The 72,089-nt window shown below is 39.2% G+C and overlaps 1 protein-coding gene across 1 annotated transcript; it reads right to left on the bottom strand.

Moving 5' to 3' along the window:
• Window positions 1–37,768: 37,768 nt before the first annotated feature.
• LOC126170061 (3-hydroxyacyl-CoA dehydrogenase type-2-like) lies at window positions 37,769–38,799 on the bottom strand. Its single transcript, XM_049920694.1, has one exon. It carries the CDS (start codon window positions 38,667–38,669, stop codon window positions 37,902–37,904), a length of 768 nt encoding a protein of 255 aa, XP_049776651.1. The 5' UTR covers window positions 38,670–38,799; the 3' UTR covers window positions 37,769–37,901.
• Window positions 38,800–72,089: the final 33,290 nt, after the last annotated feature.

The following is a 72,089-nucleotide window of genomic DNA, read 5'->3' as shown; positions in this document are numbered from 1 at the left end:
AAATGATGCACATTCACACTTTTTGATAACCACTTTGCTAATAGTGGTAACTGCATGTAAGTGGCACAATAAGGTGTCCAATGGGTCCATCTTTCAGTTTTGTCACATATCAGATTTGTCCAGAACACTTCATGTTGACTTCCCCTCTTTTCATTTTTGCCACCTCCAGTGACCTAATGTCGAAATAGCATTTTGAAGCTAGACATTCAGTTTTATCAATACCACTGAGTTTCCTCTCACACATCTCTGCCCACCACAAAGACCGGTCTTGTCATTCAGATTTTTGTTCATTATTTTCAGCAACTGTTTTTGAAGAATGCCAGTGTGAAGAAATAGCACACTAGTTGCATTAAAAATTGTTTTTTAACTCAACAGGTGTGCTATTTCTTCACATTGGAAATCTTGTTATTCCATTCGCACTGTCACCCCCTGTTACAATCTGACTTCTTCTTTTGTGCCACCTATGCTTGCTTCACACATTCAAAGAGGAAGATTCGATGTGATGAAAGCTCAAGAAGTAGTAAGACTCCTTCACACAGTTAAAGTAAAATTATGTTCTACTATTGTTTCAAAAGAACAGCTTCAGATGTTTACCGAAAGTTGTGAAAAAATATAATATAAAATAAAAAAATTGTGAAAAGCCTGCAGAAAAATTTGAGTTCCATCGTACACAACGAAACCCAGACTCAAAGCCACCAAGTTTACAAGAGATTAAAGAGATAATTCAGTCACTGAAAAATAACAAAGCATCAGGAGAAGACCAAATCATCGCAGAACTATGGAAAAATGCAGGAGAAAATCTTATTGCAAAACTCAAAGAAATTATACATGAAATCTGGAAAACTGAAAAAAATCCCCACAGATTGGAAGACTGCAATCATACATCCTCTGTACAAAAAAGGAAGTAAAACAGACCCCAACAACTATCGCGGAATCTCTTTATTGTCAATAACATACAAAATTCTGTCTAAAGCCCTACTAAACCGCGCAGAACCTCAGCTGGATTCAAAACTAGGCGAATACCAAGGTGGGTTCAGAAAAGGTCGATCTTGCGTAGAACAAATCCTTAACTTGAAAAACTCAATGAAATATTTTCATAGTACTTTAAACAAAAGTTATGTCATCACGTTTGTTGACTTTAAAAAAGCATATGACAGTATAGACCGAGAATCCCTTTTTGAAGTATTAGCAGAATTTGGACTAGATCAAAAGACAACAAACATCATAAAAGAAACACTCACAGAGACCAAATCCAAAGTAAAATTTATGGGAGAATTGAGCACAGAATTTGAAATAGACACAGGAGTACGACAAGGGGATGTACTGTCCCCAGTGCTCTTCAATTGTGCTCTTGAAAAAGTTGTTAGAGAATGGAAAAAAGCAGGTGCACCAGCACACAGACTGGGACCAAGACATAAGGGCATAGAATTACACTCTTTAGCATTTGCTGATGACATGGCACTGATCGCACAAGACATTACCGATGCACAGAAACAGCTAGAATTATTACAAGAACAGGCAGCTAAAATAGGATTACAAATTTCATTTGAAAAAACAAAATTTATGACTGACGTCAAAGATGCACCTTCTGATATCAAAATTGGTAATAACTCCATCTCTCGAGTAAAAGAATTTAAATATTTAGGTGAATGGATTGCAGAAAATTGTAATGAAAAGAAATCTGTCAGATCAAGAGTCCAGAAAATGGAGATGGCGTTTCAGTTAACAAAAAACATTTACAACAAAAAGAGTCTCTCGTGGAAATGAAAACCCAATGCAGAAATATAAAAAAATATCTCCAAAATAACAGACACAATGCGCATGAGAAGAATCCAATTCATGGGGCACTTAGAAAGAATGGACTCAAAAAGGTTAACGCACAAAATCCATACGTTTTTAAAGAACAAAACTACAAGACCGAACTGGTACAAACAGACGGAAAAAGACCTGAGAGAATTAGGGTCTCCAAATCTACATGATAGAAACGAAATCAGAAAAATCACAAACACACAGGGTTTTGAGGAAGAAGAGAGAAAAGCTAACCGACATACATGGTCTACGCAACGAAAGCTAGCCCATTCGTTGTTTATGAAGGAATACTGGACGAAAAGGAAGGCCAACAAATGTTGATTACGCGTGGTCCTAAGTGATCCATCCGCGAAGAAGAAGAAGAAGAAGAAGAAGAAAAAATAAAAATATCAGCACACAGTGTTGCCATTTTGATGTTGGTATACCAGGAGTAAAGAATATCGATATATTGATATTTTATGAACAGCCCTACAGGGGACCATTCAGAGTGCACGACATACCACATCTGAAACCAGTATATTTGGTAGACGCTGACACAGGACAAAATAAAGGATTGTACCATATAGATATGCTTAAAAGAGTCAAGGCCCCAAGAGAGTTCATGCGTGTTGTGAATTGCTGGATTGATAACCATTGGTTGCCCCAGTTAAATTGTTTTGTATTTCTCCTTTTAGTTTTCCCTGAGAGTTTCTTTCTTCTTCAACTATGCTGTTATCTTTTCATAAAGTAATACCCTCTACTATCATTTCCTCTGTAAAAATACCTGTACGAAAACAAAAGGAGACTGGGCTTGAAATGAAAATTGTCATGTAGACCCCTACATCTACAATAGCCAGATGCATAGTGCCTAGTGCTTGTTTTGTGATTATAGAACCACAATGTTAAGATAACAGGAAATCAATTAGTCCATAAATTTAACTTTACTATTAACTAAATTTATCATGAATATATGACAGTTAAAATTTCCACATCATTTATTTAATTGCATGTTACCACATACATGTAGCACACGAGAAACTAAGAATAAGAACGAATTTAGTTAGTTCTATTCTCTTGTGACAGTATTAGGAGTTGGAAGAATATATAGCACTATAAAACGTATAGAAAACTGAAATAGCAATGACAATGTTTTCAATAAACTTTGAATGTCTCGAATGACTATTTCAGAACTATGAGGAAAATGTAATCAGTTTTATACGTTTTTTAAAGCTGAATAAAGAATATAGTAGTATGGTTGGGTTTATATGTATGAGGTATCACATTGTTAAAGTATTGACAGACAGACAGATAGACCAACTTTAACAATTATAGTGTCAGTTTGACGACTTATGTGAAAATACTTCCCTTTCTCTTGCATTTCCTAGGGGTTCATTAGGTTAAATTTTAGGGTTTCTAGGCTGGGGAAACTGTGACAAAGCCATTCTCTAGGAAATGCTGAACACCTTCCTCCTCCAGCACCTCAGTGAAGTACCTTAGCAGGTAGGGTACTTGGGGGTGAGGGGTGGTAAAGGAACTATCTATGAGGTACTGCTTCCTTTTCTTCTTCGATCCTAACATGCCTGTATCCTTTCCTTGTCTGTTTCCTTTTATTCCTTTTCCCTCAGGAGTACGATAACCATCCATATGCAAAGTTCCTACTGCACGGTCTCTTCTCTTTACAGTCCACATAATTGAAGTTACAATCCAGAACAGTAGGATTTGAACTGGAGAGTATTTCACATATGGCGATGACAACAGTGGAATATTGATTAGATGACACATATTAGTCCAGGGTTGCCACAAGCTCTGGAAATCAGTGAATTTAAAATACACTCCTGGATATTGAAATAAGAACACTGTGAATTCATTGTCCCAGGAAGGGGAAACTTTATTGACACATTCCTGGGGTCAGATACATCACATGAACACACTGACAGAACCACAGGCACATAGACACAGGCAACAGAGCATGCACAATGTCGGCACTAGTACAGTGTATATCCACCTTTCGCAGCAATGCAGGCCGCTATTCTTCCATGGAGACGATCGTAGAGATGCTGGATGTAGTCCTGTGGAACGGCTTGCCATGCCATTTCCACCTGGCGCCTCAGTTGGACCAGCATTCGTGGTGGACGTGCAGACCGCGTGAGACGATGCTTCAGCCAGTCCCAAACATGCTCAATGGGGGACAGATCCGGAGATCTTGCTGGCCAGGGTAGTTGACTTACACCTTCCAGAGCACGTTGGGTGGCACGGGATACATGCGGACGTGCATTGTCCTGTTGGAACAGCAAGTTCCCTTGCCGGTCTAGGAATGGTAGAACGATGGGTTCGATGACGGTTTGGATGTACCGTGCACTATTCAGTGTCCCCTCGACGATCACCAGTGGTGTACGGCCAGTGTAGGAGATCGCTCCCCACACCATGATGCCGGGTGTTGGCCCTGTGTGCCTCGGTCGTATGCAGTCCTGATTGTGGCGCTCACCTGCACGGCGCCAAACACGCATACGACCATCATTGGCACCAAGGCAGAAGCGACTCTCATCGCTGAAGACGACACGTCTCCATTCGTCCCTCCATTCACGCCTGTCGCGACACCACTGGAGGCGGACTGCACGATGTTGAGGCGTGAGCGGAAGACGGCCTAACGGTGTGCGGGACCGTAGCCCAGCTTCATAGAGATGGTTGCGAATGGTCCTCGCCGATACCCCAGGAGCAACAGTGTCCCTAATTTGCTGGGAAGTGGCGGTGCGGTCCCCTACGGTCTTGGCGTGCATCCGTGCGTCGCTGCGGTCCGGTCCCAGGTCGATGGGCACGTGCACCTTCCGCCGACCACTGGCGACAACATCGATGTACTGTGGAGACCTCATGCCCCATGTGTTGAGCAATTCGGCGGTACGTCCACCCGGCCTCCCGCATGCCCACTATACGCCCTCGCTCAAAGTCCGTCAACTGCACATACGGTTCACGTGCACGCTGTCGCGGCATGCTACCAGTGTTAAAGACTGCGATGGAGCTCCGTATGCCATGGCAAACTGGCTGACACTGACGGCGGCGGTGCACAAATGCTGCGCAGCTAGCGCCATTCGACGGCCAACACCGCGGTTCCTGGTGTGTCCACTGTGCCGTGCGTGTGATCATTGCTTGTACAGCCCTCTCGCAGTGTCCGGAGCAAGTATGGTGGGTCTGACACACCGGTGTCAATGTGTTCTATTTTCCATTTCCAGGAGTGTATGTCGGGGAAATTTGAAAAAAGCACTGGAAAAATCTTTCTGTTGTCTCAGTAGATGCAACGGTTTGCTTACTGAGAAGTCGTGAATCGTCGCTGGCTAGGTGCAGCTGAGTACTACTCCCTCATTCTTACTGCTTCTCTCCTTCATACGACTCCCCTCAGCTTGCTGTCAGTGCTGCCACCTCTTCTTGCTGTTAGCCTGGCAGTTGCTGACGCGAAGCAGGGAGCATGAGGGGTGGTTTGTCTGTATCTGATTCTCAGTGATATTGATGCACGGCCAGACATGGCAGTCATGTGTGCATGAGATGTGTCTGAGTGATTGTGCGAATGTGTGTGTGTTCTCGTTTTCTGACAAAGGCTATGGCAGAAAATTTAGTTGTGAGAGTGTGGTTGTCTTTTCTGTGTGTCTGTCTGTGGCTCAGCAATCACCTTTACAGTGATTTGTTACCTATTCGCATTAGTATTGACCGTCCGCGGCTCGTGGTCTTGCAGTAGCGTTCTCGCTTCCCGCGCACGGGGCCCCGGGTTCGATTCGCGGCAGGGTCAGGGATTTTCTCTGCCTCGAGATGACTGGGTATTGTGTGTCTTTCATCCTCATTCACTCGCAAGTCACCGTAGTGGCGTTAAAGAACTTGTGAAGTGGCGGCCGAACTGCCCCGCGAGGGGTCTCCCGGCCACCAATGCCATACGCTCATTATTATTAGTATTGACCCTTTGAATATTTGTGCAAGCTATCTGTTGCATGGATTGATTACCATGGTCTCGTTTCATCAATATGGTGTCTGCGGCATGTGAATAGCTAGCCACACATGTGGATTTCCGCAACGGGCCAAAACCGCCGGCCATTTCTACGGGTATCTCTAATGTATCAGGCCTGCCGATATGAAGCCCATCGTTTCCCACTAATGTGCAGGCCCTGCCCATCAGATCTAGCCTCACCAATCTGCCTGCAGGCCAGGCCCCTTTGTGTGTGGTACAATGTGATGGATTTTCATGGTTTGTCCTTGGACTGAGGACGGAGGTGCTCCTCGGCAAGCCAGAGGCCACGGGCGATGGATTCCAGGAATTGTGACTGTCTAACCGCAAGTATATTGTACAGTGTGTCATTTTATAGACATTTTATTTATTGTAGTACATTTTGGCACTTTGAAAGTAGTTTATACCGGGTGATCAAAAACTCAGTATAAATTTGAAAACTGAATAAATCACGGAATAATGTAGATAGAGAGGTACAAATTGACACACATGCTTGGAATGACATGGGGTTTTATTAGAACCAAAAAAATACAAAAGTTCACAAAATGTCCGACAGATGGTGCTTCATCTGATCAGAATAACAATAATTAGCATAACAAAGTAAGACAAAGCAAAGATGATGTTCTTTACAGAAATGCTCAATATGTCCACCATCATTCCTCAACAATAGCTGTAGTCGAGGAAAAATGTTGTGAAGCACTGTGAAGCATGTCTGGAGGTATGGTGAGGCATTGGCGTTGGATGTTGTCTTTCGGCATCCCTAGAGATGTCGGTCGATCACGATACACTTGCGACTTTAGGTAATCCCAAAGCCAATAATCACACGGACTGAGGTCTGGGGACCTGGGAGGCCAAGCATGACGAAATTGGCGGCTGAGCACACGATCATCACCAAACGACGTGCGCAAGAGATCTTTCTTGCGTCTAGCATTTTTTTTTTTTTTTTTTTTTTAAATAAAACCCCATGTCATTCCAAGCATGTGTGTCAAATTTTTACCTCTCTATCTACATTATTCCATGGTTTATTAAGTTTTCACATTTATACTGACTTTTTGATCCCGTGGTATATTAGAAAGTATGGATGATAAGAAGAAGAAAATTGTGACAGTCACTGGCAGTTTGTACGCTATGTACTTATATATTTCTCGAAAGAAAAATCACACAGTATCTGTAAAATAATCGACGTAACACAGTGGGTAATAACTGACAACGATGAACATAGCAGAACCAACATTTTATTGGCCGTCACCTATAGTTTCAGTTTACACAACTCTTCCCTGCCTTATACACTTCTTTCAAGAGGCCTACTTTTTTCTGAGGTATTTCTGAAATCAGTGAAGGTATTTTAAATCTCTTACAACTCCAAGGAAATGCGTATTTTTGTCATCAAATGTGTTTCATTTAATTGAAATTAAACAACAGTGGTCTTAATGAAACACACACACCATTTGGCTTGCTTTCTCCATCTAAAAACAGTTCATTACAAAAGATGTTTATAATAGTACTTAAGATTTTTGCTCACAAGTGGGAGAAATAAAGAAGTCCTTACTTTTTTTGTCAGCTAATGTCCTTACATACACTTTAGATCTCAGTATTTGTCAGGGAAAAATGCTAAACCTTGACTGGAAATTAGGGAAATATTAGGGAATTTCACTTGGGGAAACTCGTGGCAACCCTGTAGTCACACCACGTGTTGCAATGGAGGAGAGTCCATGGAGGAAGTAGAAGGCTAGGAAAAATTGATGGTGTGCTAACATACGTAACAGAACAAGAGATAGCATGAAGAGTTAATAAGCTAAGGAGATTGTATGCTAACTTACCTTCAACAAGAAGTATGTTATGCAGGGTAGGAGTTAGAAGGTTAATGTATGTTCACGATGAAGCATTTCATAGAACAGAAGATGAGGTGCTAATGTTCTCCTAGTATACTGAAAATAAGTAAATTGAAAATACTCAAATAGTCAAGTGTTATTTAAATCTAGTAGCTATAAGAGAGCCAAAGATGGAAATTGCAAAATAGGTGTAGGAGAGGAAAAGGATAGATGGATCCGTAGGAGGAATAGCCTATGCCTTGGTCAGGTGAATCCACGAGAGGAATGATCTGTACTAATTCATATATGTAGCAGAGATGTGAGGATAGGCAAGCCCATGAAATGGATGGTCTATACCTGGGTCAGATGAATCCATTGGGGGAATGACTTGTACCATATTTTTTTGTGTGTGAAGGGAAAAAAAAGAGGGCATCCAAATCTACAATTGCATAGAGGTTTGACACAGTGTCTGCTCTTAGAATGAGTGTAAGTACAGTTAATACAGAAGTACGAAGCTGCATATTGACTGAAGGTCACGATACAGAAGTTTCCTTCAAATTAGTTATAAAATTGAATAGACTTATGTGATAGCTGAGATGATGGATGGTTAAGATTATAATTTTAAATAATATTCTGTTTATACTGGTTGCTGGTGAGGAGGAAAGTTAGTTATTAGTATTTTATTAATGATCTCATTCATAAGCAGCCATATCACCGTCATCACAGTCGCTCAAGAAAGTTATAATTAAGCTTTACTTGTTTAATCAGAATCGGACGATGACTCTCCTTGTCCGCAGTCTCGATGATTCGAAGCGATCTGCAATCCTGTGTAAATAAAATGTCTTGGTTTTCTTGCGTTGCGTAGTCAGTCGGGAAACCTCAGATCAAGCGGAAAGTTTGCTTTGATAGAGTTTAATTATCTGATCAAATAATGGAGCTCTTGGATCTAATAATTGCAGGTTCATTTCCAATTCATCGGAAGTTCCCTTCTGATTACCAACGAAACGACACCTCTGTGCAAATTTCCAAGTAGAGAGTACATATATAATGAAATTCCTTACACACCTTTGATGTAAACGCTCGAAGCAACCGTTTGTTGTGAAAGCTTGAATTTTGTGTGTATGTTTGTGTTTGTTTGTGTGTCTATTGACCTGCCAGCGCTTTTGTTTGGTAAGTCTCATCAACTTTGTTTTTAGATATACAATATATTTTCAATCTCTTTCTTCCAGTAATCTTGATAGCAAAATTACAATTATTCAATGCAGCTATTCGGCACGGAGAAGATCCTAGAAGTCACCTCAACACACCAGAGAGAATATTACAAAGAGTAATTATGCGCTCATGGAATAGTAATAGTACTGTACTACTTTGCGCATCGATTCTGCAAATATATAGATGATCAAGTAGGAAACGTAACTCACTCATAGAATTGTGCAGGGATAATTAGTAGAATATAAAGAGATATTACAAGAGCATAGGTGTTCCATACAAGTTGACAAGAGCATGTACTGAGATTTTCCTCTAGAGATTGTATAGTAGACGTATACCTGACAGATAACTCCTCAGGTAACAACAATGTAAGAAAGTGTTGGAAAATTGGTTCAAACTCACGTATGCATATATGTATAAATACTTGTTTCAAATAAAATAAGGATGTAATTCTCAAATAATAGATAAATGAAAAGAAATCTAAATGGTGTACTTGTACAAGATTAAAGATAATGAAGTAGCTAATAGCATAAAGAAAAAGTTTTAACAATTTTTTAAATTTAAATCTTGTCAAGAAGATCAATATACATATTAAAATAATATATCTTTCTTAGCAGAAAGACTGGTCATTACATAACAGTTTACTGCATAGCAGAATCTGTCTGAGACTAAATAAAAGACTTACCAATGTCTAAAGATTAAAAATAAAAACAGTGTTGAGAACTGGAAACAGATGGGACTATATAAGACTTTTGCCTTGTTGTTGAAGATGAAAGCTGGAGTATTTTCTCGTTAACAAAAGGTAAATTAGCATTAAGTAATGACATGTTTTATAGCTTTATGTTATCAGAATTCATTTGTAACCAGCAGAATAAAGAGTTATCCTGACATCTTTACTTTAAGTGGGGGAATCTGTAGTGTTATATGCTGTTTAGACAAATGATATTTCCCACTCCCTATTTATGAGAAGAAAAGATGTTCGTCACAAAATGGGAAAGTATTATTAGGTAGAGAATAAGTAGCGAAACACATATTGTGTATGTAGTCAATTTGTTTCATATTTGTGGAGAGTTGAACAAAGAGGTGTGCAGTTCGAGTAATTGGCAAGGCGCGATGGTGATTAAACGTCTTCACCTACTGTGGGTGGGCCTTGATGTCACAGCTTGGTGGTGCCTTGACTGTCAAGAGACAGACATCCCCTCTAAGAATGTAAACAGCAATGAAAAATGGAAATTCTAAAATGAAATATGAATTACATACAAACTACTTCTTGTCAATCCTCCAAGGTAGATCTTAAGTTTGAATTAAATTGTGTCTTTTCCAAGATAAGAAGTAATTGTTATCTGTACTCTCACTGAAACAAATATAAGACAATTAATTATGACAATGGAAAATCCAAGATGGACTGTAACAATATTATGAGAAGGAAAGTTGCTTCTCACCATATAGTGGAGATGCTGAGTCACAGATAGGCACGAAAAGACTCTCACAATTAATGGTTTCGGCCATTGGCCTTCGTCAACAACACACATACGTGTGTGTGTGTGTGTGTGTGTGTGTGTGTGTGTGTGTGTGTGTGTGTGTGTGTGTGTGTGTGTGCGCGCGTGTGTGGCATGATTCCATTGAGACACTGCTTTGCTTCTTTCAGCTTCCCTACTACAACAGTCCCTGTCCTGTTGGAAAGGAAAAATGGATTCATAGTTGTTTAAGAATAATTTTAGAGAAGAACTCAAATTCTCCTTACTGTGTGCCAGTGTTAAGACTTTTCCTATTATTTTTCCAGTAAATTACCTCTGAATGATGTGAATAAGTCAACATGTATGATTCTAAGATACTGTACTTTTTCCCTTCTTAATTAAACCTGATTGACAAGGGTTATTTATAACTACCATTTTTTCAACATGTCCAGATAAATCATTTATTGTGGAACACACACATGGTTCATGCTAGGTTTAGAAATAAATTATTGGTTGCCCTTGCACAATGTCTTCCTCTTCTTCCTAAGGATATTGCTGTAGGGAACAAATCTTGGCTGGACATTAGTAACTCTATGTACCTTTGTTCTGTAGCTGACATTAAATAAACATAGATATCATCATGTATAATGGCTTCCCACTCATTTTTAATAAGTCTTAATTGTACTCACTCTAATTACCTGATGGATATTAAATATGTCCAGGGTGTTTCACAGTTTCTATTACAGGCTTCTAGGTATTGTCCAGCAGATAAAGTTGTGACAAGGAACCCATGTACAGATATGAACCATTTGGATGTAAAATAAGTTTGAAGACTTGAATCACTTTCAGATCCCTCACTGAGAACAGACTGCCATCATCATTCCCCTGACATAATGTGCTCTTTGTTTACAATCACTGCTGCAGCAGATACACCTTGTGCAATGAATACAGCTTGTGCAACGAAGAGCAGGGTTACCACATGGAGCATTTGTAGATCACATAGAGTGAAAGATTCGAAAGTGATCTAATCTTCAAACTTATTTTACATCCAAATGGTACATTTCTGGACATGGGCTCCTCATCAAAAATTTATCTACTAACTCTCCTCTACAATCCCTAAAGCCTGTATTAGGAATTGTGAAACACCCTGTTTATGACTTTTGTCCTTATAATACAGGGTGATTCAAAAAGAATACCACAATTTTAGGAATTTAAAACTCTGCAACGACAAAAGGCAGAGCTAAGCACTATCTGTCGGCGAATTAAGGGAGCTATAAAGTTTCATTTAGTTGTACATTTGTTCGCTTGAGGCACTGTTGACTAGGCGTCAGCGTCAGCTGATGCTAAGATGGCGACCGCTCAACAGAAAGCTTTTTGTGTTATTGAGTACGGCAGAAGTGAATCGACGACAGTTGTTCAGCGTGCATTTCAAATGAAGTATGGTGTTAAACCTCCTCATAGGTGGTGTATTAAACGTTGGTATAAACAGTTTACAGAGAATGGGTGTTTGTGCAAAGGGAAAAGTTCTGGACGGCCGAGAACGAGTGATGAAAATGTAGCACGCATCCAGCAAGCATTTGTTCGCAGCCCAGGAAAATCGACTCGCAGAGCTAGCAGAGAGCTGCAAATTCCACAATCAACTGTATGGAGAGTCCTACGAAAAAGGTTAGTTATGAAACCTGAACGTCAACTACCCGAGGCGATGGATCGGCCGCCAGGCAGCCCGTGACAGAGCACTTCATCACTGGCCTCCAAGAAGCCCTGATCTTACCCCCTGCGATTTTTTCTTATGGGGGTATGTTAAGGATATGGTGTTTCGGCCACCTCTCCCAGCCACCATTGATGATTTGAAACGAGAAATAACAGCAGCTATCCAAACTGTTGCGCCTGATATGCTACAGAGTGTGTGGAACGAGTTGGAGTATCGGGTTGATATTGCTCGAGTGTCTGGAGGGGGCCATATTGAACATCTCTGAACTTGTTTTTGAGTGAAAAAAAAACCTGTTTAAATACTCTTTGTAATGTTGTATAACAGAAGGTTATTATGTTTCTTTCATTAAATACACATTTTTAAAGTTGTGGTATTCTTTTTGAATCACCCTGTATATGGACTGAAGCTGGTACAGTGCTAATGATCTACTCTTTCTTGACATTTTCCTTGATCATTGTCTACCCTCGTCCACACTAAAAGTGGATCTCTCTCATCCTGGTGTCTGACTTGTCCTTCCTTTTAACCTTCCACAACCTACCTCTCTCTCCTCCCCAAGGAAGGGACTATTTGTTCTGAAGAGTAGAAAGTGACAGTTGTATCTGCACTACTATGCATTTCATTTCCTGAAGACTGATCAGCAGTTTTCTTGACTGAAGATTCCTCTGATACAATTAATACCCATGTATTTGCAGGAAGTGATTTAGGGAAGTGACAGAGAGCCTTAGCTAAAAGAGCCTAATGGAGATTTGAACTCCATTCCTCTCAAACGGGAGTCCAATATTACAATCTCGGTGGCATATCACACTACATTATTTCTACAAATAAATTATGTTGACCTTCGTAACTGATATACTGGATGACTTCCAGACTGTACTAGTGTGTTTGCTTTCAGTGTGATTAGCATGAAACCAGCCTATTTTGTCCTCCGCCAGTCTGTCCATAGAAATCTCCAAACCTCCACATTCTGTCTGTCAGCCTCACTCTGTCATGCAGCTTAATGTAAATGATAGTTGACAAGAAACAATAGTCTGACTACAAGTTTGCATAAACAAAAATGAAATAACATTAGTTACATATTAGAGGTGCAACTGGAAGCAAATTACTAAGGCAGTATGATTAAAGAGCTGTATAAAAGTGACCAAATACGTTTCTTACAGAGTCATACTTTTTCAAAACATGGGAGAAAGTTAGGACAATGTCATTGTGAAAAAAATTATTTTTTTGCAAGGATCATCATGATAACTGGAGGCAATTTTAACAGCATTTGCAGTTGTTTTGGACAACAAGACATTCTTTTGTTGACTGGAATATCTGTAGACAGCTCTGTTGGCCTTGTATGCACTTCACTTTCATCTCAAGATTGAAATCATATCCAGAATTTTCCTTCTTCTCTGTAGTTTGGTTAGGCAGCCACTCCATTGACTGCAGTCTTAGAGGTGACATTTGCTTCACACACTTCAGGTCCAAAGTAATTGAAAAAGATGGATCACCAGTTTGTCTGTGGCCATGCCTTTTGAGTATTTTCTGTACAATGGCACTATTGCCACCACATTCAGCTCCATTTCTGAGTGTTACAGCTTTACGTTTGTTCTTAGTTTGATTAGCACCTTTATCAAGACAATCAAGAAGATTATTCCAGCGCACAGTATTCCGAAGGTACCTGTAGAATGAAAATTTTGTGTGAGCAATGGTTTCATATTATAAATGTCAGTTATCAAAATGTCCGTATGTTGGTCTCTGCAAACTACTCTTTTTTATATTTTCTAACTTACGAGAAAAGGCTATAATACAATCAAAATTACATTTGTTGTGTTACATGTAGAAAAATTAGTTAGTTTTAATTTAGAAGCAGACATTCAGATTTAATTCTTTTCTCTATTAGCAACAGATGATACCACTTTTATTAATTGTAAGTATGCAGCAACTGTATCTCTCTCTGAAACTTCCTGGCAGATTAAAACTGTGTGCCGGACCGAGACTCGAACTCGGGACATTTGCCTTTATCTCTCTCTACCTATTCCCGACACTATATTTTTCCTTTTGTCTCATCATTGTGTGTTCACAGATGACAAATGACATTATGTCTTGCTCAGAGTAATTTAGGGGAGAGCAATGATTCAGAATCAGAATTTTATTGTCTTATTGCATACAAGTTTAAATCATCGGTCTAACGTATCAGACTCACCAAGTAATAAAAATTTCTGCAACCCGGAGGTTGGTTTGAATGCTACCATATATTGGTAGCCAAGCTCCTAAGGAAGGTGATATGCCCTCACATTCTTCCAAACAATGCTTCTTCCATGACAATTATCAGCATTGTTCACAGATCCAGTTATGCATGCATTCATGCACACACTTTGTTCCATAAACACCATCATGCTTGACAGCCTTCCCTACTATGAATTTAATCTCATTCCTGTTACACCATATGCTAATATGAACCTCTATTTTCTGTTATTAAGATAAGGGTACATCCATGCAATAGGAATGCCTTTAATGCCACCTTGATTTGGCAATATTGCAGGAAACATTAACAGGATAATTCTTCTTGTTTAGTTCTCTCAGAACAAGTTCATGAATTTAAATATTGGTTTCTCCACATAGAATCAGTGAATGAATTAATTAATAAGTCATTCATTAATCATTTTCCATAGCTCCCATCAAGAAAAAGAACCTACAGCGATGCTGAATGAGTCAAGGTATACATTCACAAAAGACATGGAAATGATAGAAACTTCATCTTTAAATTGCATTAAGAATAAATTATCATTACAATGCTTAATGTTATTCATGATTAACCAATCTAAATTTAACACGTTGAGTAAGTTGTTCAGAAACCTGCAGCACTAAAAAATGTTGCTTCCTCCTTAGTTTTATTATGAAGTTCTGTTAATCTGCTATTAGTAGCTTCATGTTTACTTGATTACAAAGGTATTTTTCAAAGTCCTATTAACGGCATATAATTACTTTTCATGTAGCTGTGCAACAAACACTGCCACTTCCCTTGTAATTAACAGAACTTTTCAATCTCTTAATCTAGATATGAAGATAATATGTAGAAAGAGTGGCTAAAGAGGCAAAGTTTTTAATTTTCCTTTGAATTGATACAGATTTCCAATTACTTTCTTTATAATAAGCAGGAGCTTCTTGAACATCTCCCCACCAGTGCACATAACTCCATTTTGAACCCTAGAAAAGGAGAAATGCTTACTTGAAAATTATTTGTACATCTTGCATTATGGCTGTGTAAATCACAGTTCAATCGAAACTAATTTTTATCATCAGCAACATAAATCATTAAGGAGTAAATGTATTGGGAAGTCAGTGTAAGACTTCAAAAGCTATACAGTTACCTACTTTACAAAATAGTCTTACAACCCACTTCTGCTGAAAAAAAAGACTTTATTTACTTTAGGGGATAGTTCCATCAGACAACAGAGGATGAAAATATGTACACCAACACACTTGTCTTTAGGTCAACACAGTTAAGAGATGCTTTTAAGGGCATAACACACTGAATGCATCTTCTTGATTATCTATGTCTCCATTTTGTATTTGCATCTCAAGGAATTTTACATAGTTTATTTATTTATTTATTTATTCAGCCATTTGATGCATTTAAATTGATACAGATCATATTGTTACAGATAGGCCTTGACATTTTGATTATAGAATGAAAGAATTGAAAATCCAGGATGGAATGTAACACACAGTGTATTCTATAATTTAGTGTATGAACAGAACAATTACAGAAAAGTAAACAGATGATGTTATAGATTTACAGTTTAGGATAAATTGTTTTATATTTAAATTTGCGTAGGTATAGTTTATCAAAATTGAATGACAGTTACTTCTGTTTTCCCATAGTTCATGGTTCGTTATAATAAACACGCCTTCTCAGAAATTTCTTCTTCAAATTAAGGCTGATGTTTGATATCAGTAGGCTCTAGTTTTGGCCAGGAATGCCTTCTTTGGCTGTGTTTGTCTACTCCTCCTTGCTTTGTTGTCATATGCTATTTTGCTTCCAAGGTATGAGGAGTCCTTCCCTTCCCCTATTTCATGGACATCAGTTTTGATGTTTAGTTTATCGCTAATCTCATTTCTGCTGCTTCTCATTGCTTTCATTTTTCTTTGGTTTACTCTCACACAATATTCTGTACTCATGACATTCTTCATAGCATTCAAAAAAAGTCATGTAATTTTGTTTCACTTCCAGTGCAGGTAACAATGTCATCAATGAATCTTATTATTGATATCCAATCACCTTGAATTTTAATCTCTTGTGAAACTTCCTTTTATTTATGTCATTGCTTCTTCAGTTTATTGACTGAACAGTAGGGGCAATAGACAGCATCGCTTTCTTACACCCAGTTATTCGGATAACCTTGTTCTTGGTGTTCTAATCCTATTTTTCCTTCTTGGTTCTTTAACATATTATATGCTTCCCAGGCGTGGCTCATAGTTTCCCTATGCATGATGGCTGCAACATTTATGGTGCCAGGGCTCTCTAAAATGTTTATAGATTGTATTTCCTTTCCTTTCCATAATTAACTACTTAATAATGCCAAAAGCGAACTCCAAAACAAAATCTATAGGTAACATATTAAGCAGCCAACGCCATGTTTTGTAACACACTATGACAACAAACAATACTAAAAATGATGAGTTTTGGGAAGATCTTTAATGCAATGTACACTCATGTTCAGAAAAAAACAGAACATCTTGAACAACTAGACATGACATGTACATGTACATTAGTATGTTCTGTAGAAATGACTAGCATTTGAACCGTGTCGGTCTGAAGGTTCAAGGTCAATATCGATATCACTGCGCAACATCACCTACAAGTAAAATGTGCCTGTGGCTCTTGTTGTTGCTATAAATTGAATGTAATGGATCAGTGTGACTTGAGTAGATATGCAAAATGCTTTGCAGACATATGGCGAACTGTTACGTCAACTTAGTGAGTTTGAAAGAGGGCACATTATTGGCATGAGAGAATACAATATATTCCTCCAGGAAATTGCTGCTTTTGTGGGACAGTGTTTTGACAGCGCAGCAGGTGTGAGCAGAATTGTTCACAGAAAGCTGTAGAGCATGATGAGATGGGTCAGGTTGCACCTCCCAGACCACCTCCTGAGAAAATCGAGACCTCATTCGAATGACACTGCAGGACAGATCTGTGACGTCCTTGACACTAGTACAACAGCAGAACAGTGCACGGCCACATGTTGCTGCATGAACACTTGCTCTCTTGGTGTCACAGGATGTCAGCCTTTTGCCCTGGCCCACTAGATTACCAGAACAGTCACCAATCAAAAACGTGTGGGATATGGTGAAATGACGGGTGCACTGCTGTGACCCAGTGCCAACCATACAGATGAATTTCGGAACCACTTGAATGCAGCATGGATGGCTATAAACAGGATGCCATTCACACCTTACACGTGTCAGTGCCATCATGCATGGAACAAGTTATCAGGACACATGATGAACACTTTGCCTACTAGGCAACAGGACACATGCTGAATCAAGGTGACTGAAATGTTAATCATTTCTGCAGTACATAGTAATGTAGATGTCCTGTGAATATGAAAATGTCCTACCCATAGTCATTCGAGGTGTTCCGTTTTTTCTGAACATGAGTGCAGTTTAGCTTTACTGCATGCTTAATGATTTTTGTATTTTCAGTTCCGAACTGAGACATTTAATTTTTTTTGTTTGTGTTCAATCCGCGACATTTATGAATTAGTGTGATGAAATAGCGATGTTCTGTGACATCACAGGTACTGTGCTATGACTGGTTGACAGAAGCACACTGAGCAGTCCCCATGCTGATTTATGTTTTTTGTTAAGCTAACATGCCGTGTTTGTTGGGTTTTGTATTTATACTTGTGTATTACAAAAATATCCACTTAAAATAATGACACACCATACTAAAGATGTCTCCAAAACTTTATTTTTTGTACAGTTTGTTGTGCTAAAACATCGGGAAATATGATGCTGCTGGCTAAACACATTCCTGTACAGGAACGTTGTTCCATTGAAATTATGTATTTGTTCTTGCCTGGATTTGCACTCTTTGTTCTTGATTAATGTGTGGATTGGGTTTGGGTACACAAAGTTCTTTCAGTTTTACCCTAATCTCACTTTCCAAACTTTTCCCTAACAAATTACAAATTGCCATGACGAGCCAGGACACGGTGGGGGCTGGTATAATGAGGCTTAAGTGCTGGTCTGACTCCATCTCTACAAAGCATGACATGAGTACTGGTAGACAACTCCTTGTGCACAGATGTTGGTTGTGAGTCATGACATGATGCTGGCTGGGGTTGGATTTGCAAGATGTGCTCCTTCAGCTGCCCTATGAAATCTGGCAAATGTGAATTGCCCCCATCAAGGCATGTGAATCAACAAATTCCCCTGTCAGCCTCAGTGTTTTGCCAGCCTCAGTGTCTTGCGGTATATCATTTCTGTTGGTGCTGCATCAAGATCTTCCTTATACACTGTGTGCAGGCACACCATTCCGAGTCATAACACATGAGCACCGTCTTAAGAGATCTGTACCACTGTTCCACCATACCGTTGCTGGCCGGAATAGTAGCTTGTGGTAGAATGGTGAGCTGTGCTGAATAGCTTTCTGTAATGCGTGAATAGCTCCCACTCGAACGGCCACCCTCTGTTGGTAGTAATGTGCAGTGGACAACTGTAATGTGCAGCTCATTGAGACATGAATTCCACTGCCAGCATCTCTGTGGAGGTATTGTCCACTAGGATCGCTTCTGGCCTATGCGTAAATCTGTCTACGATTGTTAGAAAATAGTGCTGCCTGTCTGACAACAGCAGTGGTCCCACGATGTCAGTGTGAAAATGGGCAAATCTCTCTTTTGTCTCCAGAAAGTTGCTGATGGGCACATGGATGCAGCGTGGAACTTTACTGCGTTGTCAGTCTAGGCACATATCATGAGTCCATTGCTGGCAATCCTTCTGTAACGCAGGCCATACGTAATGGGGAGAGAGAAGTTCAGTGGTTGCCTTGAGTCCTGGGTGACAGACGTGAAAGCCATGAAAATGCACTTGCAGAGCTCTGCTGGTACATATGGGCGAATCTTTCCAGTGGTGGTGACACAATATAATTTTAGGTCTGTTCCTGGCATGTTTACGAGTGAGTTGAAGGCCTGCCTTAGTATCTTTTGAGTAGGTCGCAGAGCTCCTGATCAGATTGTTGCACATTGGACAGGCGTAGGAGGTCAACAGTTTCCATTAAGGCACCAACTTGTGACAAGCAGTCAGCTACAACATTATTCAACCCTGAGACAAACTAGATATCCATCAAAAATTGTGCTACAAATTCAAGTTGGTTGAATTTTCTCAGTGAGCACTTGTTGCTGTGTCAGAAGGAGTACGTGTGGGGTTTATGGTCTGTATATATTGCAAATACTCCTACTTCCAGTTATGCATGGAAATATATCATCGCTGTGTAAATGGCGAACAATTCTCTGTTGTACACACTCCATCTTTGTTGTGCGGGCATTAGCTAATGTGAGAAAAAGGCGAGGGGTTGCCATATTGTGTTTACATATTGTCGGAGTGCAGACTCAATGGCTTTCTGGCTAGCATCCAATACCAATGCCAGGGGTGCATTTGCCGCCACATGAAAAAGGAGTGCAGCGTCGGCTATGCTATTTTTGGCAACATCGAACATGTCAGTCATCACCGGTATCCAATGTATGAGTGCTTTGCCTTTTGAGTTTGGACCGTCCACTGCACTGTGAGTGACTCTTGCAGTTCGACTGCCCATGGCAGGTGGCAGCGGTAAAAGATAAGCATGCCGAGAAATGTGCATAGTTTCTTTGCTGTTACTGGACATGGAATATTTAACATGGCCTTGACCTTCTCTGGTAAGGGCTCTGATCCTTCCAACTAAATATGATGGCCCAAGAAAGCTATTTCTGGTTGGTCGAGTACACACTTAGAAACATTCAGGACAATACCGTGTGCATCCAGGTGCCCAAAGACTTTCTTGAGATGATGCTCGTGTTCCACTGGTGGTGTCAAAGACAAGAATATCATCCAGGTATGCAAAACAATTTGTAGCACTGAGTCTATAAATTGGTGCTGTTTTTGCACAATGTTTCTCAGGCCAAAGATCATAAATAAACTTTCAAATAGGCCAAAACATGCTATAATGGCCATTTTAGGAATGTCTTCTTCAGCAACAGGAATCTGGGTGCACGTTTTTTTAGCGCAATCGAACTCTCTGAACACATCAAGTTACTTGCTGTTAGGAATGTGGGTGTACACAATGACTGTGATATGACTTTCAAATGGTAGAGCCCAGCAATCAGTCGTCCTTTTCTCAATGCATTATTTCATGGTGGCAAGGCATGTCCTAATATGTCAATACCCTGTTGTTTGGGCTTCTGTCATAGTTAATTCAAGTCTTGAACTAACTTTTACAGAAGCCCGAACAGGGGGGCTGACATACTAGAATATGCATTGATACCATGAAGTAGTGCATTGATGATGGCTAGGCACTAGCTGAAATCTAGATTTACCTAATAAAATCTGAGAGAAAAGGACAACTGATTGCTGTGCTCTATCATTTGAAAAACGCTGAACACTTGTTTTGTGCTTGAGGCGTGGTTGTAGTCTTTCAAATGCAGCACAGGGTAACAGTCAGGCATGGTCCTTGCATTTAAGGCATGGTAATCACTGCATAGTCACCATGCTCCATTCTTTTCGGTACAAAATGGAGGAGTTGGAAAGACGACTGATGCCTTCAGCAGCATGGTATCGAATTCTGCTTTCACAGTGGCATATTTGACTGGGGTCAGCCGTCTGCGCCTACATGATACTGGGGTGCCTACCACGCTACTGATATAATGTAAAGTATCACAGCATATGCGTTGTGGGGCCCAGGGAGGCCTTGTTAGCTACAAAAACTGGCTAAGTAGTTTGGTGTACTCTCCTTCTGCCAGCTGGATGAACTTGTTGTCACAGGCGGCCACGTGGCATTGGACTCCAGCTGTAGACGGCCTAGTGACGGTGTCCATCAAGTGGGCTTTGTCAACGTCCAGGAGCAGGCGGTAGTGTGCTAGGAGATCTGCCCGCTTTATAGGCTGTGCCACATCCAGGACGATGAAATCCCATGCTAAGGTAGGTAGCAATCCTACATCTAGCTCCACATATTGTGTGCCGTATGTCTGGATGGTGGACTGTTAGCCGCCGACAGTCTGTGGCCAGGCGGCACTTCTGCAGTTTGTCTCTCAGCAAAATACTCAAGTCCAATCCCATGTGGACCAAATATTTGAGCCCCTACTGGTGGTTGATCATAAACAAACAGGCAGAAGAACAACCAGACACATCAACTTCTGCCAGGCGCTTAAGGTTGACATATTCGCACAGCAAATTACACTTATGTGCTTGGTCACCGAACTGCTGATGGTACCAAGATATTAGCTCCTTGTGAGTCGTCACATCGAGGAGTGCTGGATGCAGAATGACTCCACAATCTTTATCGATATCTACCTTTAATGTGGCAGTCAGCAAGAAGTTTGCTCAGTTGTTTGCTTAAGATATCGTCTTTGTTCAACAGGCCAGCATTCAGTTGCTGTTTCTGCACCGCGACTTTTTTTTGTTAACTTATCACAATTGGATTTGGCTTCCGTTGAAGCACTGCTGCAGGATTACCGTTGGGACGTGACAGGAGGTAGGTACGATGGCGTCCTGTATCCAGTCAGCCATATTGGCCACGTCATCCAGAGGCATTTCACTTAGTGATGCGATTATGTCTTGAATTGTGTTGACAGCTTGCTACTCTATAGGATGCGTAGTAACATGCCCAGGAAAGTGTGTGCGTCAACCTTACTTCGTAAGTGACAGAGGTCTTATGGAAGCTTGTCACCTATATCCTCCTGGGTAAGAAATTGTTGTACCCTCTCTTCCTGCGAGGTGGACATTCGATGTACGAGTTCAGCTTTCAGTTTCTGGTACGCTTCCATCTCCGGTGGCACTGTTATAATATCTTGTACCTGTAATAGAGCTGACTAACCTCTAAATTTGGTAGAATTTGTCATTATTCCAGGGCACAGAAGACCTGCCTCCATGTGCACAAACAAGAGTATAGGGTTTTTCAGTCAAAATGGTGGAAGTTGTACTGCCAGTCTTGAAGTAATGGCTGCATCATTATCCAGAATGTTTCTGTTGTGCAACACCATTTGTTACCAGTAATTTACAGTTGGACAGGGATATGAATCCCATTCCTTCCAAATATAAGTCTGGCAGCTTGAGAATTATGTTGGCTGAAATTTGTAATAATATATGCTGTGCATGTGGCACCTTTTCTTGTGATCTGTATTCCTGGTCATGATCACATTGGGGTCACCAGTGTTGCTAACCTCATAGGGATACAAAGCTGCAGCCTAGTTCGGCATGCTGCTCAGCATGTGGACTAAGAACAGCAGTTATTGAATTCAACAATTCACTGCTCTGAGTTAACATACGTGTAATAAACTCAAATAGGAGAGAGAATATGAATGTTTATTTCCTTCAACAGTAGTGGAAGAACTAGTTACTAGTTAAGGACAACACAATAATTAATTGCTACATCACAGAAATCACTGAACATCCACGTGTTGCAAGGAATACGCACGAGGCAGCACTCCAAGCACCAGGTACGTGAACTCTTTGACATTTAGTGGCGATCAGCTGATCGTACAGGCCAAGTGTGCGATCTCACATATCACGTAGTTACCACACCGGGTTGCAATTAAAGCCACATACAGGTTAACAAACTGTTATGTTTTTGCTTAAATTCTGGAGCTCATACTGTTCAACAGTGAGATCATTAGAGACAGGGAATTAACACAGACAAAGAAGGGGAAAAAAGTGGATTAGATAGGTTTTAACAGTTTTAAGGAACTACTTCACCATTTGTTACCAGTAATTTGCTGTTGGACAGGGATATGAATCCCATTCCTTCCAAATACAGGGTGTAAATAAAGTTTGAGAACACTTTCAATTATTTACTGCATAAGAACTAAACCTTGTACAGATGTCATAGATGTCACATTTTGAAGAGAAACTCTGAAAGTATTTTTAACAAACATTCAATATGTGAACCACGAGTGAGCCAGCAGATGTCAATATGGTTAATGAATTCTTGCCATACCCATCCCAGCAAGGCATCGTCGACTGTGGCAGTCACTTCCCGTATTCTCTCCCGGAGCTGTGCTACATCATGTGGTAGAAGTGGTACATACGCCAGATCTTTAATGTGTGCACATGGAAAAAAGGTCACACGGAGTGAGATCTGGTGGTTGAAAAGGCCATTTCATGAAACAGCTGTCCCCTTCTGTAGCGTGGCCGACCCATCGATGCAGCATGGTCGACCCATCGATGTGGGCGCTCTGTGTTCAGGTACCCACGAACTTCACAATGAAAATGGGGTGTAGCCTCATCCTGCTGAAAAATGAACGGAGAGTCCATTTGCATTTGAGGCATCAGCCATTGCTGCAATATGTCCAAGTAGGAATGTCTCGTGACAGTGCTCTTGGCAAAGAAGAATGGCCCGTACAGTTTTCAACGTGACAAGGCACAAAAATCATTTACCTTTGGGGAATTTGTTGTACCAGTGGTAAATGGCCTTCCTTGTTAGTGGCTTCTTATCGTACTTGGTTCTAAACATCTGTTGAACAGCTGTAGCACACTTGTTTTTGTCGAACTCCAACACACAGAAAGCTTGCTCCGCACCTGAACTCGCCATGTTTACGACTAGCGCTAACTATCGGCGAATTACCAAACTAAGCTGTGGCAGACTACATGGGGGGGGGGGAAAAAAAAAAAAAAAAAAAAATCAGGGTTTCTCTTCAAAATGACATATGTATGATATCTGTACAATGTTTGGTTCTTGTGCAATAAATAACTGAAAGTGTTCCCCAACTTTACGTACACTCTGGTTTGGCAGCTTGAGAATTTAGTAGGTATCAAATGTTCCTCACAGTAATAATATGGAATGTTGTAACAGTGCAAAATAAAAACCGTCTGCTATTTGATCCTTGGGACTGTGTCTGTAATATGACAACACTTTCCACTTGCAATACAAAAATCACCTTCATACTTGAATGTATACTGTCCTTGTGCCAGTCAGCATGTAGGCTCGAAATGTTGTCGATTAAAAACATATGGTCAGAAAGAAATTGAAACAGCCTTTTTTAGAGTATAACACCACATTGTCATGTCTCTTTAGAATAATGTTTCAGACACTGTTGCAAATATCCATCAAGAGGCTGGAGTATGCCAAAGTCACATTCAGATCTAACATTGTTATTGTGTCTTGCTCCTACTGCCAGTTTGTCAAGAATGTATCTGAACAGTGTATGTGTTGAAAGCCAGGAGTGGGGATGTGGGGAATGGCAGCCTTTGTTTTTAGTAGGTATTATTTTAATTTCTTTTAGTTGTATCTGAGAAAAGAGAGTAAACCCAGTACAATGGCATACTAATGTTTCTGGTGGCAGCAGAGACAACTAAGTGCGTTAAGTGGTATCAGCCACTGTTTATGGACACATCTGATTTGGAAATCACCCAAGTGCTGCAAGTTTGTACACAGACTACTGCTGGCAGCAAAGACAATGAAAGTCTGTTTCCATTACTGTGATTCATTTTTTGGCAGGCTGTTTCAGCTGCCACAAGGCCGGCAGTGACCACTGCAGTCTTGTGCCTGACGCTGTGTGCCCCACTGGCAGCCACAGCAAAGCCTCACAACTGATTCAGTGGCCTGGCCTGATGGTGAAACATCATCACTGTGTGTGGTGCAGTCAACATGTTAATCTTGTAAATTAGTAAGAAAGCCGATACTTTGGAAGAAAAAGAGTGCCTTCACAGTTTTACTATGTGGTTGGTGGTCATACATGTTTATTTGATTACAACGGTATTTTTCTAAGAAAATATTTTTACATCTGTAAACAGTGAGTCCTATTTACAATAACACACTGTTACTTCTCATAAAGCTTTATAACAAATACTGCTTCTTGCCATGTATCTAACAGAAATTTTCAATCCCTTAGTCTAGATAGTCAGGCAATTTGTAGAAATATTGGCCAGTGAGGTATGTTTTTAATTTTCATTTGATTTAGCATGGGTTCTAGTTTTCGTACTTAATGTTAGATGGGAGGTGTTGAATGTATATAACTACATTCTAAACCATAGACAAAGAGGCTAAGCCTACATGAAAATTAGTTTTGTGTCTTGTATTGTGATTGTGTAAATTGCAAGTCAGCTTATTCTGACTTTTATTATCAGCAGCAGAAACCATTAAAGAGTAAATATATTGGGAGTGAGGGTAAGAATTCCAGGTTCCTTAAAAAAGATTTTTCAAGATGTATGATTATCTGCTTTACACAATATCCTTACTGCTTGCTTCTGCTGAACGAACACTTTCTTTTCTTTAGGTGCACTGCTCCAGAAGACAATTTCGTAAGACAAGAGGGAGTGAAAATATGTTAAATGAGCCAAACACTCTTATCTTTAGGTCAACACAATGGCCGATGCTTCTAAAGGCACATTACACTGAACTGATCATCTTAATTAGTTTACCCACTTCCTATCCAGCTGGACCCAAAGGTATCTTATGCACCGTGCTCCATTCAGCATATGTCCACTAATGTCTCCTTGTGGTGCTAAACGGCCATTATTGATTGTTTCAAACTGCACAATTTTTGTGAGAGTGAGACTTTAACTCTTAGTTGTGAACCACTGATAGGCCTGTTCAGTTATCAACTGAGCTGTGTCTGCTACAGTTGAACTTGTACCCTTGATGAGCATGCCTGTCAGTAGCAAACATTACAGTTTTTGAATTGCCCTTTAGTCATTGGTAGAACATTTATGTAGGTTAGAAACAAAAATGGGCCCAATACAGATTCCTGTGGCATTACACATGTGACCTTCGTCAGTTTCCCAAGGATGGTACCCCTTCTCTTGTTTATCGTCGGGCATTTGCTGCTCTCTGCACACAAATGAAGGATGCCACATTTATTTACACTGATGGCTCAAAAACATCATTTGGTGTTGGGAGTGCCTGTATTGTTGGCGACACCCCAAATCGATTTCGGCTTCCCGACTAGTGTTCGGCTTATACTGCAGAGCTTTACGCTGTTCTCCAGGCTGTCCAATACATCCATCGCCATCAGCGGATACAGTATGTTATCTGCTCAGACTCTCTCAGCTCTCTCCTCGGTCTCCAAGCTCTCTACCCTGTCCACCCTTTGGTCCACCGAATTCAGGACTGCCTCCACTTGCTCCACTTGGGGGGTGTCACTGTGGCGTTCCTCTGGATCCCAGGACATGGTATCCGTGGAAATGAGGCGGCCGATATAGCGGGCCAAGGCTGCAGCTTCTCTTCCTCAGCCAGCTATTCGCATGTTTCCCTTCGCCAATCTACAGAGTGTTTTATGTTGTCGTGTTGCTCTTTTACAGCACACACATTGGTCGACACTTCCCAATAATAAATTGCGGGATGTGAAAGCTCTTCCCTGTGCTTGGACCTCTTCCTCCCGAACTCGTCGTCGGAAGGAGGTGATTTTAACTAGACTCCGGATAGGGCACTGTCTTTTTAGTCATTGACATCTTTTAAGCGGTGATCCTACCCCACTCTGTCCCCACTGCTCTCAACTGTGAACGGTGAGACACCTTTTACTTGAGTGCCTCTATTTTACTCCGTTATGCGCCCGTCTAAAGCTATCGCCTGATATACTTCCATTTTAGCCGATGACACGCGATCAGCTGATCGTGTTCTCGAGTTCATTAGTGCCAGTGAGATGACGTCAGTAATTTGAAGCTGTTTTTGGGGACAATCAACCCCCCTTCTATAGGGGTTTTTAAGCTTTCCTTCTGTTTTTGGTTTCCCCACTTTTTGAGTTTTGCTCCCATTGTTGCTGGTTTCCAGTTTATCCAAAAGGGATGCCATTAATGCTCTAACATTTTAGCTTGCTAAGTAGAATTGTGTGATCCACCAAGCAAAGTCTCTGGAAAGAAGATAGAAGATACCAACAGAATACTTGTTTAGCTCTGCTAGTGCTTCATTTGCGAGGTCTTGCCTTCCTTTCTGAGCGGAGAATCCTTTACAAAAGCGAAACTGTGAATTTATAACATTTTTCGCACAGTTAAATGAGTCAGTAGTCTGTCATAGGCCACTTTCTCCAACACTTCCAAAACTGGAAGGAGTGATATAGCTCTGTATTTAGAAGTGGTTTATCTTCAGTTCTGTAGATGGGTGTTACTACAGAATATTTAAGTCTGCCAGGAAATATGCTCCCAGTCATTGATTGATTACAAAGATAACTTAATGGTAATTCTATAAAGCAAGCACAAAATTTTAATATTCTGGTAGAAACACCACCATAGTCAACAGAACCACTAATTTTAGTGATTTTATGAATTATGTAATCTAGTTAGTGGTTGAATTTTTAAAACTACCATCTGTTGGTGACGTATGCAGTGTCTGTACAAGTAAATTTAACACATTTGTATTTGACTGTTTATTACTGTGTGCAATGTTTACAGTTATGTAAGGAAGTAATCACTGAATTTGATGACTGATGTTCTGAATAAGTTGTCATATCTGTCAGTGCTATTTTCTGGGGACTCAGTGTTGCAGTGTTTCTCTTTTTTAATGACAGACCGGAGGATTCAACAATACTGGCAGTAATTGAGTTTCAATTTGTTACCCAAGATACTTTGACCTCGGAAGTAATATGTCCTTCATCTTTGATTCTGTTCAAATTTGCCCCATATTTGTTCTACGTGAAAGGAAAAATTAGACTGTTGTAGGAATATGTTGAAGGAAGATTAAAATTTCCTGCACTGCCCGTTATTCCTCTGATTTTTTCTCTAAACACTGATTGATTCATTATTGATGATTCTGCAATACAATACTTTTGTTTTATGATCTGTACCTAATTAGCCATTATATTTTATTGTCAACAAACATTTGAACAACATGGCTGGGTAAACCATTAATTATTGGTTTTATAGCTTAGTCCTTGCAGGTTGTCGAGTCTAAAAAAAAAAGTTGTCAATAGCTGTTGCACTACATCCTTCAATCCTAGTAGAGAATTTTACTGTTGAGACTCAATCAGAATTTGATTGTCTCATAACATATGTGTTACATCATTTATTTAGTCTACAGGAGAAGGAGTGGTCCACACAAATACTTTGGATAAGTCACAGAAGATTCCTGCAGCATTTCGTGATTTGTTTAAAGTCAGAACTAACTTTACTTATGAATTTATTGAGTGCATAAACTGTAGTTTTGCCTTTTTGGAAGCAAAATTTATTTGTAGAGTTTACATTAAACGTACGACAGAAAATACTTTAGAAAACACATATTTTAGAAAGTCTGGAAAGTAATATTCTTCAAGCGATTAACCATTTTAGACAGTAGATGTACTGTTATATTTTAAGCCATGTTAATGACATTGTTATGTATTTCACCTCATCCCAAAGAATTCTTTCTTTTTAAGTTTAATATAGTTTTCTCTACATTTTTACTGTTACTGTGTAAATTTAATTGACTCATTCTTGCTCCGACTTGAGCCAAATAAATGTGCATTATCTTTACACGTGTCTATATCAACATCGGATTTTGCTATAATTATATAGAATTCATTAAAATTTTCTGATATCTGAGCAGCATTTACAATTTTTTTCATGTACCTTTATTTTAAAAATTTCCTGGTTGTTAGGTTTGATTCCAAGTTCAGATTTGACCAATTGTCCACACTGCCTTGGATTTATTGCTGCTTTTTTAAATAAATTTAGTGTTTGCCATTTCCTTTGCTGCTTTTACAACCTTCCTAAACAATTTCTTTTTTAATATGATTTAACATAGTTAATGAAATCAGGACTCTTACTTGGTTTCAGCTCTGCGCGTAACTGTCTCTTTCTATTACTAGATGTTTTTATGCCAGTGGTAATCCACTTTAGTTTGTTTCTTGCCTTTCTTCAGTAGACTATGAGTGGAAATTTTCAATGAAAACATATAAAAGCTGTTGAAAAACATATCTAAATTTTTTGAACATGACCTTTCATGTTTGAATGACAACTCTACCACATTTAATCTACACCAGAACAAATATATGTTTCCTTCACTGAACTGTATTTTCATGACTCATCTTCCATTTATTTATTTTTAGTAATTCAATAAGCAGATCAGAGTGCTCCGACATACTTAGGTCTAAAGAGAATATGGAAATGTCATCAAATGTAGAATTTATTAAAACATTTTCTACACACATTGCTGTTCACTCATTTAGTTAGGTGAAATCAGTGAAATTTAGTCTAAAGTCAAAATTTTAAATTAAGTCAGCAAGCTTTGTAGAAATGTTTGTTTGCTTGCTGTATCTATGTTACAGCAATTAATTTTTTTGCATTTCTTTTGTGGGTTTATGTAGCAGACACTGGAATTTCTCTAAAAATAATATTGTTACATCACTACCCAGAAACCTACTTATTGAGATGTTAATATTACGTTACTCTAACTACACAGCAACTTTCAAATATAAGCTCCCAAAGTTCTGTTTCCCTTAAGAAGACTGGTAAACACCATAAAGTTTTCTAATTTATTTAAAACTGTGATAGAATCTTTTGTGAGCTGACATTTGTTTAGGCAAATGAACTCTCTTTGATGTTTCTTCCTTCTGAAAGAATAATTTGCAGCTCATTTATCTTCATGTGTAGATACATTGCCCTCAGGCTGTTTACATTCCAGTACATTACGAATGAAGACTTGGTCTGGCTTACTAGGAGTTAGTGTGTTTCCTGATCCACTACTGTAGCCAGCATTCAGAAAGCTGTTAAACACAACATTTATTATCCTGAAGGACTTGAGACTTGATTCCATTCATTGCATACCTAGCTTTTCTTTTTAATTGGTTCTACAGTAGTACAATATCCTGTATCCATCAAGATGAATCTGTTTAAATTAACTAATTACCATGTGATGTTCTGAAATGAACAAGCCTGCTGACATCCCATCTACCATTTCGTTTCCCTTATTTACAAGATTTTTTATGGAGAATGGTAAAGGTAAGTTCTTTAAAATCCTGGATGTTGTGCAAGCTGCAGTATTTTGTTGTTGTTGTTGTTGTTGTAGTCACAGCAACTCTACTATATTTAATCTGCAGCTTTGTCTTTCGGATGAATTTGCTCTTTAAAAGCCCATGTGAACAGATTGGGAATATTCTTACCCATGATCCACAATTTCACTTCACAAACATTGTGTAAGCCATTGTTCAAGTATACCTCAATTCTGACTCTGCCATCCATGTAGATGTATTCTTTTATGGTATTTGTGGTTAACAATATCCCTTTCAGACCCAATTGAAAACTATTTGTAGAAACTGAATGAATTTTGAATGCCTTACTTAAGAAAAATAGCGATTATAGCAAAAGCCAACAGAATGTCTATTTCTATTTTTCCCCCAGAAGTTTGGACCCCCACAGTTGTGAATGTTAGGCATAATCTGTGATAATTTATCAGATACAAGTAACTCAAATTTCAAATATAGAAAAAATGTATGTCATAAAAAAATCACCATAATGATACAATGTTAAATTGGAAATGGACTTGTAGAATCAAAATACATTTTCGAATTTCGAGTTCAAGACATCAATTTCTTTCAAGAGGAAACTCCCACTTGCTATGAAACAAATTGTAAATTAATATTCACATGCTACAGAGTTCCTACTTCTGTGTTTGGCGTGTTACAAAACAGTTTGAATATTTCAAAAGGCACAAATACATATTACATTTGGTACAACATGTTCTTGTTCACTTTGTACAATCTGCATGCCTACAACATCTTGCAGTAGACATGCCATCAACTGTGGAACAATGTATATACTCATCAAGCCTTCTGTCTAAACAAGGCTGCTCAGCAGGTCAGTACTTTTTCTCAGAAACCTGCACTGCCCCATTATCAGGGTTTTCTGCGGAAGGCCTTTGTTTAGCAGAGAACAAAAGTGATTCTCCAAGAGCAATTCTGAAACCAAAAAGATCTAGTTAGATGAATTAAGAGTTTCAGAGTCCATTTCCTTGTTTTTATAAATGTTCTGTAGGCCTCCATCATTTGATTGCAAATGTCAACTTCTCCTATGCTCAATTATACTTTGTAACAATTGACGGACAAGGAACATTGACATACACTCTTTCCTTTTCTCACAGGGCTTCCAACAGTGGAATGGTTGTAAAACGTATGTCAGAGAACATATAAGAATCACTCTCTAGTGTTCGAATCAGTCGAAGCACAATACTGGCCCTTGGCCATAGTTGCTTTCAGGCAGAGTTGTTGATTTTCCCTATTAAATCTCAAAATCTACGATTAATTCTTTGCCCGTTGATTAAACAATTTTTTTTAAATTCTTGGGCGTGGTTTTTTTTTTTTTGTACATATTGCTTCAAGGAACAATGACCAGTAAAAGATATCATCTACTCATCAATAGAGTAATGGCCTCTGCTGGGATGAGGCAATTTGACACAGGCAATCCTCATGAAGTCTATTGCAGGTTTTGACCTTTCCAGAGAGCATTCTTCACGTTCACTTCTGGAAAACGATTTGTGTCAACAGGATGCAATGACTTTCATACAGAAAAGAAACGATCCCTTGTGATATTGTCTACTATTAATGGAAAGCGAAATCCATGCTGCCAATACAGTGTGAGACATGGGTATTTGATATTGTTCATTAGAATCGGTGCTCTAAAAACATTTTTTTACTTCCTGCATGGTAACTCCCAAAATGTGCCCTGTTTTAGATAAATGATACATGTTTGTGTATATGGATGCAAGCTCAAAAAATTCATCAGGAAAGTATGTTTGAAAGTACTTTATAGGAGTCAATGGAGATTCATGAAAAATATCAGATAAAGGAGGGCCTCGTTAAGAAAAAGGACATTTCCTCCACAAATGTTTTCTTGCTATCACTAGATTCAGTTGTTGGGCACATTGGGGTACCTGCTCATTTTGCATTTGCTCTTATCCTTCACTTAAAGTTTCTACCTGCTGGTTTTGAACTAGGGGCTGCTCCTTGGAGTCATCAGATGAACTACTACTTTCAGCAATTTTTTTCTTAGGTGATGGCATCCAGGATTCATCAACAATGTCATCACTGCAAATGTCCTCCATACCCGTATAATTTGAAGTATCTAATGTGGAAATAGTGCTGAACAAACAATCTTTATGCACTGCATTTGATTCAGTCACCATTCAAATATACTTCGAAATTTTTACGCCCTCTGAAAGCAAGGGGAACACAATAAAATTTAGCAGTACCTCTGTGACATCTCAAGGCCGCCACTGTCAGAGAATGTGAAATGAATTGCCACACAGTGCAGCTCTGTGGATGAAACACTAACTAGAATGGACTGTAACACACTCTGAAACTTGCACTATTGTGTCGACCAGGTTTCAGTGGTCACTGTAATCTGCCAAAAAAACATACCCACACTATTGTGTGTATATGGTCTGAAAGGGATATGCAAAAAAACACACACACCAGATATACAAATTTGCACTTCTTTTTACCACTGTACAAAAAGGTGTGCACTTTTCTGGAGGTTTCATTGTCAGTAGGCTTCCTTCAGAACTATAAAATTTAAGTGATGAACCCAAAATTTTCAAATCGAAGTTGAAAGGGTACTTCTTGACACAGTCTTTTTATTTTGAATAGGAGTTCCTCGCAGCAGTTTTGCACTGTAACATATTATTCATTGCAAAACTGTATATTTCATTACTTTCATAGTTTTTGTTTTTGTATTTTCTAATCACCATTATGTGAATGATGTATTGACACTTTCCATGACCAAACAGTAATGGCTCACATGGTGCCACAGAAACTGTGGGATTAAAATCTACCAAACTCGTTGCAATCATTTGCTGTTACTTTGTAGATGTAGGATGTAAGTTCATACAAACTGTAGGCTATCCTCCAAGCATAGTGGTGAAACCTAAACCAGGCACAGCTGAAAGAAAAAATTATTGTAAGTGCTTAAAATTTGAGCGTTATCTTTCATCAGCTATTTATTTACCTCTACAGAAATGTTCTCATGTTCTTGTTGTTTTTTTTTTTTAACTATGTTTTTATCTTATAGTTACAGCAGCTTATTTTTATCTTTAAATGCATACAGTCATGTCCTGGTGGCTGTGCTTTAAAGTTTACAGTTTGTATGTAATTTAATCTTATGACAAGTGTTTCTTGATAGCCAGTAAAGTTTTCTTGGTTTTGAACAACATTCTGTTTCCATTTACAAGGTTTAGGAACATTTGGTTTACTCACATAGGTTAACTCAAATTAACAATTTTGAGTGTCATGCTCACAATATTACGTTGCCTTCAATCTTAGAATTAATGCCATACCCGTAATATTTCATGTACAACATCATACTGAGGACTGCCATACCAATAATATTGTTGGCATGGCAGTCCTCATTAAGATGCTGTCCCAAAACATTATGGGTATGGCATTCTTTTCAACAGTAGAGGCAAAGTAATACTACAGGCATGGCACTCAAAGTGTTACACAATGAATATGTTAGATTATATTTTTATAGTAGAGGGAAACATTCCACATGGGAAAAATATATATAAGAAACAAAGATGCTGTAATTTACCAAATGAGAAAGCGCTGGTAGATAGACACAATAAAAAAAAAAAAACACACACACACACACACACAATTTCAAGCTTTCGCAACCCAAGGTTGCTTCATCAGGAAAGAGGGAAGGAGAGGGAAAGACAAAAGGATGTGGGTTTTAAGGGAGAGGGTAAGGAGTCATTCCAATCCCGGGAGCGGAGAGACTTACCTTACGGGGTAAAAAGGACAGGTATGCACTGCTTGTTTCTGTGTATGTGCGGATGGATGGATGTGTGTGTGTGTGTGTGTGTGTGTGTGTGTGTGTGTGTGTGTACCTGTCCTCTTTACCCCTAGGGTAAGTCTTTCCACTCCCAGGATTGGAATGACTCCTTACCCTCTCCCTTAAAACCCACATCCTTTCGTCTTTCCCTTTCCTTCCCTCTTTCCTGATGAAGCAACCACGGGTTGCAAAAGCTTGAATTTTGTGTTTGTGTGTATCAACATACCAATGCTTTCGTTTGGTAAGTTACATCATCATTGTTTTTAGATATATTTTTCGCACATGGAATGTTTCCCTCTATTATATTTACATTATATTTTCTTTGATACCAGGTGTACTGCGTGCATCTAACTCCTCTTTCATTTGTACCCCTTCTTTATCCCATGCAACATGACAAACATCATCAGTTAAGAATCGTGACCTCGGTACCATGAACTACATAGTACATAATTTCTCCTTCTGTTGTGTTACAAGATAAATTTCTATGGTGTTTCAAAAATGTCAGTGATGTTCATTAACAAAACAAATGAAGTAGATAAACCTCACTACAGTCCAGATCCACAAACAATGGCAGTTTGCATATGTTGAGGCATGGATGGGGATTGCATTGTTGCCGATTCCAAGATACAGCTGCAGTACGCGCACGCACAAGTGCTCGAAGAAAGTGTATTCCCTGCAAATTATGCCTCTCACTTTAAGCAAAATTTGTCACTCACCACCACCATCAGCAATGCAACTCACAACAAATGGAATAGAAATTCACTAAACAACTAGCTCATTTGAGGGGAACTATTGCAGACATGCTTCAAGTTCTGTTTTCTACCTCATATTCACTTCTGGCAATGATACAAATATGCATAAAATGACAAAATAGCACCTTGATTCAAAGTACACATCAAACTGTAAAGTTCCCTATTTCTGGGTGGTTCAGATGACATTAGTTTTTACATCTGTTCCTCATCTTAGGTAAACCACACACTTATTTGAGATGGAATGTGAAAATATTTCATCCTCGTCAATCCCATATGCTTGCCTTAAGAACCTAGAGTAGAGTTCACGAATTATAATGAAAAAGCCGCCACACTTAAAGAGCACTCTCAAGCTAGTCAATCTAAAGCTAATATATGTGCCTTTAATGATGGAACACTAGATGAATTATGTTCCATCGAAGCGAAGAGAGTAAGATACTACATAGGTCCAATTCAATTCAAGTTTGGTAAGAAGGAAGAGTAGAGTTTAACATCTATTCAATGACAAGTTCAAAAAAGGAACAAGCTCAGTTGAGGGAAGAAATATAGCTGTGTCCTCCTTTAAGAAACAGTACTGGCATTCACCTTAAGTGATTTAAGAAAACCTAAATCACAGTAATCAGATGTGGATTTGAACCACCATCTTCACTAATGCAAGTACTGAGTCTTAACCACCTAACTCAAACCGAGCCAGTTCAAAGGTTGACGAAAAGCCAGGGCATATCTACCATCCCTAGTAGGACCACACCTGTTAAGGCACTGTACCATTCAAACCTGTGTTCAGGCCAAGACAAGCTATATTTAGGCATTTTATTTAGCCTTCAGTACAAGCAGAAAATTTAGTTTGCAACTTATATTTTAATAGTGTAGAGTGACCATTATTGAAACAATGTTTTTCAGTTGGTCCACCTAACACTGTTTGTAGGAAAGAAAATGTTTGCACTTTGACACCATTTACATTTAAAAGGCTTGCAGCGACTGTGTTAGATCATTAGCGATTATTGGTACTAGGTTAGTTTAGCAAACACAAAAGGCATCCAAAATTGATGGTGAAGGCACATAACACACCAGATCTGAAACGTACCTTACATGCATGAGATTCCCACTGCATCATGTGTGACTTCCCCTCATTTGTTTCATGTATGTCAACACAATGATATGGTTTTTTTAAATGCAAAATAAGAGAAAAGTTTGTCCATTTACTTTTCAAAGCATCAATCAGTATAGTTTATTTAGTAATAAAGAACTTCAGGCAGTGTTCCATTTGATATGCATGTGTAAGATTGTAATATAAAATGTTTTCTTTAAGCTATTTATAAATCTGTGCCACTTATTTTTGCTGTGGGTGACTATACAACCCTGTTAAGATTTTTCAGTATACACAAAAGACTGCTATTCAGCTGTTAAGTAGCTATACAACAGTTTTATTATTCCTATTTGCTGTGACTAACTGCACATGCTCTGACTGTTCACATCAGCTTATCTGTTTAGTAAGCAATAAGGTTGATAATTTTTGTAATTGATGAATTATTTACATGTTTTTGAGAAAACTGCCTGCATCAGATAAATTAGATATTCTATATCCATAATGTGTGCACACAGTAATTTCACACTTCCCATAGCAGCTGTCGAGAGTAGAGCAATCTGTGAATCACTGTTAGTACTGCTCTGTTTCCAATCAATGCTAACAGTTAGCAAATAATACCATTAATGCTAACACTTTATAACGATTCTTGTAATTTGTAGCACTAAGGTATCCGTTTTGATTGTGTAAAGTTTTATATGATCATTATTACCAGGTGTTGCTGCTTTCTCGCAGCAGCACAGTTTGCTTGCCCTGTTAGAGTGGTCTCTGTAGAGAAAACTGCTGAGTATGTTCACTGCTAGCATTCCTGTGAGAATTAACATGTTACTGTATGTTCACAATCTTTTCATTCAGTAGGTGGAGCACTTTTCTTGCCAAAAAATGGTATACTCTTGCCAGACAGCTCCTAGCGCACACACACACACACACACACACACACACACACACACACACACACACACACACACACACACACACCTCCCCCTCCACATATACATATATATAAATCTGGAACCTTAACAACAACCCCTTGAACTGCAATATTCGTATGCTCCAAGCCTGTGGTAATGGCAACAAAGGATCTGCATAATTTTGCTACCGGATGGGAACAGCTTTAAGATCAATGACAGCTTAACTTCACAAAGAATTTTCGTTGCTTTCCAAGTTACCTTCAGTATCATTAATTCTGATATTCTCTGTGGGCTTTATGCACATTGCAAAGAGAAGAAGCAACACTGCAAAAGTAAGATGACAGCTAACAAAGGAGCTTCACTAATATCTAAACAATTGTAAATAACAATCATGGAAGCAAAATTAATGATACATGGTTCACATTAACTGAAATGGCTGTAAATAAATTTAGGCCTAACAGACTTTTTCAGCTGTTCAGATTACAAAATGAAACTGCAAATACGTATTGAATTCCCCCGACAAATTGTGGTTGTGTAACAGACTGATCTGTAGCAGAGCTCGAGGTCTGTGTTACGTTGGAAGGTGATATTTGTTGTGAGTTATAGGGGGGCAATGAATGTGAAAGCAGAGAATCTAGTTGTGATAAACCGATTGGTAGTGAAGCCTAATGTTCACAACATCTATGCCACAATGGGGAGGGGGAATCCAACACGTAACTTCTACCAAACGAAACTTTACTTGCGCAATATTTGTGTTACAATTTAGGAGACACTAATGAAAGATATGATCACATTGTGTAATGACAGACCAAAAATTAAGTCACCTGAGAAAACTCCTGAGGTCTTGTTTAGCTGGCTGGCTACCTCTCGAATCACCACTGCTAGAAGCCTGGATGGCAGGTGGGTGCTCCAATACACTTAGCTTACCAGTCTGATAGACACCTGCTATTCGACACAGCCCATCAGATTTACTGACCACCAGCTCATAATCGCAAACGACGCAGCAATCAAGGATATCAACAACCTGTCAGAAGCATAACAGTTCATACTACACATTACATGATAAAGTTTACTACCTGTCATATATTCTCACACAGACAGTGGTAAATGACTAAGGTTTTGATAAACTTCGTAAAATGCAGTAACAAGTATACATGCCAACACTTCTTCCAAAACTTTATTTTTAACTTTCAACATATAAAAATTAATATTTACAAAATATAGTTTATGTACAACAATTTCCCATTCTGGTGCATTTAATTTGTTGTAAACCAGTCAGTCAACTCAGGGCTGCATCCTAATAGCACCATCAAGACGGATCACTTCACCATTCATCATTGGGTTTTCTATTATAGACTGCACCATCATTGCATATTCTTCTGGCTTACCCAATCTTTGGGGAAACGGTACCATTTTCGCCAAATAAGCTCTGACCTTCTCAGGCAGTGCTGACATCAGTGGTGTATCAAACAGACCTGGAGCAATTGTACAAACACGAATCCCTTGTATTGCAAGATCTCTCGCTATTGGCAGTGTCATTCCAACAATAGCTCCCTTGCTTGCAGAATAAGCTGCTTGTCCTATTTGTCCATCATAGGCTGCCACGCTAGCAGTGTTTATAACTACTCCTCTCTGGCCATCTTCATTAGGTTGGTTTTCTCCTATCAAACCTACAGCCAAACGAGTCACATTGAATGTCCCAATGGCATTGACTGTTACAACTTTTGTGAAGTCTTCCAGCTTATGTGCTAGTTTTTTATTAAAATTATAGGTTCTAAAAGCGACGCCAATACCGGCACAGTTAACCAAGACATCCAGACGTCCAAACTTATCTCTCACAACATTGAGAGCATTTTGAACATCGTTTTCAGACGTCACATCTACAGGCGCAAATATGGCATTTCCGCCTAACTCTTTTGCAACTGCTGTTCCTTGAGAGGTTGGCAAATCACAGATGACAACACGGGCTCCTTGCTGCACGAGGCGGGCTGCTGTTGCTTTCCCAAGACCAGAGGCACCTCCTGTCACGAGACCGACAAGATTTTTAATCATTATGAATGTGTGTGTATATCGTGACACGCACTGCCTAAGCACTGTGAAGTTCTACGATCAACTGCTCGTCCAACGCAACAACATGAGATAGCACAGCCTTACCCCGCTACATCATCACTGTGTTATCAACATTAGCAAAGATGTTCGTAGCGAAACGAAAGCGGTTCTCCGCTGGGTTTACACTAGCAAGTCGCTTGCAGAATTATTGCGAACCGCTTGCAGCTTTGTTTACACAGCAGCGCAAGAATTAAGCAAGATGCTTCCGCAAGTTCTTTGGCAAGAAACTTGCGTCAACAACTTGCTGATACTGTTTACATATGTTTTCAGTACCGCTACGAGTGTCAGCCGAAGTATAAAATGGCAAGTAGGCTGGTGGGATATGCTGCAGCTCTTGTAATTGTAATGAAAAACGTGAAAAAGAAAAACAGGAGTATTTGGGTTAGAGAGTGGACAATGAGAAGGTCGCAGAATGGTGCCTATAATAACCTTTTGCAATAACTTATTATCGAGAGCATGGATACTTTTGAAATTTCTGCAGAATGTTCTCAAATCATCTGGAGTGTTTGTTGACGTTAATAGGGCCCGTCATATCAAAACGAGACACAAACTTCCGTACTGCTATTTCAGCAAAGGAACGTTTGCTAGTCACTCTACGATTTATAGCTACAGGTGAGCTACGAATAAAATAGGCCTTTTCATTTATTTATGTGAAACATACAACCAAAATTTTCTTTGAAGGAGACTCATACAAGTCCCTAATGTACTTGTTTCATATTGTCGTCAGCAAGATTTCTCTGATCGTACCCGATGTATGTAGAGCCATTTTTGACGTCTTGAAAAAGGAAAATTATTTGAAGATATGTGAAAAGACAACAACGAAATTAAATTTTCATTGAAATAAACTGCATTTTACAGAATAATATGCTTATAAAAATGTTTTTTTTCCTAATGCTCATAAAATGGAAAGTGACAAGCTAATTAAATAGAACATGTAATAATTACACATCGTCTTTTTCCAGACTCCTAAAACTACAAGCGAGTGGATGCAGGTGGCAAAGGGGTTGTGTCTTCAAGTTATGCTACTTTTTCTGTGTACTTCTTTCAGAAGTGTGTGGAATATCGACGAGATTTTATTTAATGCGCTCATCTTCTTCACTCCATCCTTAAAGTCACGGTTATGCACTTCCATATTTCAGGGTAGCTCTCCACGGCTTCAATAAAATGTTCTGTATCCTGCTTCATCCATTCCCGTTTCCCCTCCATTTCTGAAATTTGTTTGCATATAATACGTAAGATGGTTGTATAAAATTAAGTCACCACATTAAGTAAAATGTTAAACATGAGTGTTATGTAGACGACATACTTACTATCGCTTCCTACTAGCAGGAAATAGAAATAAATCCTAAAAGCTGCAAGTAACTCGCAGATACTTCTTGCTTGGTGTTCACACTGGAAGCGGAAAACGTGCAGGAAGTCACTTCCACAATAAATTGCTACGGTCGCAAGTCGACTTGGCGATATCACAGTCTAACATATGTTAGACTGTGGCGATATGTTTACACTCGCAAATCGCGCGGTAAGTTACTCCGCGCAAGTAAATTGCTGCAATAACATGCTAGTGTAAACCGAGCATTAATTAGTCGCGAAAAATTTTATGGGGCACGAATTACACAGTGTCATAATTTAGTCGCGAAAAATTTTACGGGGCACGAATTATTACACAGTGTCATTTCCTGTGAAGAAGATTGGAATCTAACTTTCTTCACATTTCACAAATTGTGTCACAAACTCCTCTTCTCCCCAATTCTATTCAATACCTCATTATTTATGTGATCTACCCATCTAATCTTCAGCAATCCTCTGTAGTGCCACATTTCGAAAGCTTCTATTCTCTTCTTGTCCAAACTATTTATCACCCATGTTTCACTCCCATACATGGGTGCACTCCACACAAATGCTTTCAGAAACGACTTCCTGACACTTAAATCTATACCCGATGTTATCAAATTTCTCTTCTTCAGAAACGCTTTCCTTGCCATTGCCAGTCTACATTTTATATCCTAAGTGACATAGCTTGACTAGAAGAAGGGATCGGTTGGTAGGGCATATTCTGAGGCATCAAGGGATCACCAATTTAGTATTGGAGGACAGTGTGCAGGGTAAAGTAATGAGTGCAGCTATGCATGGGGAGTAGGGGCCTCAAAAGAATGTCCATGTCAAAAATGATCATACATGAGTTTACCATACATAATAAAAACAAAAGGCAGTATTCAATGTTATCTTGAGATGGTGTAACATTGAACACACAGTACTTTTGTATTGCTGTTCAGAGTTAAAGTCTGTGAGAGTAACTTTGTGGAATAATATTGCTTTTAATTGGAATAAGTGATTTAATAATACTTTATTAATATTAAACATAATGGCAATTTAACTGAAATTAGATAAATTTGGAAATTAAGTTTGTAAATCGTTTTTTGACTGTCATATTCTTAATTTTACAAAATATAACTCAGTAAAATGAAATCATTAGTTTGCCACTGTCTATAGAAGTGTATTTTGGTACACTTTAAGATCTTGCTTGCAATAGAATAAAAATCGTGTGCTAACGACATATGGAGCCCTAAGAAACTATAACGTCTTCCTTACTGGCAGTTCCCTCATCAAGAGAAGCTGAATCATAAGTTATTCCATCATCTTGACTGATGTTTATAATTTTACTGGTTCTTTGGCAATAAAACAAACCAAACAAAAGTCTCCAGTTTCTGGAATATTGTTAGTACCCAAAGAGCTTTTTCCAGAATTTGGTCAGACTCATCACTGGTTGAATAGAATATACAAATGCTACCAGATACAGAAATTGGTACCAACATGTTCTATATAAGTATCCCAAATAGAAATTTACCTTCCAATATTGTTTCAATAGTATTTACAACAGTGTATATAACTTCCTGAAAAAACTGTTCAATGTTACACTGTTGTTCAAAATATCCCCATATTCTGGCACTAAATAAGAAAATTGTCATCATTTTGTTTAAATAGAGAGAGAGAGATACAAGTATTTCACTAAATCATATACAGCACTGAAGTACTCCATTGGGTGATGATGGTCATGAATCATAATTTTATTGATAGAGTATGAACAAAGAAAACTAACGCATCGCACCTTTGCTGTAATGAAATTGCCAATCTATAAGTATAACAAATAATTGTGTGTCAAAGAACTCAGGTCTAGCGATCAGGTACATGCAGACATATAGCCTACAAATGGTACTAGAGACTTATTCAGTATAGATTTTGAGGATCACGTGTCTCAAACAACAGTCTTAACAAGAGAAAACCGAATGTTCAAACCACCAGAAAGCTTTGATTTAAGGATGTTACCAAACATTTTTCCACTGTCATAATAATGCGTCAAGGAACAAAATTATCACTACAAAAAGACAAGGAAAAAGTATTAGACACTCTTAAAAGCTCGCACTGGCATGCATGAGAACTGGTACTAGTTATGTGAATGAAGTGGTGTGTATGTGCCAGTCAGTTGCTTGGAATCAGTGCGGTAAGATTGGTGAAAGTGAAGACGTGACAGATTGACAGAAAGGAGTAATTGTGTTTACAAATGCCCAGGATCACACTGAATGAAGATGCCCAATTTGTTGATGTATTAATGTGGACTGTCCAACATATTTACAAGGAATTGTGTTCTAGTTGTAGCCATGTAACATGGCATAATAACTTGTATTTGTAAAAAGATCCTATCTGACTGGAATCAGAGACAAGTGTCATGCCTTATCAATGACAATCATTTACAAACACAGCACGAAGAAACTGTTAGATAAATTAATGCTAAACAGAAAATTATACAATTACAGCACAAGAGAAAAAGATGACTATCATATCAACAGTACCAAACTACAGCTAGCTGATAAAGACTCTACTAAAACAGCGTGTTTATTATACAATAGATTACCAAGCAATTCAAAAAATATAAAAGCACTACCAGTTTTCAAAACAAAACGAAGATGGTACTTACAAAACAGCATGTTCATGCAGTCTTAAGGAATATTGTGAGACAAGTGCAAAGGAGTTAGAATAATCAGTACCAAAGCAATATCTTGTGGATTGCACTACGTACACTGTGACAATGAAAAGTAAACCTGAAATTTTTGTTGTGTCACATCCATTGCAGCATAAATTGAAATTAGTCACCTATTATGTAGTAAATTAAATTAATATTAAAACTTTTTGTTTTCCCCATGTTTTCACTAATTGTTATATATATATATATATATATATATATATATATATATATATATATATCAGACTTGTACACACACACACACACATATATATATATATATATATATATATATATATATATATATATATATATATATATATGTACAAGTCTGATGTAAGATAATAATACATGTGATCAAATTGTAATTTATCCAGTTGCTGTAATTGTAAATGTGTATTGAAGTATCCAGTACACCTCTATACAGCAATCAAAGGATGAGTAAGTATATAAAAAGAGTTTTAAAGTGCCACCAAAGTCAATTGTGCTATTGTATTCACATCAAAGATGAGTAGAAATGTTATCTTGCACACGCCTACATATTCAAATAGGCACAAGAAAGCAGTGACTGTGAAAAAAAAAAATAAAATGTTGAAACACACTAAAAAGGCACAATTTTCAAAAGATAGCCCCCTTTTTCTGAATTACATTAAGAAGAAAATCAACTTTGAAATTTTTACCAATAGATATATTTCACAGTTTGCCAGAGAATACGACGAGGTGATGGTTTGTGACAAATTATCCCTCTGTTCCAGATTGTGATCCGAATCTGGAAACTTTTCTTTCATCAACAGAGCATTACTAGGTGAGCTATTCAAGCATATCAGACTGCCTAAGGTTTTCTATTATTGTTAGTATATCAACATATCTTCGCAACTGAAATTGTTATTGTGAAAGAAATGTACCCTTACTAATTGCTGAAATATGTGAAGAAATTTATGTAAAACATAATGGGAATCTTGTTGTGGGGCAGGATATATTGAGATGTTTATTGCATAAACACTAACACTAACCTTGCTTCCAATTAGTGAGTGCCCATCTTCCATCATATCCTCAAAATGATCCATAAAGCGTTCATTCAAGAAGTACAAACGAACTGCATCATCTTCAACAGCTTCTCCAGCAACATCTGCCTCTATAACACTGTCAGATAACACTATAGGGTATTATCAGATAAAAATTGAAAATGTTACCATTATAAAGTGATAATGCTTCAAACTCCAATTAATTTCTCTTTGGTGAACTCTCAAAATATATATATCTTTTTTTTAGATTATAGATGCAACTGTATGCAACAGAAGTAGTTCCTATACTTTGTGGAATGATTATGATAGAGTATTTTTGTCATGCATTATATAATGGATGGTGCATGGTGACTGACGAAATATTCGTGGTAACTGCATGAAATATTACATTGTTGTTGTAAACAAGCTTCTATTCTTCTAGAATGTAGTGAACGTAAAAGACAAATGTCAATGCAGCTGAAGTAATTAGCAAGACTAAGTAAATTACTCATATAACTGCTACATATTGTTGGGTAAAATTTTTGGTGGGTAACAATGGTCACTTTTGAGATGAATTCTGACAGCAGTTTGAAAGAAACAAAAGTAAACAAACTTCATTTGTTCATCATATACTGTCAGCTCCTTTTGAAGTACATAAACTAGAAGAGCGATGTTCAGTGAAAAGATTTTTTACCTGAAGTTGTGGGACTGTATGAACTTACTACAAAGTTATGAAACAGAATGGTGAAGAAGTGTTAAAATCTCATAAATATGTATAAGTTACATACAGAAATGTATAATGTATCGATTTATAACTGTAGAACTTTTGTAAACATTTCTTAACAGTAGAAGCAATTATATAATAATAGCTGTTTCAGTTTCTGTTGTTGATCTGATTGATTTGAGGTCTTTTGTGAAGAAAACAATCTACATCATTTAATAAATTTCATTATTTTTTATGCCTGTTTGGGTATTGCCTTCATCAGATATAAAAAATTTAGAACTTACAAAACAAGGTTCAGTGACAGAGTTTTTTAATAATGACTCTGAACTTTGTTTTTTGTATGTGACAATGACAGTAAACAAAATGGCATAATAAACAGAGACTTTTATTTTGTCTCCTTTATTAATGATTTGAGGTCCACTGAAAGGTGATTCTATGTGTTGATTTCCATGCTTTTTACGCTGTTCCCATATAGTTTTGTACTGTGTGGTATGATATGTTTCTTGCTTCATGGGAGCGATGATTCAGGTTTTCATGTAGAGACTTCAAAAGCTGTATTGTGAACCAGTCAACATGACTACAGGTATATTAGGGACAGGATTTTAATCTTTTAAAAAACTAGCCTACAGTGTTCATATTTCTTTTAAAATGGTATTATTCTCACAGTTTGTTCCTGTAACTTAAAAGTGGTGTGTGATTCAGAGCTATTTCCTCAGAAAATCAGACCATAGCTCATTACGGAGTCAAATAAAGAATTTTACACAACATTTAAAGTGTCAATATTTGTTGTATCTCTTACTGATCATGGTAAGAAACAGACTTTGCTAAACTTTTTTCATATCATGTCTGTTTGCAATTTGTAGTTTAACGTGTCACTGATATGAAGTCCAAAAAATTATGTTTTCTGTACTTCGCTAATTTTATGTCTACTAATACATACTTTGGACTAAAGGAATGACACTTTGTCTTGTGCAGAAGCTCATGTAGATTTTTTTTATAAGTAAACTTTAATAAGCAAAATGACTTCTGTCTCACAGATTATTCTTGAACCAGTTGAGACCAGCATTTCAAACTCCATATTGTTGTAGCTGTTAAGAAGCAACAGCTGATTTACTGTGTCAAATGTGTTTGATTGATCAAATTGCTGGCTGCTTGTGATCTACTAGAGTGAGCATTTGTAAAGAAAATCATCTAGGCATCAATAGTGAACTTGTTTTTAAAAAATCCTAAGTGGGAGTGGATTGAACTGTTAAGTCAGGCAGGAAAAATGTATGCAGTATACATTGCACCTCTCAATCTGTGGAAAATTGAAAACTTTGATTCTAAAGATAACTGTAAAAACGTATCTAAGATTGTATGTGTATGTATGCAAAAATATATCCTCATAAAGTTAGATATTCCTTTGAAAATATAACTTTAGTTATCACATGTGTAGATCAAATATCACCAAGTTTCTGCTTTCATTCATAAAGAACTTGTAGTCTTCTAAAAATAGATGAATCTTTTAGAAACACTGTATTTTCTTCCAGATGATAATGTTTTCGAACAATATACACAACGACAGGTATAAAAATATCTTGACAACTGCCGATTTTTCTCTAATGTGGTTTCTGTGTGTTCGATCACTTCTGAGAAGCTTAGTTAGCACATAATGTGTTTTGGAATCCTGAAGTTGACAGAAACCTTTGTTCCCATTTGTTTTGAACTCAAACAGCGAATTCTAAAAGAAGGTTATGATTTCCTAGGCAACCATGGATGTGCTGTGCACTCTTCACTATGAACATCAATTCAAAGAAGAAGCACCTTGGTTCATCTGTTAAGAAAAATTCAAATCTCAAATGTATGCTGGTGAACTGAGTTTAATGGCGTTCCATAACTCTCAAGACCCAGTTTTTCTCTGACTAGAAGGACAAAATACTGTGAACAGACAGAACCAATATAATGTGCTTCAATTCAGAGCGAAAACTATGAGAAAAATAAAACGCCATGGTGCTCTCTCAAATGGCATGACTTCGCACCACAGAAAGATAAACTGGCCCAATATAACATTCCCCAGTCAGCGCTGAGCCACACCAAGCCAGGCTTGAGTACCATTTCACAACCATAAAGACAAACAGGCAGCAGACTCAATACTGCAATATTGTGGCACACAACCAAGGCCATTCCCTCACATCGCTTGAGTGAAATGTCTGCATTGCCATTTTAGCAAGATGAGCTCACTGTGGAAGAAACATGATGTCATTCTAACAACACTGCAAGGTGCCTTAACAACACGTAAATCCTATAAAGAAATGCTTTTCAGCCCATTGGTATTGCAGAAAAGCGGAAAGATGTAGAGCTGAAAGCGACCATTGAGACATCAAGGTGTGGCAAAGACCACTGACAAACACAGAAAACGAGGCCACATTCGTTCATCCTCTTGCCTCCGGTAGACAACAATAAATATTCAGGTTCCCAAGCCCTTCTATCTTCCAGCTGCAGTGTGCCACCATCAAGGCAGTACCTGTGATGTGCTGACTACGTTTTACCAGATGTCTTACTTTCTTCGAGACACCAGCCAGCATAGTCTACTAGATGTAGCCACTGTGAGCTGCCAACCTCTCACTGATGATGTGAAGACCTGGAGCCTTCTACTAGCAACTCGCTGGAGGGAGAACAGATAGTGCTTGATGCACTCTCACACTTTCACTGTATTTGATAGGTGCAGTAACTGCTGCTTCCCCCAGCTCACATCTGGGAGTGAACACTCGTTGGCATGGTCTTTCTCTTGTGAGATGCCATGTCGTAACAGTGCATTACAATTGCCATCCCTTTCGGAGCTTTTGGAAGCTTATTGTGTCTCTCAATATGAAGTTTACGAGTGTGTCCTAATAAAAAGCATCACTAAGCTGTTGGGCCTCATCACCGGACGGGCAATATCTACCAGCCAACTGGGCCGGCTGTCTGTACAGTGCTGCAGCGTGAGATGCTGTGATCGTACCGATGGCCTCGAGAGACTGCTGAGTGTGCGTGGCAGCGTGTTCTATCGTGCTTTTTACGTCCACAGCCCTCCTACTGCTGCCACGGAAAGGCAGCTGAATTCTAAACTAAAGCTAATAAACGTATAATTCGCTTATGATGTCCCATTATAATCCTCAGTGGCTTCCAGGCCCTCACCAGTATGCTCTATACTTCGTCGTCCTGCATCCATAAGGGTCGCAGCCCACTGACCCTTATGTATTAGTGTCAGAATAGGCTGTCATCTCAGGACTTTGATGACACTGGAAACACTTCTGTAGCATTCATTGATGTCACTGCTCCGACTTCCAGCCAACACAATGAAGTGTAGTGAGTGAACGTTATCTGCTGGCCTTTCTGGTTGTGTTTATTTTTGTGTGGCTATGTCTAGTTCTTGGGATCCAATAGGAATCAGTGTCATTTGTTGAACTTGTTCCTATTTAAGAGAGAGTGCAATGAAGAGCATTTAACGCTAGTATGGTGTAAATTTTGTAATTTACCAGAAAATGAGTTGCCATGCTCTAAGTCAGTGTGACATTTGTAGATGATCTGGTCATTTGGCACATGACCATTTTGAGTCACATTGGCTCATGACCAGGCGTAAAAACTGACTGAGCTCATTTTTTCTGTGTACATTGTAAGTGTAGTTTTCCCCATAGTTTCTGTTATTGTAGTGGCAATTGTAGGATACACAAAATACCAGACACACATGCAGCTATCATGGTTGAGTCTGTCGCCACTTTATCGGAGGAAGTAACTAAGTTATTGGCAGTAAATGCTCAGTGGAAAGAATACAATGAAGAATTAAATAGCCAAGTGAAAGTTATTGCAAACCTTTCAACAATCGCAATCAGGAGAAGAAAATTAATGTTGTGTGTGCCCCATCTTTCTGTGAATCCGTCAGCAGCCAACTCGGTAACGCCTTTTTCTCGGAAAACAACGGAGGATGTAACTGTGTTCACTAACGATGTAACAGCTACGGCAAAATTGAATAACTGCATAGATGAAACGTGTTTACATATGACCATCTTATGGTTAATGGGCGAGGCCAAAATGTAGGGCTCTATATGTCTTCTTAAGGGGTATCCCTAATGACATGTCATGCAGAGTCAGGAGGGAAATCCATCTGACCTGGCTGCAGCCATTACAATCGTCACACAGCTGGAAGAAACTGATATTGCTATAAAGGGGCGTAATGTGCATTGTGTCTTTGCCTCTGAAGTGTTACAGATATGTATATAAGGGACATCTACAAAAGCATTATCGTCAACCAGAGTGATGAGTGTGGTTGAGTCGATCATAAGGCGAAAGATGCGGGAGGAGGAAGCAAAGGAAACAGCAACCAAAAAATCTTTTGCCTTTAACAGCCAAATGGAAATGCATCATTCTTCGGAAAGCATATCCAGTAGACTCTAATACTGCATAGATGTTTGCAGAGACAGAACGCTGCTTGATAGGCTTATTTCAGGGCAAGGAATCCATAGATGTGCGCACATGTCAGTCGTTAGTCTGAACCTCTCAGGTACAAAGAGACTCAGATCTCCCTGTTACAGGTTTCATGCAGATAGGTGACAGTGACATGAAGTCGTTAGGGGCAACGCTGCTCGGCTTCAGCGTAGGAGCTAACTGTTTACGTGAGCACACTGAAGTGTTGCTATGTGTTAGTAAAAGGTATTCTGCAATTCTGTGGCTGTACTTCTTTTATAATCATCATGCTAAAATCGACCTTCTGCGGTGTACAATTTTACTCAGTGGAATTTTGTTTCCTCTTTGGACACCAAGTTCAAGCGTGGCCATGTACAAGGTACACTGACCATTAAGGTTTTGGCATTTGAACTGCAAATGCTCCTGTGTATGCTAAGAACTGGCTCTCATGATAACATACTCTCAGGTACAGGGAAGTTATTTTAGATTCCTGTAAGTTGAAATTTACGGTTAAAGCAAGGACTTGACAAAAGTAGAATTACGAAACAATAGTATACTGATAAAATGGTACAACTTGTATAGCAGGAGCACAATTCCGCTTTTCAGCTGCCATCACCGGTATGACCACAGTGAAGTTATCACGACCTACATTCTATTGGTCAGAAAAACTGTTAGAAGTCTTAAAAGCACAAAACCTAATGTTTTTAAACAATACCTTGAACCCTGACCTATTATATTCATTGGACGAACTTGAGCATTGGGAAGAGGAAGAATTTGCATGGAACCAATGTCCCAGCATATTCAGCAATAAACAATCGCATAACATCAAGACTTTTAAGTATTACATGTATCAGTGTTTCCATGGTTCCACCAGCAGTTTGCGTGCTCTACTTTTGCTGCAGGCATAAAATTCCCCATGCCCATGAGTTTCCAGTACGGCAAATACCAGTCTAGTGGTGTGATAGTGTACATAAAAGGACAGAAAGTATAACCTAATAATATTGTGGATCTGTATTAGAGTATATAGAACAACAGAAACAACATAAATGTAAGAAACAAAACAAGGACATTGTGAATTAGCTGTCATGAATATTCAAATGAAAATTTGTACATCTATGTAATGGGACCATTTCAGAATCAAACTGAGCAAAATTCCAAAGGGAAAGGGAGTATTATGTCACAGAAAGATAAAGCAGCCAAATGTAAAAAAATAAATAAAATAAAATAAATTTTTCCCCATCCATTGCCGAGCCACACCAAGGCACTCTCGAGCACTGTGTCACAGCTGGAATGGCAAACAGGCAGGAGAGCAGATGCTGAAATATCACGACATTCAACTGAGGCCCTTGCCATACATTGCTCAAGGAAGATGTGTGAATCGCCAGTTCAACAAGATGACCTGACTGCTGAATGAACATAACTCCATTCTAACCGTATTGCAAGGTGTCGTAACAAGACGTAAATTTTACACAGGAACACTTTTCAATCTATCCATATTACAGGAAAGCATCAAGATGAAGAGCTGAAAGCCACAGTTGAGACACTGAGGTGCAGTGAAAGTTGTTCATGAACCTAGAAACCAGGCCACGTCTGGTCATCTTCACCAAAACATAACATCATTGCCTCTGATGAACGACTATTACTATTCAAGTTCCTGAGCCTTTCTGTCTCCCAGTTTCAGTGAGTCAGCATCGAGGAAGGACTGGTGATGTGCTGACCATTATTCACCAGATGACTACTACCTTTGAGACTGCAGCCAGCCTGGTCTGCTAGACGTGGCTGTTTGGCTGTTGTGGGCTGCCAACCTGTCACTGCTGATGTGAAGACAGCCTTCAACCACTAGCTCACTGGGGGGGGGGGGGCAAAGTGATGGTGCTTGACACACTATCACACTGACGCTCTATTCAGAAGTCATGTCAGCTGCTGCTGTCCCAGACTCACATGTATGAGTGAACACTGGCGTCCACATTCTTCCTCTGGTGGAAAGGCCATGCCTTAACTCAGTACTACCATCACTGAACTGTGCAGAGGTGTTAAAGAGATCAATTAGTGTGCTCTAGTGAAAAACGTCATCGTGCTGTTGGGCATCATTGGCAGTTGAGCAATGCCAACCACTAGTCGGTCTGGCTACCTTGCATACCGCCACTCATGCTGTGGTGAGCTGCTGCAACCTTCCTGATGGCTTTGAGAAACTGCTGAGCAAGCGCACCATGCGTTTCACTCCGCTTGCTGCGTCCATAGTTCACCTCATTGCTGCAGCAGAGAAGACAGTTCAATTGTAAATTAAAGATAATAAATGTATAATTCGCTATTTCTGTCTCATTAGCGTCTATGGCGCCTTACATTCCCTTACTGTCAGGCTCCACGCTTTGTCATCCTGCTTCTGTAAGTGTCTCAGCCCACTGATATTACACTATAATACCGACATCCATACTGCCCAGAAGACGCGAAAGATGATCGAAAGTTTGCGTTCAGAGGTGTTGTCACAGCCACCGTACAATCCTGACCTCACATCATTCAATTTTACCTGTTTAGTCAACTCAAAAAATTGTTATGTGGCATCAAGTTCAAATAAAACAAGTCATACACTAGATTAGATAGGAAGATCAGGAATTTTTCATCACTGGCATAGAAATCTCACAGGATGGTAGGATGAATGCCTAAATGTTGACGTAGACTACAGGTGAAAAGTAGTGTAAGTTTCACTGTCAGAGATTAAATTTTTAATTTTTTATACCCATTTATGTCTTTGATTATTAATTATCTTATGTGTAGAAAATAGATAAGGAGTAGTAGAACAACAGTTATCCAATGAACTTTCTACACTCCACAAGAAATATGATGTAGTATGGATGAATGTCACAGAGCCAGTAGAACGCTCAACACAAATTTTATTTCCTATTCTTAAAACAGGCAAGGTCCGTCTGTCAAATGTCCTACAAACGGTAGCTCTATTTTCGTGTCTAGCAAAGACACTTGGAAGGATGACGAATTACAGGAGAGAATGGTAGACAGAGAGGAATATTGCTGCTTTAAACATCTTGGGTACTGGAAGGGACGGAGCACTCCTATTAACATGCAAAATTTGTGAACCGATATAAGAACACAGGGGCAGTTAATGTTGTTTGAGGATGATGCGCGAGTTGTCGTCCGATGATGCCCCATGTGTTGACTCAGGGATCGAGACGTGGCTGCACGATCCGTTACAGCCATGTGGATAAGATTCCTGTCATCTCGACTGCTAGTGATACGAGGCCGTTGGGATCCAGCACAGCGTTCCGTATTACCCTCCTGAACCCACCGATTCCATATTCTGCTAACAGTCATTGGATCTCGACCAACGCGAGCAATGTCGCGATACGATAAACCGCAATTGCGATAGGCTACAATCCGACCTTTATCAAAGTCGGAAACGTGATGGTACCCATTTCTCTTCCTAACACGAGGCATCACAACAACGTTTCACCAGGCAACGCCGGTCAACTGCTGTTTGTGTAGGAGAAATCGGTTGGAAACTTTCCTCATGTCAGCACGTTGTAGGTGTCGCCAGCGGCGCCAACCTTGTGTGAATGCTCTGAAAAGCTAATCATTTGCATATCACAGCATCTTCTTCCTGTCGGTTAAATTTCGCGTCTATAGTACGTCATCTTCGTGGTGTAGCAATTTTAATGACTAATAGTGTACTATATTCTGCAGCAGTCTAGAGAGACAGAATTGCCAATGCCAGAATCCAGAAAGAATCTTTAACACCACCGAAACATTAATATTGAATGTCAATTGTGACAAATCAAAGACTAATAGAAATTTAGAGACAGAGATTCGAAAGGGAACATTCAGTCATTCTGTTGATTTACCTCTGTTAAAAAGCAGTCGGACATGAAAATCACCTAGAGGTGGACATGACACCCTTACATTTAGCTAGATGAGCCTTCCACATATCTGTAAGAACCATTCTCCAAGAATTCACAGCCCCAAATCTAGGTGGCATGTAGCTAATTGGCATATCAATATGCAGCATTAAGACTGCTTGAAAAACATCACTCCGTATCAACAGCCCTAGAAACAGTGACCATAATTATTTAAATCTGTGTAGGAAATATTCAAAATGCATCCTGATAATTTACATTCTATAATATATTATTGAAAAAATGTAGTATTATATCTCTTGGGGTGGTTCTGCCTCAGACCCTTTAACTATGAGGTGTCTGTGGTTCTGATCAAGAATTTATTACTCAAGATGCCCTCTACAGATCTCTGCTTCTTAACATACCTATATTACTGTTAAGTGCTATATCTGCTAGATATTGATTTTCCCTAAGAGAAAGTACCAGGCAATTTTCGGATGACCTTTGGCTGTATATATTGACAGTATCTTTCACTGGACAAAAAGAAGGCAGGAAGCTCACAGTATGTCATCCTGTTGATGAAAAGGTCGTTAGGTATGGTGCATACATTTGATTTCGAGAAGAATGGGAAAAGAAATTGAGCATGCCCTTCCTGAAGGGGACACCTGGGATTTGCGACATAGAGTATGCATTAAGAGCCATGCTATCCTCGCTAAGGAATTATCTACTTGTTGAAGCAAGAGAAATTCGCTTCAGCACCAGGAAGAAAAGACAAACAAACTTGTGAATACATTCACATTAAAACAAATCTCATAGACTGATCACATTCCAATCAACAGATTGATAAACTTACTGTTATTGTGGCAAGGTTTGTCCTTCAATTTTCTGTATGTGGGAGAGTAACATTTCTGTCTCAGAAAAAACTAATTGCCTCCTTATTTATCGTAACATCTCTGTTTCAGAATGAATACTTACCTCATTATTGATCATAATTTGTGAAGATTACGCTCTTGCTCTATAAAAAAGGTATTTGAAATATCACTGATAACTATCTTCATTAAGAAGCATCTGGAGGTCTTGTAAAAATGCTAACAACTTTCACTACTGCATGTGCTTGTCAACTGCAATGTAATAGGACTTTTTTATGTATATAAAGTAAATATACCAAGATGATTTTCTACCGAGTGTGTCACTTGATATTACATCAATAGGTGTGCATAGCTCGTAGTTTTTTTTTTTTTTTTTAATGTGGGCGTACAAAACCCTAGTGGCTGTCTTTCCACAGAGATGGATGTCGTGCTTTTACTTGTATTGTGCGTTCTTGATGGGCGGTTGTAACGACCAAAGTGACAAACAATAATCTGGATTGATTCAATTAAAAAGAGACTAGTTTGGTACTTTTTATGCTCGACTTCAAGAATTAAAGAGCAACAAGGCTACATTTTTTAAAACTTGTACCACATGTTTGTTGCAAGTTTCGATGAATGATATTCTGAGGTGTAGTCTACAATAGAAAAATTCCAAAATGAGAAACTATATTCACTTAATTGAAACTCTGGCAGTTTCAATAAGGTAAGTAATAATATCGACATTGCTGTTACAGTATTGCAAAAAATATGACACTCTCAATGAAAAATTACAAGTTAAAAAACCACTATGAAATGTCAAAACTATTATAAGGTGGTGTAGAAGAAACATGCAGGAGCACACGCATCTGTGGATAGGTTGGTAGCCTATGCACTCTTTGATGTTGAACTGGAAGTGAAGGTACTGTGCTTTACGTGAAAGGTAGTGCGAGATTTGATGTATCTGAAACTCTTGTATTTGCTGCAACTGTAGTGAATCATGTGATCATTCTGGAGATGGCCACTGCTGCTCAGTAGCAGAATTACCTAATTTGTGTTGCTCTGGAAAATGATTTTGTCTTTTAATATTCTATATTAAACTCAGTACTCCTATATGAGAATTGGAGACATCCTTAATGTAAAGTGTATAAAAAGATTCAGTTTTTCTTAAACAAAAAGAAACTATTTATATTATTAAATAGCAAGAATGGTCACCCTGCCATAGTTGAGACTATCTATCCTTCAGCTTCCATGGGCAACAAAAACGTGATTTTCAGTATTTCATACAGGGTGAAAAGTATTTAAACAGACAAGCTCTGGGAGGTTGTAGCGGACATCAAAACAAGTATTTTTTTCCCTAATGTCATTTTTTCCTATCAGGATTATTTAAACCTGTTGAGGCCATATTACGCTCTTCAGTTGTTAGAGGCCATATTACGATCTTCAGTTGTTAGAGGCCATATTTCACTCTTCAGTTGTAGGCAACTGCTGTCCACCAGTGTAGTAGCGTATTGTCTCTGTTTACTAATGGAGCGATACACCTGGAGTGAGTACACTGACATGGTTGGTGCATACTATGTAGTGCAGCACAATGGACGAGCTGCACAGCGGGTTTATCAACAACAATATCCTAATCGCTGTATCCGCTTCATACAACCTTTGCTGCTGCGTACCAACATCTGTGTGAGACCAGGCGATTTGGCAGATTACCTGGACAAGGACGCCGTCACACGGTAAGAATGCTGCAATTTGAGGAAGCTGTCTTGCAGCATGTGGAATGGGTTCCTTTAATCAGCACTCGTGAATTTGCATGTAACATGGGGACGAATCAGACGAATGTAAGAACATTCCTGCGGGAGCAATTGTTACGTCCATTTCACTTACAGTGTGTCCACAGCCTGGAACCAGTTGATTATCCACCCAGAGCACAGTTTCCGCAGTGGTACCTGGAACAGTGTGAAATGCATCCTACATTTCCATCCTCTGTGTTGTTTACCGATGAAGCAACGTTCGGGCGTGATGGAGTCTTCAACATGCACAATTCGCATGTTTGGAGTGAGGATAACCCACAATGGCAGGCACTATTACAATTTTCTCGCCAGAGCATTGCCAGAATTGCTGGAAGACGTCCCGCTCCCTACAAGACAACACATGTGGTTCCAACATGACGGGGTGCGGGCACATTTCAGTTGTCATGTGCGTCGATTCCTAGACCGACGGTTCCCAGAAACGTGGATTGGCAGAGGTGGTCCTGTACCATGGCCTGCTCGATCCCCAAATATGTCACCTCTGGACGTTTTATGTGGGGAGAGATACACAATCTTGTTTACGCAACTCCTGTTGCATCAGAAGAGGATCTGATTGCTAGGATAGTAGTAGCAGCAGCAGGAACAATTCAGGATACTTCTGGGGTTTTTGCCCGTGTCAGACAGAACATGATCTGACCGTATAACCCTTGTTTACGTGTCAATGGAGGCATTTTTGAAAATCTATTGTAATTGAAATTGGATTGTGTTAATGTATTGTCTCTTGGTCATAAAAAAATGGAAAAATGTCTGTTCGTTTAATTAATTTGACGCCAGAGAAATCTTCCTGTATCGGTTTAAATACACTTCATAGGAAAAAATGACACTAGGGAAAAATATTTGTTTTGATGTCCCCTACAACCTCCCAGAGTTTGTTGGTTTAAATACTTTTCACCCTGTATAATTACTGACCGAGTTTACAATGCTGTCATAATATACTCATTAACAGGTAAAATCTGACCTCAAAGGTTTAACACAGTATGTCAAGTATTAAAGTTAGAAACTGTAGGTATGCCTTGAGCACTGTAACTCACAAAGCACAAATTTTCCATATTATATTCGCCCGGTATTTGAGAATGAGAGCACTTAACGACCTCCAACAAACTTTATATATGATTCCAAAGCTTTTTGAACCTTTTTTTTGTTACTTAAATCCCACACAAAATAATGAAAAAAAAAGTTTATCGCTTACTACATTTATATTGTTCATGCGGTAAACAAGGTTTTGTGTCCTCAACCATAAATGTTTTATTTGCTTACGTCATTTAGCAGATTACCTTATTTGTAATGATACATTTGAAACTGTTTTATACATAGGAGTTAGATTCTTAAGGAATCAGACGGGGGGGGGGGGGGTTACTAAAGTGTTGACTATTGTCTGATCCCTTCTCCTCATTCTGTAGGACTTCCAGATCAGCTTCATTCTGCATCTTTTGCTTTTCAAGATTAAGATACATTTGAGTGTTTCACGATCTACCAGTCGAGTAAACTTTAAAGTTTGATGTCAGTAATACATAATAGCTCCCTGTAAACAACTTCACAAATACATGCACAGCATTCTGTCAAAAGAGCTCGATATAGGAAGTATACTAAACTTATTAACTGCTCTGTTAAATTCTGTAACTGTTTTCGCACAGCAACGCAAGAGAGGCAATAAACAGCACAATCCATCACGCAGTATACAGGGACTCCCAAACATTTAGAGACAAAATTATACAGATGGTAGAGTATCCTAAACTGATAACTTTGAGATAAGAAAAGAAGAGTCAGTAATGAATATTTACTGTTCACTGACAAACAACTCACTCCTTATTACCAATTACTTACATTAACTGCAGCTCTTCAAAGTGACGACTGCCAGTCTACATGCATCCATCACAACATAATCCATCAATACAACTGAATTCAATTGGCCCTGTTGCTTGTTCGCATGATTATGAATTGGTGTGTTGCTGCTACTTTTCCAATACTGTAGTCTATGAAGTGTGTATTTCATGGGCAAGCCAACAGGTGATTATCGATTAATCTTTCCATATACATTACAAACCACCTCCAGAAATTTTGCAGTGCAAACAATTCTGTGTGGAGAACTTGGGCAAGCTCTCTGTACGTCTCTGTGACTTGAAAATCCAGTTCCTCATACGTGTCTGTCCATGATGATAAATTTTGTGATTTTATAGTGGTGTCTGTTGCAGAGTTTTTCTTCTTATAGTTATTTGTCTCTCTTTCCACTAGATCCTGCTGCATAAGTCACTGTTGAGATGATGCTGGACTAAGAGGTAACTGACTCAGATCCTGATATCCTACTACGATGAGGAGAGGTGCTGGCATACACTTCCTGAACCAAACAGTGTGCAACAAGTTGGTTAAATTTTAGACCTCTCTAAAGTGTCTTGTGGTGTGACCGAATAACTCATTTTGGTGGTGATCCACTGGGCAGATAGGCACATTGAATTTGGCAGCCTCCTTTGTGTTGGGCGTTTGTTTCTCTCTCTTCCTTATTTTCATTTCACACTCATCCATGACAACAATACAAACTCTAACCTCCATATATTCGGGACAGGTTTGCTGTCCTGCATAGCCATGATTATAGATTTCAGTCCTACTCTCAAAAAAACGAAGGAAACGTAGGGTTTAACTTTGAAAGTTGCATGTTAAACGGGACTTTAAATTTTGCAAAGGTTTCCTTTTTGTAACTCACCATCTGGTCTTCGCAAGTAGTTCTGCAACCAGTATTGATTTACAGTGTAGACTCTGAGTTGTGTCTCTCTGAGATACTGCAAGGCAGCGTGTTTACCTTTGGTGAGCCCCGCACATTTCCATCCAATCAGACGATTTGAAGCTGAAATAATTTTGTTCCAGGGAACTGAGCGATTAGTTGTAGGAGATCAGAGGTGATGGCAGCAGTAGTTCAGAGATTTGGCGAAATGTTTCAGTTATGTGTTGTGATTGCTAACAAGAAAGACTTTGAGTCGCTCCATTTGTATGATATTTGTATCGGACAGTTTATTTTGTAATAATTTTGTATGTTAAACTTATGATGAATTACGTAAGTGAGTTGATATTTATGTACAGTATACTACAGAGGTTCAAAATTGGAAGGTGGTTACTAAATAATGGTTTAGTCATTCATTATGAAGTACTGAGCGCTCAATTACGTTTCTCTCCTGCACTTAACTTTGTTCTGTGTCTTGAATATTAACAACTGCTAGAGTTTCGACTTACTCCTTCCTCACTTGTATTGTGTCAATGGTTGTTTGATTCAAAGCTATGTTTACAATTGATTTGAATTTGCTATCACTCATTTCTGCTTTCACTGAATATCTACACGCATTAATGGCACATTCCTTGTCTGATGCCATCTTGTGCGAAGGTTTTGTTTACTACTCTTGTAACCTCCCCCTCTCTTATCGACCCTAATGACAGTGAAAAATTAAACCGCGTGTATCTAATGGAAATTTGGGAAAAGCAATCGTCACCGAAGTTAATCTGTCAGTAAAGAGGGAGGAAAGGGTTACATCTAAATGAAAGGGAAAATGCAAATGGAACTGGTAGAAATTAATTTTAAAAAGGGGTAAAGTTAATAAAGAAAGTAAATGTGCGGTCGTCATGTTAACAATTAATTGGCGCTAATTAGATATTTGAGATTTGGGGGAAATTACGGTCGCCAGTCCTAAGGACAATTACTATAGTAACTGAAAAAGAAAGGTTATTACACATATAATTAGCACTAGAAGCGTGGCAACTGAAGGTTGACACGTGTAGTGTGAAAACTGAAAGTTTGTCAGAAGTAATAAATTTCGCTACACTCTGACTTAATTTAGCAAAAGAATTAATAAAACCGAAAAATCGAAAGTTAATTTAGTGACTGAAGTTAATAGTGAGCTTTCTTTCTGAAGCACATCGAAATTCAGTAAAATACGGTTAGTCTTGGACTACCTCAACAATCATTTCAAAAGCTACTTGAATCTACGCAATTTAGAAATAAGAGATTTTACTTTGAACTCGAATTAAATGATTCTGAACAATTAACAATAGTAAAATTTAGTACGTACCAAGCTGAGCTGCAGTCACAGGTGAGCTAAAATACAGTAACAAAACTCGCACTCTTAATTTGTGCTTGTGTAATCTGAATATTGTAGCCAGCTGTGAGTACTTCAACTGAACTTTGAAATTAAAGCAGTGAAATAGAATATTACTTTAATGCTGGCGTTTGAATTTCAATGACACTCGGGTTCATTCCGGAAAAGGAAGGGACCCTGCTTGGTAATGCAATTGGGACAATGAGCAACAAAGGTTCATGATACGTTGCTGTAATTTTGTGATTTGAACAGTTTGAAAAGCTGAGGTCTGCCATACAGTTCTAAAACTTTACGTGCTTCCAGTCTTCCTTGTTGGTTGATTGAAGGTTCGAAGCCGTCGATCGAGGAGGTGGCGACAGTCACTCATTGTCGGCCGTCGCTGTTACAGAAACTGGATGTTGGCGCGCCTTCTTCTCGACACGGTCACCAGACGAAACAGGCTCTTGATGTGCGCCAGCTAATGCTTCCCGTCCGCGACACCATGTCAGAAACTATCATCGCAAGTCGAGCGCAATTACATGCTGCCAAACCCCGAAAGCGCGGCAACTCGCGGGAGCTTCACACAACACACCTGCTCCACTCGCTACTCCAGCCAGACTCCCCCTCTGCTCAGCCCGCGCTCCACGCGACAGAGTTAACACTACCAAAGATCCTACACACTTTGATTCTTCACACGACCTATCGATGTAATCGTTCGATAGCAGTTTTCCCTAGGCAAGACCCAGCTAAAAATACAAATAATATTTACGAAACAAACCAATTATACATCGACATAAATGCATAAATATATATATACAAATAGTAAAACAATTACAATATACAAAGACACAGAAATGTTATATATTCAGGTAACAAAAATAAGGAAAACAAATTTATAGTACAATAAATGGAAATAGGAGGATATGCATTTCCGGCGTTACACGTGCCCCAGATTGTCTGAGGATGTTCGTGTAACCTAAACAGACTCAGAAAATGTCCCAAAAAAGAAACAGCAGAAATGGATATGCTCAAAACATCAACAAAATTTAGCATTCGCCTAATTAACCATAAACCAATTTTTAGACGATAATAATTGAGTGGAGACACTCCTAATCTTATTCCACTCTGTCATCTTGATCAAAATAAAACAGGTTGACAACATATTAAAATTCATAGAAAACATAGAAAATGGTTTAGCTATTCTAAAAATCTAAATTCCTAGCAGTATCAAGAAATGGAATACTATTTACAAAATTAATCAGATTACATGGTCATAGAAAACAGGTATATCAAAACACGCAAATTAATAATTAATTACATAGAATACGTATTTTATATAAACTTTTCATAATTAATATTCTCGTCATGAGTGTGCACTTAACGCCAAACAAGAAAATAATATACAGCAGATCGACAAAAACATAAATATTGACAACAGAATTCTTTCACATCAGCTGTCCGGGAAGAAAAATAACTCCGCCTTCCGTACTCGCAAGTACAAAGAATGCCGACAGCGTCACAAGAGCCGACAGCGGCACAAGAGCCGACAGCAGTTCCGCCCCGCCAGTATTGTTGCGCCCGCCTGTGCGGCACGCTTGATCTCTCTCGCCCTTGTAACGGCATTTCCAGAACGTCCGTTTCACTGAATTCTTTCGGTAAAACTCACTCCCGAGTAATCTCAAGGAGTCCATAAACACTATCACAGTGGATAACTCAACACTGTCCATCATCACATGCATGTACTAGCCTGAAACTTAAAACAGCGTCTAAGTACATTGGCAATGACTAGTAAATCACATATTTATGGAATCTTACAGCTATTTACAAAATCATATTTACATTCCTTAATCTACTGTGACTCAGCTGAAAACTTAAACTAGCAGCTTGGATTTTTCAGTTGATTAGATCATGATTAAATTGATTAAAATTAAATTGATTAATCAAAATTAGTTACTTATTAATTACAACTTCTTTAATGACCTCTAGGTCAGGCAAAAGCATCGCAACATGGCACATCCTTAAATCTTACACTCTATATTTACATACTGTACAAATTACCCTTTCTGTGGTATTAATCAATCCTTGGTTGGTACAACTTCAGGTCTACAATGTTCCGTATACCTAATAGCTTTCCAGAGCTTGGATACTCTAAGCAATAAGCATTTGTGTGAGGTATACCAATGACTTTATATGGTCCATTATAAACAAACTTAAATTTAGAGATTTCATGGTCTATCTCGCTCGATTTCTCATGAGCTTTTACAAGTACTAAATCTCCGATTGCAAACTTAGCAAAACGCGCTTTAGCGTCATGACGACGTATGCGAGCATCGGCTTTTAGCTTCATTACTTCTCGCAAACGATCTTTTTTCACACCAATACTAATGTCAATCCGTGGAGGGAATTTGATTATCTCTTCCACTAAACTTTTACTTCTGTCATCCAACAGGATTTCCTCCGGAGAAAATCCCGTCGATTCATGTCTCAAGGTGTTCATAATTCTCTCAAATACTGCTACGTATTTGCCCCATGCCCTATGGTTGTGATGGCAATAGGTACGGCAAAGTCGGCCTAGCTCGCGCATATACCTCTCAGCGGGATTTCCAGCCGGACAGTAAGCTGAAATATGGATCACTTTGACCCCATTACTTTCCATGCCTTCATTCCACAACTTAGAAGTAAATTGTGCCCCATTGTCTGATAGAATCGCCTTCGGCTTACCAATATGAACAAAATAATCGTTCACAAGCTTGCTATAGACCGCTTTGGCCGTAGCTTTCCTAATCGGGTATAGTTTGATGAACTTGGAAAAAGCTTCTAGCACTACTAAAATGTAGGCAAAGTTTCCTGATGACTTGGGCAAAGGTCCGTACAAGTCCACACACAGTAATTCAAAGGTGTCGTTAGGCCTTATACTTTGCATAGGACCACGACTCGTACAGTTGGTAACCTTCACCTTCTGACATAAATCGAAAGTTTTCACTCTGTCAGTAACGCGTTTTACCATGTTGTTATAATGCACTACTTCACTCAGCTTTTCCGTACATTTCTTAGGTCCACAGTGACCATACGCCAAATGGTAGTAGTCTATTATTTCCGTGACGTATTTGGTGGGCCAGCATACCCGCCAAATATTACTATCTTCACCCTTACGTATGTACAAGATATGATCGTATATCTTGTAATACTTCCTTAATTTCTCTCCTTCTGGACTCCTTTCGTCATATCGGGTTTTCACCATATTTAAACAACCATCCTCGTTCTGATGACGACGTAGATTCTTACAGATGTTCACTATTAATTTACGTGCCTCAACTTCTTTAAAATAGTATAATTTGACAACTCCATCTGACTCATCTTTCAATACATCTTGATTAGACTCGGGCAACCGCGACAGCGCATCTGCTACGCAATTGTCGGTCCGTTTTACGTAACAGATGTCATAGTTAAATTGCTGTAAATACAGCGACCACCTAGTCAGTCTTTCGTGAAGTAGTTTACAATCCTTCAGATAAATGAGCGCCTTATGGTCCGTATGAATAATCACCTTACGGTCCCATAGGTAACCCTTGAACTTCTTGAATCCCCACACAATAGCGAGACACTCTTTCTCAGAAATCGTGTAGTTTCGCTCACTTTTTGATAAAGTTCGACTCGCGAACGCTATCGTCCGGTGTTCCTTATCCTCTCCTTTACCAACTTCTTGGAACAGTTCTACCCCCCACCCCGTAATTCGACGAATCCGTTCCCAGATGGAAGGGTAGTGATAAATCAGGATGAAATAGTATGTTAGATCTTAACAACTCGTCTTTTAATCTCTCGAAAGCGGCCTGACACCCGTCAGTCCACACAAACGGAACATTTTTTCGTAAGAGGTTATTCAAATTTTCATCATTAAACACTTGTCCTTTCACAAATTTACGGTAAAATCCTGTTAGCCCTAGAAAACTTTTTAACTGTTTCCTAAACTTGGGTGGAGGACAATTCCTTATTGCCTCTAGTTTATCTGGGTCCTTCGTAATACCAGCAGTGGTAATTACATGCTCTAAAAATTTCAGTTCCTGCTTCACAAATTCGCATTTCTTTAGCTTTAGAGTCATTCCGCCACGGCGCAATGCTCTAAAAACTTCATCTAACAGGTCACAATGGTCATGCCAAGTGGCATTGGCCAACAATAGGTCGTCAACATATACAGTTAATCTTGAACTCAAAGCCGGTCCTAGCACTTTATCTAGGGCCCTGATGAATACAGACACAGATATATTAAGTCCAAACGGCAGTACTCTATGCTGATAACACCTGCCCGCAAACAAGAAGGCGGTGTATGGCCTAGATTCTTCTTCGAGTTCTATTTGCCAGTAACTAGCCGTCAGATCGAGGCTAGTCATGAATTTAACGTCATGAAAACGTTGCAAAATCTCCTCCATACTCTCTGGTCTGTCTGTTTCACGTTGAACGACCCTATTCAACGTGCGTGCGTCAATCACAATACGCACACTACCATCCCGTTTTGCTACAATGACCAAACCGTTATTATATGGACTCGTACTTCTTTCAATCACTCCCCATTCGATCATCTTATCTATCTCCCGTTGCACTGCTTCCTTTTCGGACAGCGGTATAGCATACGGTCTCACGAAGAATGGTTCGTGCGGAATCACATGCAACTTGCATTTATATTCTTCCACAAGTCCCGGTTTGTCTGAAAACACACTCTTATTCTTCATTATTACTTCATACAGGCCTCGTCTTTGTTCGTGTGTTACGTTTGACACACCGTCTACAATACTTTCCAATTCACTTTCTACACTATTGTCAATGCCGAGATTCCTCACATTACAGTAGTTCAAATTCATACCTACGTCAATAGCATCCGGCCAGTTAACAATGTGTATAGGCTGGTATTGCCTATGCACACAGTCTCCTGCCTCGTCAAAACTAACTACTATTGTTTTATCTTGTGACATACATGTCAAAGTTTTGCTTTCACAATTAATCACTGCACTGTACTTTAATAGCCAATCCAACCCGATAATTACTTCCCTAGTTAAGTCTGGCACGACGACAAACTCTTGTTCAAATCGTGCCCCACATATCTCGAAGTGGACAAAAATCTGTTTTGTGACCGGTTTACTGGCCTTCCCAGTAGCACCGATAATTTTCACTCCTGTTACTGGCATAACTACGATGCCGGGTGTGTCTTTCAGTAACTCAAACATTTTCGCAGATACAGCACTCAATTCTGCACCGGTGTCAATCAACACGTTTAGTTGTAGGTCGTGCATATTAACAGACACCACTATCTGTCTACACTTGTCCTCGACTGTTTCTTTATTTTCCCACAGTAAATCCTCGTCTATATCCAGGTCATTCCAGAAAAAAACCATCCGGCTTTGATCCTAAATCCGGCTTATCTGGCGGCTTTTTCAGCCTCTGTTCACTTACAGTGTTAATTTCAACACGTTTGTCCTGAGGCTTAGTCTGTAGCTTCGCCTCCAATACCGAAACCTTTTCCTCTAACTCGTCAACTAGTGTGTGTTGGTTTGCTATCAATTCAATAATTGTCACCTTCGTTGATTCCTCTTTAGTCAGATTGATCTCATCTGCCAATCTACTTGGAGAAATGTGCCCAGTAGTATCTGCAATTACTTCCTCTAGATCTGCGCAACCCACACTGCCACCGTCTGACCGTATAACGTCAGCTCTAACCTCATACTCGCTGTAATCTACGTGCTTTTCTACCAATCATGTCCGGCTATCACTAAAATTCTCGTAATCTTTCCCCTTAATACTTTCGCAATGCTTAAACTGGAGTTTTGCGTCGGATGGGTCGGCCACTTCTACCACTATAACTTTCGGTAAAGCCTGCCGGTCAGGGCGAGAACTTTCCGTTACTACTTCAACATCCAACTCTTGCGGGACGAAACACGAGGAATCTTCTACATCTACATCTACATCTATACTCCGCGAGCCACCTTACGGTGTGTGGCGGAGGGTACTTATTGTACCACTATCTGATCCCCCCTTCCCTGTTCCATTCACGAATTGTGCGTGGGAAGAACGACTGCTTGTAAGTCTCCGTATTTGCTCTAATTTCTCGGATCTTTTCGTTGTGATCATTACGCGAGATATATGTGGGCGGTAGTAATATGTTGCCCATCTCTTCCCGGAATGTGCTCTCTCGTAATTTCGATAATAAACCTCTCCGTATTGCGTAACGCCTTTCTTGAAGTGTCCGCCACTGGAGCTTGTTCAGCATCCCCGTAACGCTCTCGCGCTGACTAAATGTCCCCATGACGAATCGCGCTGCTTTTCGCTGGATCATGTCTATCTCTTCTATTAATCCAACCTGGTAAGGGTCCCATACTGATGAGCAATACTCAAGAATCGGACGTACAAGCGTTTTGTAAGCTACTTCTTTCGTCGATGAGTCACATTTTCTTAGAATTCTTCCTATGAATCTCAACCTGGCGCCTGCTTTTCCCACTATTTGTTTTATGTGATCATTCCACTTCAGATCGCTCCGGATAGTAACTCCTAAGTATTTTACGGTCGTTACCGCTTCCAATGATTTACCACCTATGGCATAATCGTACTGGAATGGATTTCTGCCCCTATGTATGCGCATTATATTACATTTATCTACGTTTAGGGAAAGCTGCCAGCTGTCGCACCATGCATTAATCCTCTGCAGGTCTTCCTGGAGTACGTACGAGTCTTCTGATGTTGCTACTTTCTTGTAGACAACCGTGTCATCTGCAAATAGCCTCACGGAGCTACCGATGTTGTCAACTAAGTCATTTATGTATATTGTAAACAATAAAGGTCCTATCACGCTTCCTTGCGGTACTCCCGAAATTACCTCTACATCTGCAGATTTTGAACCGTTAAGAATGACATGTTGAGTTCTTTCTTCTAGGAAATCCTGAATCCAATCACAAACCTGGTCCGATATTCCGTAAGCTCGTATTTTTTTCATTAAACGTAAGTGCGGAACCGTATCAAATGCCTTCCTGAAGTCCAGGAATACGGCATCAATCTGCTCGCCAGTGTCTACGGCACTGTGAATTTCTTGGGCAAATAGGGCGAGCTGAGTTTCACATGATCTCTGTTTGCGGAATCCATGTTGGTTATGATGAAGGAGATTTGTATTATCTAAGAACGTCATAATACGAGAACACAAAACATGTTCCATTATTCTACAACAGATTGACGTAAGCGAAATAGGCCTATAATTATTCGCATCTGATTTATGACCCTTCTTGAAAATGGGAACGACCTGCGCTTTCTTCCAGTCGCTAGGTACTTTACGTTCTTCCAGCGATCTACGATAAATTGCTGATAGAAAGGGGGCAAGTTCTTTAGCATAATCACTGTAGAATCTGCTCCCCATTAAAATCAACTATTTCTGGTAAAGTCTGCCGGTTAGGACCAGAACTTTCTATCACTTCACAAACACTATCTTCCTGCGGGATGAGACGCGGCACATCCTGCCCGCGCTCCCCATAAACGCCTCTCCCGTACAGGCCCCTATAATCTCTTAATTCGTCGTATAAGCGACCGAACTGCCTTAGCCAGACCTCATCCCTCTCTGCATCCCCTCGCTCGATGACGGACGTTTTATCCGACATCTGATCTTCTCTCAACACTTGCGAATCATTCTTAAACTCAATCTCCAGTTCCGCTGTGGGTATTACAGCTGCCACTTTATAAATTTCCGGAACACTACTTAAATTGTTCTCACTGACAGTGAATGTATTTTCTACTGCCGTGTCTACAGCTGATCTACTACTCGTGGGCGCACTCCTTTCTCCTAACACTGGCACACTCTCCCGCCGTTGATTATTCCACACGGAATTTTCATAACGACGACACCTGGGTTTTCTCCTGTTATTGGGCCTCCAAAATTTCTCCACGTCCGGTCGGCCCCTCACCGGCGCGGCTAATGGTTTCCCTATCTCGTCCCAGCAGATACGGTCCCCGGATGCTGCTGAGGCGGCTGATCACACCCTCTGGCGTTATTACTATTCTGTGAAGCCCGTATCACGTTAGTACGATACTGGTTTCCGTCATTCCTGTTATTATTTGCATTGTACCGATTGTTATTAGGGTCCGAACCATTATTGTTATTGCTGCCATGGTTGCGGTATGCGTTATTCCCATGGTTATCGTTGTAGTGGTTGCTGTGGTACCCGTTGTTGTTACCACGGCCTCTACTGTAAGGTTGTTACTTTAATTTGCTATGATGAAAGCGGTACTGATAGCCAATAAAAGCGGGTTAAAAGCTGTGAGCTGTCTGGGGAAGTTAACCTTGCATTACTGCGCAACTGTTTCACCAGGTAACTAGTCTAGGTTTACCAAATTCCCAAAACAGACTAACATTAATTATAATCTTTTAATAGTCATACAACAACCGGTAATATATATATATATATATATATATATATATATATATATATATATATATATATATATATATATATATATATATATATATAAAAGGAGAATTTAAATAAAAAGAAAGAAATCATTTTATATTTGGAAATTTATTTTAAGATTGATCATTGAAATTCCAGCATATTAAACGTGAGTTATAACTGAGCTGGTGCCTTATTTAGGATTGTGAAAATGTGAGATTGTAATCTTACGGAACACATAAAATATGGAGCCAAGATTGGGAGACTGCATACAACACTGCATTCATAAAATAACACACGAAGAGCGTTGAAAGATAAGCAAGAGGAAATTAACCACAACCAACCGATTCAGTTTTCACCCAAAGAAATTACGTTCGTAGCACAATCCTGTCCGTCATGCAATTACCACACACTGGTATACTAAATTCATATTAACTCTGTGAAATCTTCGCGAAAAGAATGGCTGAGGGCTACTTTGATGATTACACCACTTGCTTCACGTGGTCAACTTGCTTTACACAAAGAGTGTAACTCCACAATAATTTTGATAATTAAAATAAATTAGATCGAAAAGCAATTTACAAAAGAAACACCTCGAACTGGTTACTAACGTCTTACTATTAACCTGATGGGTCAAACAGTTATATAAGCACGTGGTACTGGTCTCGCAAAGCACACTCCACGTGGGTTGAACATAAATAAAAGTTGCTATATTGAAAAATATTGTGAAGACGAGACGTTATAATCACACAAGAATTCGCATTTAAGATTGGTCTTAGTTAGAGTTACTGATCAACACGTGGTTCCACTTTACTCACAAAGTAGTGACAAAGCAACTACCGGAAAATAATCTGAACTTCACACAAGAATTACACTGCGCTGCAATTTAAGATAACATTAGATATTTTAGAGCTAAACCTGAAATAAAGGTGATTAAATTTTCAGTTAGGCTGAACTTAAGAAATCCATTGTCCTGCGGACTTAGCAGACACGCGCTTACCCGGAGATCTTACCACTTCAGACGCTCGCCCCGGACCGACTGCCTGGTCCCTTCCTGAGGGGTGGCTCACAAATACAAACGGAAGTGGCCAGAGGGGCAGCTTCCTATACCAACATGACAATGGACGGACAGGACCATACTAAGGATAGAAACCTCTTTGCTTTTAGAAAGTGTAGCTACCTGTTCCGACGTTGGTCCTACTGTCCTCTAGCAGACAGGCTTGTCTGCTACCCTCAAGCATGCAACTAGAAATACATTTGCTCATTCATCCTCTCACACAGAAGGGAAGGGGGATGACAGTATCTTATCATATACAGTATATAAAAGAAAGCAGATGTAGGTTCCGAATGAGACTGTGTGACATGAATTACATATAAACTGTGTTTTAAAGTGTAGTAGTGTGACAGATCGTTCTTGTTTATGTGTAAAAGTAACACGTTCCACTACTCAGTCTCCTCTCAGATAGTCAGAAACGCCACAGTAAATTTAGAAGAGGAATTTATGCCGTAAATGACAATAGATTTAAGAAATTAAACATGAAAGGAATCCAACAGAGACCCTTCACTACCACTGTCGCGATTATTGCGCCAATTGTCCTCGTCCTCCACTCTTTCCAGGAAATCATTTACTGTCCTGTAATTGCTTCCTACGTAGCGTTTTGTATCATCTGGAAGCTTTTTGTAGAGTTCCCAGACTATTTCGGATCCCGTGCGGCGATCACGCAAATATTCCAACTTGCGGAACCAGCCCTCACAAAACTCCTTCATCGAACCGCGAGAATTCGCATCGAAAGGCCTCGATACGACAAATTCGCGCCAGACACTTTGCTGTTTTTGCTCTGACCAGTATTAAGCCAGAAACAAATTTTTAAATTCGTCAAAAGTCAGGTTCGTAATGTTGAGGTTTAAGCCCCAACGCTTGGCATCACCAGCCAACACATCAATAATCGCATTAATTTTTCTCTCATTAGTCCATGATCTGGGTAAAACTCTTTCACAATTCTTAATGAAATCCGTCGCGTGTATACCGCCTTTTTTCAAGGGGTCGAACCGCTCCTCTTTCGTCAACAATTCCGAACTATGTGCATAGATTGGCACATAGCTCTGTTTTTCGTCAAGTTTCTTTTCTAATTCCGACACTCTCGTAATTACTTGGCAAGTGGTTGTCGCAAGCGTTTCTACTTCCCTTTTTTTCTCTTCGCAGGTATTAGCCTGCTTCGTCACTTTGGTATCTACTTCGGATACTAAAGCCTTTAAAGTTTCCACCTTCTTTTGATCCTCTTTTTTCACTAATTGAATTTGTTCCGTCACCTTATTCTCGATGATCGGAGCAACTGATTCTCCTACACTTTTCTCGATTCTGCTAATTTCGGAATAAAAACGAGTATTTATGCTCGCAATTTCCGCCTGAACGCCTATCATTTCCTGTTTAAGATTACCGATTTCGGTATTAATCACAACAATATCTTCTTTGATTTTATCAACTTTTGTGTTAACAACTCCAACATTGTTGTTAACAACATTAATAGCTTTGTTCTGACTGTCTAGCTTTCGTTCAATTTTTTCAGACTGAGCTTCTTGCTTGGCCGATTGACTCTTGATTTCGTTAATCAAAACACTCAATAAATCAGTTAAATTCCCGGAAACTACCGGTTTTACTTCCATAGTGGCTTCCTCTTTAATTGTCCCCCCGTATTCGTCATCAAGGGATTCACATTTGATTTTCACTTCCGATTCCGAAACATTTTCTAAAGTGTGGAATTCCATTTCTGCTCTTTGTTGCATTTCGGCGGTCGCGTCTTTCATGCTAGCCGCCTGTCCCTGAACAATGGGTACCGCGGTGCGCGTTTCCCACTGTTCGACCGATTGTTCCTTATCCAAGCCTACCAAATTTTGGTAATTGTTGCCTTCACTCATTTTAATAAGTTTCAATATAAATGCCAAATCTCAAATCTAATTAGGATTCCTCACACTAATATTCTGGCTGACGTATCGAACATTTCGTAACCAGTACTTTGTTACGAGATTTGCACAATGCAAAATTCGTGTCCAGAACAACCTCAAATCCGAAGATTGTCCTGTCACCAGGTCGCCACGTGTAACCTCCCCCTCTCTTATCGACCCTAATGACAGTGAAAAATTAAACCGCGTGTATCTAATGGAAATTTGGGAAAAGCAATCGTCACCGACGTTAATCTGTCGGTAAAGAGGGAGGAAAGGGTTACATCTAAATGAAAGGGAAAATGCAAATGGAACTGGTAGAAATTAATTTTAAAAAGGGGTAAAGTTAATAAAGAAAGTAAATGTGCGGTCGTCACGTTAACAATTAATTGGCGCTAATTAGATATTTGAGATTTGGGGAAAATTACGGTCGCCAGTCCTAAGGACAATTACTATAGTAACTGAAAAAGAAAGGTTATTACACATATAATTAGCACTAGAAGCGTGGCAACTGAAGGTTGACACGTGTAGTGTGAAAACTGAAAGTTTGTCAGAAGTAATAAATTTCGCTACACTCTTTGACTTAATTTAGCAAAAGAATTAATAAAACCGAAAAATCGAAAGTTAATTTAGTGACTGAAGTTAATAGTGAGCTTTCTTTCTGAAGCACATCGAAATTCAGTAAAATACAGTTAGTCTTGGACTACCTCAACAATCATTTCAAAAGCTACTTGAATCTACGCAATTTAGAAATAAGAGATTTAACTTTGAACTTGAATTAAATGATTCTGAACAATTAACAATAGTAAAATTTAGTACGTACCAAGCTGAGCTGCAGTCACAGGTGAGCTAAAATACGGTAACAAAACTCGCACTCTTAATTTGTGCTTGTGTAATCTGAATATTGTAGCCAGCTGTGAGTACTTCAACTGAACTTTGAAATTAAAGCAGTGAAATAGAATATACTTTAATGCTGGCGTTTGAATTTCAATGACACTCGGGTTCATTCCGGAAAAGGAAGGGACCCTGCTTGGTAATGCAATTGGGACAATGAGCAACAAAGGTTCATGATACGTTGCTGTAATTTTGTGATTTGAACAGTTTGAAAAGCTGAGGTCTGCCATACAGTTCTAAAACTTTACGTGCTTCCAGTCTTCCTTGTTGGTTGATTGAAGGTTTGAAGCCGTCGATCGAGGAGGTGGCGACAGTCACTCATTGTCGGCCGTTGCTGTTACAGAAACTGGATGTTGGCGCGCCTTCTTCTCGACACGGTCACCAGACG

This window comes from Schistocerca cancellata, chromosome 1 (assembly GCF_023864275.1).
Source record: "Schistocerca cancellata isolate TAMUIC-IGC-003103 chromosome 1, iqSchCanc2.1, whole genome shotgun sequence".
NCBI lineage: Eukaryota > Metazoa > Arthropoda > Insecta > Orthoptera > Acrididae > Schistocerca > Schistocerca cancellata.
Note: the sequence above shows the minus strand (reverse complement) of the source record. Positions and strands in the feature narration are given on the sequence as shown.

Bases quoted from the DNA above. Each gene is read 5' to 3' on its own strand.
- LOC126170061 (XM_049920694.1), bottom strand. From the start codon at position 38,669: ATGATTAAAAATCTTGTCGGTCTCGTGACAGGAGGTGCCTCTGGTCTT.